The sequence below is a fragment of the Vigna unguiculata genome, chromosome 8 (genome assembly GCF_004118075.2).
Source record: "Vigna unguiculata cultivar IT97K-499-35 chromosome 8, ASM411807v1, whole genome shotgun sequence".
In the NCBI taxonomy this organism is placed as follows: Eukaryota; Viridiplantae; Streptophyta; class Magnoliopsida; order Fabales; family Fabaceae; genus Vigna; species Vigna unguiculata.
The window spans coordinates 22,920,776-22,992,864 of record NC_040286.1 but is presented as its reverse complement, the minus strand read 5'-3'; the positions used below and the strand labels follow the sequence as shown (position 1 = coordinate 22,992,864).

The 72,089-nt window shown below is 35.1% G+C and overlaps 3 protein-coding genes across 3 annotated transcripts; all 3 read right to left on the bottom strand.

Moving 5' to 3' along the window:
• Window positions 1-6,951: 6,951 nt before the first annotated feature.
• LOC114195004 lies at window positions 6,952-7,628 on the bottom strand. Its single transcript, XM_028085403.1, has 2 exons — window positions 7,299-7,628; window positions 6,952-7,116 (listed from the first exon to the last, which is right to left on the bottom strand). The coding sequence occupies exons 1-2, from the start codon at window positions 7,626-7,628 to the stop codon at window positions 6,952-6,954; spliced, it is 495 nt and encodes a 164-aa protein (XP_027941204.1).
• A 14,514-nt stretch (window positions 7,629-22,142) lies between these two features.
• On the bottom strand, window positions 22,143-23,378 carry LOC114195003. Its single transcript, XM_028085402.1, has 3 exons — window positions 23,265-23,378; window positions 22,719-23,072; window positions 22,143-22,598 (listed from the first exon to the last, which is right to left on the bottom strand). Exons 1-3 carry the CDS (start codon window positions 23,376-23,378, stop codon window positions 22,143-22,145), a joined length of 924 nt encoding a protein of 307 aa, XP_027941203.1.
• A 19,510-nt stretch (window positions 23,379-42,888) lies between these two features.
• Window positions 42,889-45,871, bottom strand: LOC114195002 (probable LL-diaminopimelate aminotransferase, chloroplastic). The gene is made up of 9 exons (XM_028085401.1): window positions 45,753-45,871; window positions 45,613-45,641; window positions 45,369-45,436; window positions 44,968-45,084; window positions 44,262-44,324; window positions 44,060-44,164; window positions 43,888-43,938; window positions 43,478-43,798; window positions 42,889-43,392 (listed from the first exon to the last, which is right to left on the bottom strand). Exons 1-9 carry the CDS (start codon window positions 45,824-45,826, stop codon window positions 42,889-42,891), a joined length of 1,332 nt encoding a protein of 443 aa, XP_027941202.1. The 5' UTR covers window positions 45,827-45,871.
• Between the last annotated feature and the right edge of the window lie 26,218 nt (window positions 45,872-72,089).

Below are 72,089 nucleotides of genomic sequence, written 5' to 3'. Positions count from 1 at the left end.
TCCGCTTAATCTCCATTTTTGAGATCTCGGCTTGCCCGTTAGTTTAGGGGTGATATGGTGTAGAAATCTTATGCACAACCCCGTAGTTCCGAAGCAAAGCAACCATGGACCTATTGCAGAAATCGGTGCCTTGGTCACTAACGATAGCTCTAGGAATTCCAAACCTGCAAAATATGTGAGACCTGACAAAGTCTATAACAACTCGAGCATCGTTAGTCTTGGTGGCTTTAGCTTCCACCCACTTTGAGACATAATCAACAACAAGTAAGATGTAAGTGAAGCCAAAAGAGACCGGGAAAGGGCCCATGAAATCTATACCCTAGACATCGAAGACCTCACAGAACAACATGGGTTGTTGAGGCATCTGTTGTCTCCAAGAAATGGCTCCTCATGCTCTCTGGCATTGTTCCCATGTGATACAAATCCTCCACACATCCTTAAAGATGGTGGGCCAGTAAAATCCATAATCCAACACCTTACAAGTTGTCTTCTATGTGCTAAGATGACCACTAGGTGTAGATGAATGACAAAATTGAAGGACCAAGTCAATATCATGGTCTGGAATGCATCTCCTAGTAACCTGATCATATCTTCCACAAATAGGGGTCATCTCAAATATAATACCTAGCATCGCTCTTGAGTTTATCACATTGAGCTCTGGATGCTAAGTGACGAAAATTAGAAGCAGCAAGATAATTCACAATGTTAGCAAACCATGGGAAGGAAAAAGAAGCAGAGAGTGTCAACAAACTTTCATCGGGAAAGTCATCCCAGATAGGTGAAACATCATCAACAAACCTCTCTATCCTGCTTAGATGGTCTACAACCAAGTTTTGTGTTTCGCTCTTATCATGGATCTCCAAATCAAATTCTTGGAGCTAGAGCAGCCATCTAATCAGCCGTATTCTGCCTTCTTCAATAGGCACTTTAGAGCTGCATGGTCAGTAAACACAACAACAGGAGAACCAAACAAATAAGATCTAAATTTTTCAAGTGCAAAAACAATTGCAAGAAGCTCCTTTTCTGTTGTGGTGTAGTTTGCTTGGGCAACATCCAATGTCCTGGAGGCGTAGTAGATTACCCTCGACTACTTATCAATCCTTTGAGCTAGAACTGCCCCCAATGCATAATGGATGCATCACACATTAGCTCGAATGGGGCCGTCCAATTAGGCACCTGAATGATAGGAGTAGTGGTCAAGACCTTCTTGAGGCAATCAAAAGCCACTTTGCATTTGTCACTAAAGATGAACTCAACATCCTTTTGCAACAACTTGGATAGTGGAAAGGCTTTCTTGTTAAAATACTGAATAAAGTGCATGTAAAACCTTGTATGGCCAAGAAAAGAACGAACCTCTCGCAAAGAAGAGGGGTAAGGCAACTATGAAATAATTGAAATCTTGGCAGGGTCAACTTCAATGCCCTTACTCAAAATGATGTGCCCTAAAACTATGCCTTATTCTACCATGAAATGGCATTTCTCAAAATTGAGAACAAGGTTAGATTGGATGCACATATTTAAAACTTTGTCCAGACTGTCTAAACATGCATCAAAGGAGGATCCATACATAGTAAAATCGTCCATAAACACCTATATGCAGTTTTAATGAAAATCACTGAAAATGCTAAGCATGGACCGCTGGAATGTGCTAGGGGCATTGCATAGGCCAAAAGGCATTCCCCTATAGGCAAAAGTGCCAAAGGGGCAAGTCAATGTGGTTTTCTCTTGGTCCTCAGGTGCAATGGATTTGAAAGTAACCAAAAAAACCATCAAGAAAGTAGTAGTGAGATTTACCTGCCAAGAGCTCAAGCATTTGATCAATAAAAGGCAGGGACAAGTGGTCTTTCCTGGTTTCTTGATTTAGCCTTATGTAGTCGATGCAAACTCTCCAACTATTTTGCACCCTTGTTGGAATCAGCTCATCTTTTTCATTCTTGATTATAGTGAGGCCCTTCTTTTTGGGAACCACATGGATGGGACTCACCCACTGACTGTCTGAAATGGGATAGATGATCCCGACTTGTAGAAGCTTTGTCACCTCCTTCTTCACAACCTCTAGAATGACAAGGTTCAATCACCTCTATGGTTGTTTAACTGGTTTTGCTCCATCCTCCAATAAAATCTTGTGCATAACAATCAGATGCATATGTACTTCCTGCAACATGGTTAGTGCAATCTGATTGTATAACATGAAAGTCAATAGGTATAACACCCGAGAGTCAAACTCAGCAGATTCAACATTATCCACATAATATTCAGAATCAGAATCAAGAATATTAATGCATGCAAACTCAAATAACTCAGACACAAATGAATATTTTAGAAATGTGTCGCAACCTAAATCGTGACGGGACGACAAACTAAAAATAAATTGTTTTGAAAATAAAAATTTTGAAGTCGCCACCATAGTTTATTATGAAAAACTATGGAAAACCATAAAAATAAAATAAAGTCTGCGAAAACGAAATTTAGGGTCCGGGAGTCGGTTACGCGTGTGGAAGGTATTAGCACCCTACGGCACCCGCCCAAAGGCGGTACCTTTAATTAAATTTGCAAAAGAGATGTGTTTATTTCAAAATATTTATCTTTCCCAAAAGTAAGAAAATAAATTGAACAAATATATTTTCAAGTGAAAAGGACTCAATAAGGATTAACCTTGGTCCTACGTATTCTTATTAAAATGAGAATCAGGGCTACGTATTTCTTTATAAAATTGTTTGATTAAATGATTTAATTTTTTAAAGTTGTCGTTTGACATATTTGAAAAGGAGTGTCGTGCGACACGAGCGACCGATTAGACACCAAACAAATTTTTTATAACTTATTTATTGAAAAAAGAGTATAGTGTGACGTGAGTAGTCAATTAGACATTAAAAATAATTTCTAATAATTTTGCATTTTAAAAGAAAGTGTTGTGCGACGTGAGCGGCCGATTAGACACCAAATACATTTTTTATAACTTATTTATTGATAAAAGAGTGTCGTGTGACACGAGCGGTCAATTAGACACTAAAAGATAAAAATAAAGAAAACAACTTTAAATTTTATTTATCCTTATTTGTATGATTTTAATAAAATTACTTTAATTCTTATTTCAATTTTAAAATACATTTATTATTTTTGAAAACGATATGATTGAAATGTGAGATTTAATTAAAAAAACATAAATGAGAAAAAACATAAAAGATACACGGAAATGTGGTGCATAAAGAGAAACACAGGGTGCATAAAGTAAACGCGGGGTGCATTAAAGTAAACGCAGGGTGCATAAAGTAAAACGTGGGGTGCATTAAATTAAACGCATCTTAGCCTAAGAAGAAAATAAAGGAGTAGGGTGTGTTCTTAGTGAAAATGCAGGTACATAAAGTAAAATAAAACTTAATGTAAGGGATGTAGAATTATTACATTGGGGAGTGCATGAAGTAAATAAATAAACAGAATCCAAATTAAAAGCAAGGGGTGCACAAATGAATTGTGGTGGTGCATGAAGAAAAAATTAAATCTACTAACCCTAATTAAAATAGGGGTGGTGCCCGAATGAATTGTGGTGGTGCATGAAGAAAAAAAATTAAATCTACTAACCCTAATTAAAACAGGGGTGGTGCGCGAATGAATTGTGGTAGTGCATGAAGAAAAAAATTAAATTTGTTAACCATAATTAAAAGCACGGGTGGTGCACGAATGAATTGTGGTTGTGCATGAAGAAAAACATTAAATCTGCCCTAGAAACGCACAACACAAGTTAAACATGAGACCTAAACCTTACTTCATCTTCTTCTTTCCCGCAAAACACCATAGCCACCCCAACTTGAGACCTTGACCGTTCGGCAGCGAGGCGGCCAACAACGGCGTCGGCCGCCATCGCACCACCACCAACAGCGACAGCAGCCACCGTTCATCTCCAAAATCCAAGATTGTTTCAACTGTGACTCACCTCTCCTTTGCCGTGACCACCCTACCAACAACGGTGAGACCACTGCGAACTACCTTTAATGAAGGATTCCAACACCAACCATGGCTGCCCCACGGTTTCCACAATAACAATGTTCACTGCCGAGCCTTTATTTGTTTGAAGTAAATCAAACCCTTTCTATTTCCCTTCTATTTCAGATTATTTAAACTCAATTCTCTTTTATTTTCAATTTTCCAGTTTTAATTCACTGATTAAAAATTTTAGGCAGCATCAGATGAAGGGATTCACAATTCAAACCATTATCGCATAACAATAAATAGAATCAGCAGAGCATCGTATCAAAAATTGAAGATTGAAGATTACGTACCTTATTTAATGTCTCAATTTTGTTTTTCTATCACTATTATCCTATGTTCTTGATTCTAAATGTTGTTGTTTATATTCTTTGTTGCACTGTTGTTTCTATCACTACTCCATTCTTTTCCTCTTCCCTATTATTTGTTCCGTGAACGAGAGTAGAAGAAGTTTGTAGCTTTTGTTTCGTGAAATGAAAGTATCCCCTGAATGAAAAAATGCCTCTGGAAAAAAAATGAGAACAAGAAAAAATGCCTCGTGAAATGTTGTTGTTTATATTTTTTTTAACAATTTATTTCTATCCTTTTTTATTTAACACTTATTTTTGAATATATATATATATATATATATATATATATTTATATATATATATATATGTTATTTTATTTTATATTTTATATTTTTTTATTTTTAAAACAATTTTGTTCGCTCGGACGAAATTGGGTGTTGGCAGCTGCCCCTCCTTTCTTAGATCTTACTAGATGATACGAAAAATTAGTCATTTTCATACCATCAAAGTAAAATATAAGAAAAGACAGAAACACTAATTTCATCTAGGCTCTAAAAAGAAACCACATCAATGCAAACATTAAGAAAATCAATGACCATTCCATCGAAGAGGGTCTTGATATGAAAGATCGATGACCATTGCTTTTGTAGAGGTCCTCGATATGAAAACATATGAAAATCAATGACCATTCCATCGAAGAGGGTCTGGATATGAAAGATCGATGACCATTACTTTTGCAGAGGGCCTTGATATGAAAGATCGATGACCATTGCTTTTGCAAAGGGCCTCGATATGAAACAATGACCATTGCTTTTGCAGAGGGCCTCGATATGAAAGCATATGAAAATCAATGACCATTCCATCGAAGAGGGTCTTGATATGAAAGATCGATGACCATTGCTTTGTAGAGGGCCTCGATATGAAAGATCGATGACCATTGATTTTTCAGATGGCCTCGATATGAAAGCACGTGAAAATCAATGACCATTCTATCGAAGATGGTCTTGACATAAAAAAAGGAATTTGAAAGTATGATATCCTAGTTTAAACAATATGAATGCATGTTATGCATGTAATAGCCTTGCAATTTTTGACATATTGATGATCCTTATTCAGGGGTATTTTTGGAAACAAATTATTATTTTTTTGCCTCAAAAAGGGTATAATGGAAATTTTTTTTTAAATCATATTTTTGGATGAGAAAAAGATGGTCACATATCATTTTAAAACTTGACTGCCCCATTCTCTTCAGAGAGCTAACTTAGTGACAAAAACAAATGACATCAGACACATCACTATTTATTTTTATTTGCGTGTATAACTCTCTTTTTCTTCTCTCTCTTTTTTTTTTACTTTTTCTCTTTTCTTTTTACTCAGAACAACCTTTTTAGTCAAACAGAGCTATCAAAAATGTGCCCCAACATACTATTTATGTTCTCTTTTCTTTGGCAATCCTTTATCTTAGGGAAATCTTCATGAATTGGAGGATTCAAACAACATGAGTGTAAAATGCTTCAAAACAGGAAGTATTTGATCCGCTCAATGCCACAAAACATAGACAAACTATATCTCCTCACTCTGATTAATTCTCTTCACTTTCTTTCGCCTCTTCTAGCAATGCATTGTATTTGCAACTGCATAGTCAAACAATTTCGACTTGTGATTTTCTTTGTTTATTTTGATCACTTCCATGCCACCCTTCAAGAACCACTTTGGGCTATACTGAATGACTTGTACTTTGTGATTCAAACCCATGGTATTTTATTTCAAAAAAGCTCAGTGTGATGCTAAAAGAAACTTACAAAAGAATTTAAAACAAAATTACAAAGAAATAGCAATCCAGACTTGACTACAATAAAGCATAATACAATGAACCATAAGAGCTATGTCAATATTTCCCAATCATTATCAGATCATTACGCATAGAACTTCTTTACTGCATCTAAGTTGACAGGTAGAGGTAACTCTTCCCCATCCATTTTTGTGAGAACTAGCACACCACCTGAAAATGCCTTCTTCACTACGTGTGGGCCTTCATAATTTGGAGTCCATTTCCCTCTATGGTCTTTTTGTATAGGAAAAATCTTTTTCAAGACTAGACCACTTTCATGAAACTCTCTTGGACGAACCTTTTTATCAAATGCCCTTTTCATCCCTCTCTGATACAATTGTCCATGACAAGTTATTGTTAACCATTTTTTCTTCAATTAAGTTAAGTTGGTAAAATCTAGCTTGTACCCATTCTGCTTCTTCTAACTGAGTTTCCATTAGCACCCTCAGAGATGGGATTTCTACTTCAAAAGGAAGGACCGCTTCCATCCCATATACCAAAGAGAAAGGCGTTGCACTAGTTGAGGTCCGTACCGATGTACGATATCCGTGTAAGGCAAGGGAAAGCATTTCATGCCAATCTTTATATGTAATCACCATTTTCTGCAAAATCTTCTTTATATTCTTATTAGCAGCTTCAACGACCCCATTCATTGTCGAGCGATAAGGAGACAAATTGTGATGTTGAATTTTGAATTCTTCACATAGCTCTTTCATCATTTGATTATTCATATTAGTTGCATTATCAGTGATAATTTCATTAGGCCGCCCATATCGACATATCAACTCCTCTTTTATAAACTTTACTACGACTTTTTTGGTCACATTTGCGTAAGAAGCTGATTCACCCATTTGGTGAAATAGTCAATTGCAACCAGAATGAACGATGTCCATTTGACGCCTTCGGTTCTATGGCTCCAATAACATCTATTCCCCACATCGCAAATGGCCATGGTACAGATAGAACATTTAAGGTTGTAGGAGCTATATTAATGTTATCTGCATAGGTCTGACATTTTTCACATTTTTTCATATGCATGTAACAGTTATTCTCCATAGTTAAAAAAAATAACTAGCTCTCAAAATCTTTTTAGCCATAGAGTGCCCATTCATGTGTGTACCAAAAGCTCCTTCATGAATTTATTTCAATATCAACCTTGCTTCTCTTGTATCGACACATCTGAGGAGTACCATGTCATGATTTCTTTTATACAAGACATCCACATTTATAATAAAACTTGAAGTTAACCTTCTCAGGGTTCTTTTATCATTCTCAGAAGCTGTTTCAAGATATTCTCGGGTCTTAAGATAACGCTTTATATCAAAATACCAAGGCTTACCATCTAATTCTTCTTCTACTAAATAGCAATACGTTGGTTGTTCATAACTCCTCATTTTGATCATCAACATTTCCTCATCTTGACTAATTTCAAACATTGACGACAATGTGGCCAAAGCATGAGCTAATTGGTTATCCTCTTGTGGAATGTGATGGAACTTAATGGAATCAAAATGCTTCATCAATCCTTTAATGTATGTTTGATAAGGGATTAACTTTTGATCTCTAGTCTCTCATTCCCCTTTTAACTAATGAACCACCAATTTCAAATCACCATACACCTCCAACACCTTCACCTTCGACTCGATAGCTGCCAAAATACCCATGGTGGTTTCTTCTATGCTGTAAACTAATTTTCTTTGTATTTTAGATTCAATCGAAATTGAAATTCATTCTTTGAAACCGCAACATTGTTGGTACAACTAAAGCACAACCTTACTGTCATCAAAATGTAAGGATTCTCTGGCGAGATGAGTACTACCCCTATTCCATGTCCAAGCGCATTAGATGCTCCATCAAATAGTAATATCTAAGCCTTTTCATGATGGCCACCCTTCTTTTCACCAAATAGGGCAAGAATGTCCTCATCTGGGAATTCAGGTTGCATAGATTGATAATCTTCAATGGGCTGTTGAGCAAGATATTCTGCTAAAGCACTTCCCTTAACGACTTTTTGAGTCACGTAGACTATATCATATTCTGATAGCAATATTTGCCACCGAGACAATCTACCAGTGAGAGCAGGCTTTTAGAAAATATACTTAATTGGGTCCATCTTGGATATCAACCAAGTAGTGTGACTCAACATATACTGACGTAAACGATGTGCTGCCCATGTTAATGCACAACAACTTCGTTCCAATATAGAATATATTTGTTCACAACCTGTAAATCTTTTACTCAAATAATAAATGACATGCTCTTTCTTGCCTGTCTTATCATGCTGCCTTAAAACACAACCCATTGATTCATCCAACACAGTTAAAAATAAAATGAGAGGCCTCCCCGATACTGGCGGACGCAGTATGAGAGGATCCTGTAAATACTGTTTGATTCTATCGAAGGTTGCTTGGCAATCCTCATTTCATTCCACAACTTGATTTTTACGCAACAATCTAAATATTGGCTCACAGGTGGAAGTTAATTATGAGATGAATATAGCAATGTAGTTCAGTCTGCCTAAAAACCTTCGCACCTCTTTTTCAGTATTACGAGATGACATTTCCATTATTGCTCGCACCTTATCTGGGTCAACCTCAATACCTTTTTCACTGACAATAAAACCCAACAACTTTCCTGACTTTACACCAAAGGTACATTTAGCCGGATTCAATCTGAGTTTAAACTTTCTTAACCTTTCAAACAATTTTCTTAAATTAATGATGTGATCATTTTCCGATTCAGATTTAGCAATCATATCATCCACATAAACCTCGATTTCTTTATGCATCATATCATGAAAAAGAGTCACCATCGCTCTTTGATAAGTTGCCCAAACATTTTTCAGTCCAAATGGCATTACTTTGTAACAAAATGTTCCCTAAAGCATAATAAATGTGGTTTTCTCCATATCTTCCGGCGCCATCTTAATCTGATTATATCCGGAGAAGTCATCCATGAAAGAGAACAATGAAAATCTTGTAGTGTCATCTACCAAGATGTCAATATGTGGTAGTGGGAAATTATACTTAGGGCTAGCTCGATTCAAATCCCTATAATCAACACACATTTGAACTTTACCATCCTTTTTCGGTACAGGAACAATGTTAGCCAGCCATTGAGGATATTTTGCTACCGCCAAAAACCCTGCATCGAATTGCTTCTTCACTTCTTTTTTAATCTTTAGTGACATTTCAGGTTTCATTCGTCTTAACTTTTGTTTAACCGAGGGACATTCTTCTTTAAATGGCAGTTTATGTTGCACTATATCAGTATCCAACCCAGGCATATCCTGGTATGACCAAGCAAACACATCTTTGAACTCTTTCAACAAATCACATAAATTTCCTCATACCTCCTTACTCATGCTGTTACCAATTTTAACCTCTTTTCTCTCATCTTCATCCCCAAGATTAAGTATTTCAATGATTTCTTGATAGGGTTTTATTTCTCTGTCTTCTTGTTTCACTAACCTTAACAACTCGGAAGAAGGTTCCCAATCATCTTCATGATCATCATCCATATTATTGATAAGGTGCTCAAAATTAGGAATACTAACATCATTATTTTCAAAACATTCATTGTCATATTTGTATTATTTGGATTTATAAAAGAAAATAAATAGACAAACAAAGTATGTAGTGAAAGCAAACATAATTGAACATCACATTGAATTGAAAACGAAAGATAAAACCAGTCCATAAAGACATCCTAGAATGTTTTGGAGAAAAACAAAAAAGAACAACTAGACAAAAATAAAAACAAGCATTACATTTGATTGAACTTAAACACCACGGGTAAATTCACGATTTTCCAATTATCGATCTGCATGTCGGGAGGACAGGGCTGTACCAAACTAGAACTTCCTTCCCCAAATTCATCTTCAACGGTTGCCACTTGAGTAGCATTGATCCATCCAGCACTACGAAAGCTCTTCTTTAAGTCACAAATGGAGTTCTTTCCTACCCACGGCTCCCGACGCTGCAAACGAGCTAAGCTTCGTTCTTTCTTTTCCTCCATTAGTCTTCTTTTGTCCTCCTTAGTAGGCTTGTACCCCAGGCCATATCTATTCTTGTTCTCAACAATTTTCAGTGAAAATATTGGTCCCTGTCCGACTTTGCCTATACCTTTCCATATTCATAACCTTCTCTCAACATACCCTTGCCATCATCAGAGAGGCACATGACAAATATGGCTTTATTTGAAATGGTTCAACATATGTATTCCCCACAATTTCCAGAGCTTGAAAAGTTGTCTCAAGAGCTTCCTCTGTTGTTTCAATATATCGAGTTGATGAAGGACCACTCACCAGAAAATCTTCCTCTCTTGAAACTGTTACCATCTTATCCCCCATTACATATTTCAACTTTTGATGCAAAGTGGAAGGCACCACCCCTTCAGAATGAATCCAAGGTCTACCAAGTAAACAACTGTATACTGGTTAGATGTCCATTACTGGAAAAGTTATTTGAAATACACACGAACAACTTGAACTGGCAACTCTACTTCTCCTATCACTTCTATTTTGCTACCATCAAAAGCTCTCACAATCATAGTATTTGGCTTCATAGGGAATTTGTCACATGATAACTTCTCCAACGTCACCTTAAGCAACACACGAGCTATAACATGATCGAGACATTTAACAGATACATGAAGAGCCTTATTGTGTCCCCTTCCTTCAACGGGTATCTCATCATCCGAAAAAGTAAGGAAATTATTAATGGTAATATTATTAACAATCCCTTCGAATTTATCCAACGAAATATTTTGCTCAACTTGAGCCCTACTCAGTATTTTCATTAGCAACTTTTGGTGAGCTGTCGAATGCATGAGCAATTCCAGAAGTGAAATACGAGCTGGCATACGATTCAACTGCTCCACCACCTTGTATTCGCATTGTTGTATGAATTTCAAGAATTCACAGGCCTCTTCATCTGATATTTCTTTTTGTTTATCCTTTCCGTAGTCTTCCTGAACTTGTATCATCTTTTCTCCTAATATCTCTTTTGCTTTTTCAATTCCATCATTTACTTTACTTCTTTGGCATCCTTCCTTCCTTAGATCTGGTGGTGTAAAGAAACGACCATTCCTTGTTATCCCACCAAGACCTGATATATTTTCAACAATTGGACCTTCTTGCATAGAAATGTTTTCAACTTGTTGTCCCTCACCTAATTCATGTACTCCATATTTTCATGGAACCGCTTTGCCACTTTCATAAGGAAAAGAGGAGGGTGTTTTTATCACCATGGGTTGCCTTCCTTGTTCCATGAGAGAAGGTGCAGGTCTAGTGAAATGAATCACTAAAGGTTTTGGCGTGGTTAAATTAACCTGTTCATCAGTTTGTGCCAATACCTCCTCATCCTTCTTTCCATGAAAAACTTGTAGGAAATGCTTATCAACTAGATTTTACAACTCTAGCTTGAACTCCACACAATCATTGATAGAATGTTCGGCACCCGGATGGAATGCACATGCATTACTCCGATCATATTCATCTTTTACTACCCCTTGTCCAATAGTGCTTCAAGGATGAATTTAATAGAGCTCCAAATTTCACTCACTTTTCTTACCAACCTCTGCTCCCTTACCTCAATAGCATTAGTTGAAGTCTTCTCATGCCCCGACAAAGGGTTATTTTCAATACTAGGTTTATCTTCTTTGAATGTCAACCACCCTGAATCCATTAAATATTGTACCTTATATTTGAGAGGAAAACAACTTTCTATCGAATGCCCCTTTGCCCCTCCATGGTAGTCACATGTAGCATTTGGATCATAACTCTTGGAAAAGGAGGTTTTTGTGGCTTCATTGGGCAAATTGAAACAAAAGATTTACGAAGAAGCATCTGTAACAACTCTATGTATGTCATAGGAATGGGAGTAAAATGAATAAACTTCCTCTCCCTCCTTGTATTGGTACTTTGACCAGGGTTCTCACTATCACTAGCAGCCGCTTTCTGAGGTTGCAACTGATTGTTTGAAACAGGCTGTATTTGGTAATTAACAGGTGTACGGTTATCCCATGCGGATGCGGCATGAACTTCAACTTTTTTTTTCTTACTTTGATTGAAACCTGGTTTTTTGGTATTTGCAGCCGCGGGTGGGCCATATGCAATTTTACCATTTTTTATCCCAATCTCAATCCTTTCACCAGTGATGATGATGTTCGCAAAATTAGAAGATATATTCCAATTCCCAATCATATGCTCATAAAATGGAGGTTGTAGTGTATTCACAAACATTGTAACCATCTCCTTATCATATAGTGGTGGCTCAACCTGGGCAACTATCTCTCTCTAACGCTGGGCATACTCTTTGAAAGTTTCATTTTTCTTCCTTGTCATATTTTGCAATTGTATTCTGTTTGGTGTTGTATCCATATTAAATTTATATTGCTTTATGAAAGCATCAGCTAGATCCACCCAAGAATGAATATGAGTCAGCTCAAGATGCATATGTAACGTCCTAGCCGAAAATTACTATTTAAAAATAAATAAGAAATATGATTTATAAAACATCACATTTATTCTCGCAATTTCCAAAAAACGCGGGAAAATTAAAAGTTCAACATCGCTTCCGTAGTAATTAAAATCGTACTATTCAGTTATAACAAAACCAAACCATAAAAAAATACAGAAGAAAATCATAATAAAACTGAGTAAATAATCCCATCGTGATCCCCACTCCGTCTCTATGTATCCGCCTGCTCCCATGTAACAAGTTACATGATCATCGCCACACATACACAGATGGGGTGAGCTCATTTAAATAAAACCAAAAACATAAACTATTAAATACAACATCGCATCCTTAAAACCCCGAGTTAGTATTCTTCTCCCTTGTTCCTTACTTCTCCACTTCCAATACTTTCATTAGACGTCTATCATTTCTATACCCTTTAGGTGAGAACGATGATCGATCTTTGCTGCACGAGTGTCTACTCGCCCCTCCGACTACAGGCCACCACTTGATAGTCCACACGTTGGAATAACTTTGCCACAGCATCTCACCGTGACACCAAGTGGAGCTCCCCGAAACAAACATAAAGTTTGTAGCTGTTCCATACTACCAAAACTCTATCAGAATCACTTTGAAGAGGGCAATCACCCGAACCTCGCCGTACGAGCCACAACTCGCACACTCCACTGGACTTCCTAAACCACCAGGCTACAACCTTGAGTGGTCACGTGTTACCCCAATACAAGATTACACTCGTAACTGGGCCCCCAGCCAAAGCCTCGCATCATGAACATCACCTAAAGCTGTGTAGAAACCTTTCCTCGCGCACCATCACTGAACCAAAACTGCTTGGCGCGCATCTCATGTCGCTAGGCACACACTAGGTTCAGACCGCCTGGCGGGCATCACATGCCGCCAGACGTCACGCTCCCCAGAATCATCACTGCACTGTCACCGCCTAGCGTGGGACACGTACCGCCAGGTGCCACGTGCCTGCAGAATCATCACTGCACCGTCATCGCCTGGCGGGGGACACGTACCGCCAGGCGCCACGCGCCTGCAGAATCATCTCTGCACCGTCACCGCCTGGCAGACTCTGTCCTGCCACCAGGCGCCACTCGTCGCCACCGCCTGGCGCACCTGCCCCGCGCCGCCAGGCGCCACCGTGCCATCAGAGTCTCTACTGTTCCATTCCGCCTGGCGAGACCCTCCCTACCGCCAGGCACCACGCGTCAACAGTGGCCACTACCACTGATTTGTGTTCCATCCGCCTGGCGGCTCGCTCGCGCCGCCAGGCACCATGCTTGTAGCGCACTACTACTGGTGTCTCGGCACTTAAACAGATCCCCAAGGGATCCCAATCACACAACACACCAAACTATAGAATAATTAGGACACACACCAATCATAGTTCTATCACTAGCCACTCATACACACCTTTTTAATCACATATATTATAGTCACCAAGATTGCACACACTTCTCCAAATTAACATAAACAATGTAGCCTATTAACTACCCCATCCACTAAACATAATCTTCATATATCCTTACATGTTCATAAACTGAATTGCACCTCACACATTGCACTTGGCATTCTTCTCATTTATTAGCATATCGTTTCATATAAATCTATCTCACTCTCTCTGCCATATTAACATACATTCTGAATTTAACTTACCACATGCACCCAATTATGCTTCATTAGAAGTTACTTGAACTCATCAAAGGCTTATTCATGTATTTTACAAACTCCAAAATCAGCAATATTAAATAATGTATATCTCTAGCTCCATTCCCTCAATTATCACACTTCTACAAGATTTGATACCTCATTCTTGGCCACCAAATTGTTCAAATAAATATCAAATTCCATTTCTTTATTATTATCCCACAGAATACAAATCAACATATGTAATGCATATTATCTCATCTTCTCATTCCCGTATAACCTCCCATACCCAAACAACCTAAGGTTCATGTAATATTCGAAACTACACAGTTATAATATCCAATTCACCATGCAATTATTCACACACCGTAGAATTTCCATTCCAACATCATTACGCCACGAAACCATCATAAATCAGTGTAAAACTGGCAATCCAGCGCACACCGCCTGGCGGGTCTCCTTCGGTCGCCATGCGGTTCATAAAAAGAACCCAGAAACTGACGCAAACGCATGTGCCGCTTGGCGGCAGTCCTTGCGCCGCCAGGCGGTTTCTGGAAAAATCCAGAAAATGCAAACAGAACAAGGACTCACAGATTTTTCATGTCAAACATGACTCAGAACACATCATCATACTATATATAGATAAAACACGCAACAATCATAATTTAAAACAACGAAGGAACTCCCATAACCTGGATTTCCTTCGCCTAGCCGTGACTCTTGCAAGCTCTCCCTTGACACCAATGCCCTCCTTTGCCTTTCCCTCAACTCAGTCCCCCAAAACCTTACTCAAAACTCACCAAAACTCTCAAATTCGTGCTCTCTTTCTGATATGATTTCAGCCTTGCCAAAACTTTTCCTAATACCCTAATTTTGCCTTTTAAATGGTGATTTAAAGTTAGGTCAATAATGAGAAACGAAAATGCAACTTAATTGGTGATTAAGTGCCATTCATTGTCCCATTATGGCTATTTTTCAGCCACCCTTGGCTGCCATGTCTATTAGGGTCTTCCTTTAACCCTTCAAATTCTAAGCCAAAGCTAAAAAAAATAGCCAAAATGAAGTTTAATTTGAGTTTCCCCAAGGTTCGAACCCACCACCTTGCTAATGCCAAATCAATGCTAAACCACTAAGCCAATTCTTGTTTCTTATTAAATAATAAAATTCAAGTATTATATTATGTTGCATCACGACTAACACATATATTTAAAATAATAATAAATAAATACACATTATTGGCATACCTAGGACTCAAACCCAAGTCCTCTCACACAATCAAGTACTCTCAACCACTTGAGCTAATACTTTTCCACATCATTAAGGTTTACAATTAAAGCCATAAAGGCTTCTCTTACCAACATTTATTAAATAATTATTTATTTAATTATTTAAATTTTGTGGGTCTTACAACATATACCAATTCAACGCTGCCCTAGCTAGGCTATCTTGGAAAAAGTGGATAAAAAATTTCTCATCATGAGTATGGCCAGCCATCTTTGGACAGTACATTGTTATAGGGCTCTTTAGGCACGTAGTCCCCTTATATTTCTCAAACTTAGGCACTTTGAACTTAAAGTGTATCACCACTTCAGGGACCAAAGATAAGCCTACAACATCACCGAATCCATAACTTTTATTCCATTCAATAGCCCGTAGTCTCTCTTCCAATATCTCCAACTTTCCCTTGTTATTCTTAGTCAATGAAATCACCTGAGCTAGTGTCTTTTCTTACAAACCCACACCTACAGTCGAAACATGTGGTGGAATCGATACATTAGGATCTGTATAGATTATGATTCCAACTACACTTTCTCTTGGGCGTACTTGGTTCCTAAAATCAACCATCCCAGTTGACACTTGGAACTGCTCATTAGGTAATGAAACATGTATGCTTGTATTACCACCAGAAAACAGATTATTAACTTGCTCTACATACTCTGCCATTGGAGGTGTGTAACCTAGGGGTAAGCCATAAGGTGGAAAATCCTGAGATGATGTCCCTTGACTCACTTGATGATGTGGCAGGTAAATCGGAAGTCCACTTAATACATGAGGATGAAAGCCTAGAGGGTAGGAAGTACCACCGTCAACTGCAGAACTTTCTCCTGAACTCTTCATAGCCCTTAATGCCTCCAAGATCTGACCCATTTGATCCTTCATTTGGCTAATTTCACCCTTCACTTGGCTAATTTCTTCCTTCACTTCCTCATGCGCATTTTCCCAATCCTCCATTGTTTTTGAATTTGCCCGAGTTCTATAAGGGTGTCTTGGAAATTTTGCCATATTCACTTATTGTCACTCTTCTGTTTAATTCAAATGAAATAAGAAGTGCGAAAAAGGAAAAGAAAAGACAAATGCAAACATTCTAGCTAGAAACTATAAAGTTGTGTGAATAACATTGCAAGTAATAATGGAAATTAACACGGAATGAAGTAGTCAATTCATCAGAAAATCCACAATGTTCAGAAGTTCATAACAACAAGAAAAAGAAAGAAAGCATAAACATCAACTTCGAGCTCTAGCCACTATATTTTTCATTTCCCCTACTAGCTTCCTGCAATAACCGAGTAAATCTTCAATTGCTTTTGGTGGATTGAATATAGGCATTGCAATCTCAGTATTAGTTAACACCTTGGGTACATCTTCAATTGCTCCGTTAGCTATAGCTGCTAACTTTGAAGAATATCCTCTCCAATACTCTGCATCTCCCTTTAACTTAGCACATTCAATTATCAATCTCTGATTTTCCTCCTCCAACTCTACCCGATACCAACTCTCTTCAACCATTTTTGCTTCATAAGCCGATATTGTATCCTTCATTTGTCTCTCAAACTCTATGTTCCTATACTGTATATCATTTTCTAACTTCGCTCTATACCAACGTTATTCTTCTAACTTTGCCTCATAAGTTGCTATCATTTTTTTTTGTTTGTTGCTCCATCTCCTTAATCCTAACATGTGCATTACGCAACTTGTTTAATGCCTCCCTTTTGTCTCTTGCCAATTCTTCACATAATGTAATTTTCTCACGTTCAGATAATGCCACTACTTTCTTCTCTTTGCCTCTCAAAAGCTAGATCTTTGTTAGTTGCCTCGAGATCCTGTTGTACTCTGAAGTGATGGTTTCTTTCCTCTCTCTGCTTATTTATTAATACATCACAAGTTTTGATCCTGGCTTCATTGTCATGTTTGAGATCTATATATGTTCATGATGAGCTTTCTGAAGATTATTAACAAAATTAACATTTTTATGCTTCATCTTTTCTATTTCTTCCTTAAGTGTTTTTACTTCCTCACTCTCCACATCTTGTTGTTCTGGCTTGAAGGTAACTGGTTTGAATGGTAGCTTCACCACTTTAACCCTATCGATTACCCATTGTTGATAAGACGTTTTCTCATTTACTACCCATGGCCTAAAGTCTTTTTCTGCACGCATCACACTGGCCCAAGCACTTCCAATCCAACGGAGTAAATCATTATATGTCCCTTCTTCACAGCAATTCCACACTACAACTAAAGCTTCTGGATTTGGTGCACCTTGTATAGGATACCCAAATTGTCTTTGTGCTAAAATTGGATTATAATTAACACAATATTTGGTTCCTATAAGAGGTACATTTGGGTACTCCCAACAGTGTATGATATGTGATCTCTTCTGCCAGGACACCTCTCGTTTGATCATTCCATTATGTAATTTAGCAAAAAAGCATGCCCATTCTTGTGCTCCTTTAGCAGTTGGCTTGTAATTTGGACTGACATGAGAAGTAAACCATTTATATAATACTAAAAAGCAACATAACAACTTCTTCTTAGATTCATAACACATATTCAAATTTCCATAAACATTTGCTAAAATTGTTGTGATTGGATTTTCCGCGGTGATTTTATATGCTACGAAAACATTAATCGCTAAGAGATCAACAAAGTTATCGATGCTTGGAAAATTTTTAACGCCATAAAGAATGAGCGCTAGTATATCCATGAAGGTTTCCCCATGTCTTTATCAGCCAATTGGCGTAGATGCTCTTCTAAAAATCCTTGAGGAATGCCTTTGACGGCTCCCTTTGTAATCATTTTGCCTTCTAACTCTACAGGGTGTATTATCAAGATTCCTGCTAGTGTCGAAAAAGATGTATTTTGCGTTGTATGCTTGTAAGGAATCTTGCCTTCTAATGGTAGATCTAGTATATCCCCAAATTCCTCTACTGTCGGCACTAATTGAAAATCTTTGAAGGTGAAGCACCGGAGCGGCGTATCATAGTATTGGACCAAAGCAGTAATAGTTAGAACCTGAGTATCAATCTCTAGAACATTCAGTAAATTCCTATACTTCCTTCGAAAACTGTTCCTCTGGATAGTCTTCATCTTCCTCACCAACTCTCGAAGATAAGTCAAGTTGCCTTCCTTTGCTCTAATTGACTGCTTCTTTTTTAGTCACTCTGAACCAGAATACTCTCCAACTCCAGATTCCCTATTAATTTCCATACTTCTCTAAGGAAATGACACAACTTTATAATTTTCTACCTATAATGAATACAATGAAAATGTACAAGAAAAAGAAAAATTACAGACTACATGATGCTATGAATAATTTAAATAAAAATAAAAAACAAAATAGGAATTATAGGAATACACATATCCCTTTGCGCCTTATAAGGTTAAAGAACATCATATGATTAAGGTATGTATATGTGCTCACTAGGATAGTTTCTTATTTCCTAAGGATAAAAGGTCACTAGAGGTATGGCCCATTTCACGACATTTCTCACAACAGTTGGTAAATAACACGATATAAGAGTATCAAATGAAGCAAACAGACTCTAGTTGGGGTTCTCACAATACCACTTGGGAAGTACATCCACTATGGCACTACTACAGAATCCCGTTCTAATTCTAAGCTACTCAGACCTGGGTATAAGGTCGCACTCATGTCATGTACAAAATATAAGGTGAGTGTGTGAAGGGAGAAAAATGCAAACCTAAACCCCGCATGCAAAACAAAAAGATCCATACAAAAAACATGTGTTCTACCCTAAGGTTCAATATCCACAAATATGTCATACACCAACAGGAATATATAATATACATAAATCGAGAAGGGAAAAACAAAACATCTAAATTAAACACATCGCTTTCGCATATTCGATTAAATAGGCTTGACTCTTTGGTATCCCTAGTGAAATCGCCATGTGTCCCAACCTAAATCGCGACGGGACGACGAACTAAAAATAAATTGTTTTGAAAATAGAAATTTTGAAGTCGCCACCATAGTTTATTCTGGAAAGCTATGGAAAACCATAAAAATAAAATAAAGTTTGCGAAAACCAAATTTAGGGTCTGGGAGTCGGTTACGCGTAGGGAAGGTATTACCACCCTACGGTGTCTGCCCAAAGGCGGTACCTTTAATTAAATTTGCAAAAGAGATGTGTTTATTTCAAAATATTTATCTTTCCCAAAAGTAAGAAAATAAATTGAACAAATATATTTTTGAGTGAAAAGGACCCGACCAAGATTAACCTTAGTCCTACGTATTCTCATTAAAATGAGAAATCAGGGCTATGTAGTTCTTTATAAAATTGTTTGATTAAATGATTTAATTTTTTAATGTTGTCCTTTGACATATTTGAAAAGGAGTGTCGTGCAACGCGAGCGACCGATTAGACACCAAACACATTTTTTATAACTTATTTATTGAAAAAAGAGTGTCGTGTGACGCGAGCGGTCAATTAGACACCAAAAACAATTTCTAATAATTTTTGCATTTTAAAGGAAAGTGTCGTGCGATGCGTGCGGCCAATTAGACACCAAATACATTTTTATAACCTATTTATTGATAAAAGAGTGTCGTGTGACGTGAGCGGTCAATTAGACACTAAAAGATAAAATAAAGAAAATAACTTTAAATTTTATTTATCCTTATTTGTATCATTTTAATAAAATTACTTTAATTCTTATTTGAATTTTAAAATACATTTATTATTTTTGAAAATGATATGATTGAAATGTGAGATTTAATTAAGAAAAAAGATAAATGAGAAAAAACAAAAAAGATACACGAAAACATGGTGCATAAAGAGAAACGTAGGGTGCATAAAGTAAACGCGGGGTGCATAAAAGTAAATGCGGGGTGCATTAAAGTAAACACATCTTAGCCTAAGAAGAAAATAAAGGAGTGGGGTGTGTGCTTAGTGAAAATGCAGGTACATAAAGTAAAATAAAACTTAATCTAAAGGATGTGGGGTTATTACATTAGGGAGGGCATGAAGTAAATAAATAAACAGAATCCAAATTAAAAGCAAGGGGTGCAAGAATGAATTGTGGTGGTGCGTGAAGAAAAAATTAAATCTATTAACCCTAATTAAAACAAGGGTGGTGCACGAATGAATTATGGTGGTGCGTGAAGAAAAAAAATTAAATCTACTAACCCTAATTAAAACAGGGGTGGTGCTCGAATAAATTGTGGTAGTGCGTGAAGAAAAAAAATTAAATATGCTAACCATAATTAAAAGCTAGGGTGGTGCGCGAATGCATTGTGGTGGTGCGTGAAGAAAAAAATTAAATCTGATAACCATAATTAAAACAAGGGTGGTGCGCGAATGAATTGTGGTGGTGCGTGAAGAAAAAAATTAAATTTGCCCTAAAAATGCACAGCACAAGTTAAACATAAGACCTAACCCTTACTTCATCTTCTTCCTTTCCACAAAACACCATTAATGCCCCAACATGAGACCTTGACCGCCAGCAGCGACGCGGCCAACAACGGTATCGGCCACCATCGTGCCACCACCAACAGCGATGGCAGCCATCTCCAAAATCCAAGATTGTTTCAACTATGACTCACCTCACCTTTGTCGTGACCACCCTAGCAACAACGGTGAGACCATTGCGAACTACCTTTAATAAAGGATTCCAACACCAACCATGGCTGCCCCACGGTTTCCAGAATAACAATGTTCACTGCCGAGCCTTTATTTGTTTGAAGTAATCAAACCCTTTCTATTTCCCTTCTATTTCAGATTATTTAAACTCAATTCTCTTTTATTTTCAATTTTCCAGTTTTAATTCACTGATTAAAAATTTTAGGCAGCATCAGATGAAGGGATTCACAATTCATACCATTACCGCATAACAATAAATAGAATGAGTAGAGCATCGTATAAAAAATTGAAGACTGAAGATTGCGTACCTTATTTAATGTCTTAGCTTTGTTTTTCTATCACTGTTATCCTTTGTTCTTGATTCTGAATGTTGTTCTTTATATTCTTTGTTGCACTTTTGTTTCTATCACTGCTCCATTCTTTTCCTCTTTCTTGTTGTTTGTAGCGTGAACGAGAGTAGAAAAAGTTTATAGCTTCTGTTTTGTGAAATGAAAAGTATCCCCTAAATGAAAAAAAAAATGCCTCTGGAAAAAAAATGAGAACAAGACAAAACCGTGTATATGAATGTTGGTTTCAGTTTTTTTTTCACGATCTGTCCACTTTGTGCCAATGAAGTCATGAATAGCAGTTGAAGTAGAAGTTGAGATAGAAAAAGAAATCGTTCCCTCTAATCCTGCAAACAACTTTTATTTTCAATTTTAATTTTTAATTTGTGAATTTATTAATTAATTAAAAACGAAATTTTTTTTTATTATATAAAAAACAAAAATTATTTTACTCAACGCTTAAAAAACATAAATTAAAAAACTTTTATTATTATATTTTTTTTAACAATTTATTTTAATCCTTTTTTATTTAACACTTATTTTTGAATATATATATATATATATATATATATATATATATAATTTTATTTTATATTATATTATATTATATTATATTATATTATTATTTTATTTATTTCATTTCATTTCATTTTATTTTATTATTTTTATTTTTATTTTTTATTTTTTTTAAAATAATGTTATTCGCTTAGACGAAATTGGGTGCTGACACAATGAAAAGGTTGGAAATCATAAATATGTTCATCAATAACATGATCAATGATATCAACGTGAAAGACAGAGTGATCCTCAGAAGGATGTTTCATGGAATCCATAATATTAAAATGCACCACAATGTCATCAAACTCCATTGATAAAATGTCAGCATGCACATCAATCTTGGTTCGAGTTATCTTTAGAAATGGTCTCCGTAAAATTAGTGGGGCAGAACCACGGGAAAATCTCTCTTCCATATCAAGAATGTTAAAATCAACAGGAAAAATCAGTTCACCAACCCGAACCAAGACATCCTCAATGAAACCGGCAAGGTGGGCAACACTTTTATTTGCCAATTGAATGACTACACCCATCGGTTGCAATGGTCCATGAGACAGAGAATGGAAAATAGACAAAGGCATGACATTAATCGAAGCACCCTAATCAAGCATAGCATTCTCAAACTTATTATTACCAATAATGCAGGGAACACAAAATGTACCTAGGTCTTTACACTTCTCAGGGATTTGAGGAACATATTTACCTATTAGTGTAGATACGTTTCTCCCCATGATGATCCTCTCATTGCCCTTCAGCCTCCTCTTGTGCGTACACAACTCCTTCAAGAACTTTGTATATCTGGGATTCTGTTTAATGGCATCCAACAGAGGTATGTTCACCTCCATCTTCCTGAATGTTTTTAAGATCTCCCTGTCAACCTCTTTCATCTTTTTGCTTGGAATGGCTCTTGAAGGGAAAGGAAGAGGGATGGAAGGTGCAGCAGTATAGATGGAAGGCGTAGGAGTCACACTAGATGTGGAAGGACTGGCTGCATGAGCATCACGCTTTCTCTGAAGTGTGGCAGGGTCGTCTTCCTTTTCAGGTGTGAGCTGAGTAGTGGAAACTTCAATCCTCTTCCCAAATCTCAATGTGATGGCACTCACATTTCACGGATTCTCCACCGTCTGTGATGATAACTTGTCAAAATTTTGAGCCTATGCTTGATTAAGTTGCGTAGCCATCTGCCCCATTTGATTTGTCAAAGTCTGGATTGAGGATCTAATCTCTTGCTGGAATTGCATATTCTGAAGTGTCATCATTCTGACCAACTTCTCCAATGAAGTAGAAGAAGGTGCAGGTGCAACAGGAGCTAGTGTGGGTACAGGTGGAACATGAGCAACTTGTGTAGGCGCAACTCTTTGTTGAGGAAGTGGCTGCATGTTTTGAAACTATTGGTTTTGCTGTTGTTGGTTGCCTTGGTTTCCCATCTCAGATTAGGGTGATTCCTCCATCTTGGATTGTATCTATTTGTTGACAAATCATGGTTTTATTGCTAGTGTTGGGGCCTATTGTTGTTGAAAATATTAGATGTATAGGCTTGAGGAATATCCACGGGTGTAGTAGAAGTAGCCTGTTGTTGCAATGCTAGGCAAGAGTTTGTGAAATGATCAACGGATGTACAAAGGCCACAAACTCTTGCAACTGGAGTTCTCTGATTGGAAGCATGTTGGTTGACCATTGTGGTAAGAGCATCAATCTTGGTCTCCAACTTCTTGGTGTATTCAGCTGCCCCTACATCATGAATTCCTCTAACAACTATGGCATCACTCTTTGTACCAAATTGCTGAGAATTGGAAGCCATGTTCTCGATTAGTTGCCTAGCTGCAGTTGGGTTCATGTTACCAAGAGCGCCACCACTTGCGACATCAATCATGTTTCTATCCATATGGTGCAAGCCTTCATAAAAATATTATAGAAGGGGATGTTTAGAGATTTGATGGTAGGGGCAACTTGAACAAAGATTCTTGAACCTCTCCCAGTATTCGTAGAGGCTCTCCCTAGACTGTTGCTTGATGCCAGAAATTTCCTTCCTTATGGCTGTTATCCTGGAAGCATGGAAGAATTTGGCCAGGAACAATCTCTTCAAGTCATCCCAACTCGTGATGGATCTGGGTGCAAGGTAGTACAGTCAGTCTTTTGCATTGCCCTCCAAGGAATGAGGAAAACCTTTCAAGTAGACATGGTCTTCTTGGACATCTACAGGCTTCGTGGTGGAACACACAACATGGAACTGTTTCAAGTGTTTGTACGGGTCCTCACCTACAAGGCCATGAAACTTTGGCAACAAGTGTATTAATCCAGTTTTTAAAACATAAGGAATTTCCTCCTCAGGATATTGAATGCATAAACTGCCATAAGTGAACTCTGGTGCAATAAGCTCACTCGTTGTCCTCTCGTGAGGTAGAGATTGAGCCATGTTATCAGTATGAAAATCAAAACGATCAGAATGCATAGTATGCTCAGAATGCAAAGAATGCACAGAATGATGAGTGTCATGAGAATGAGGAGAATCAGAAGAATCAGGAAAGGACACAAAATAGTCAGCATGCAAAGAAAGATTCCTAAGATGTCTAAGTCCTCTGTGGAAGGTCCTATCAATCTCAGGGTCAATGGGTTGTAAGTCACTTGGATTTCCCCTAGTCATGCACCAAAATACATTAATTCTAGTGGTATCGACATAACATAGGGTAAAACTAAAAGTATACTCAAACGAACTCCAAATGACTTGAAAATTGGTAGGATTGTCCCTTGAGTGACCAAACAGTACCACAAAAAAAATCAGCTCAAAAATCAAAGTGTAAGTATTTTTAAAAATTTTCAAAAGTGGAGAAAATGAAGAAAAATCACAAAAAACATTGATGAAACATAGAAATCGGCATTTTCTGGAGAATCTGAGTTTGATAACCACCCTAAATGCATATAAAATAATTCTGATTCTGATAACCATAGCAAAAGTTATGGTCCTCTAAAGTTTGATTGAAAATCAGTCCAAAATTTTTTTGAATCTCACAAATCACACCATACTAGCTGCTCCAATCATTTTTCCCATCAAGTTCAAGGTCTTAGAAGTGGGGAGAAAAAAATTCAAATCAAAACAAGCAACGTAGCTACTATAACAAAATTTCACAAGTTAAATGTCAGAATTCGATACTATTCATGCACTATTCACTACTTTAGATGACACTATTCATGCGCCGCTATACTATAACACGCACACACTCACGGAAGCACCACTAGAATGGAAACAGGCACTGAACAAAACTATAACATCACAATTAACATTCACACATGACTTATCAAAACATCAAACACACTTAATCCCACAATTTACGAAACCACACACACACACACAAAACACAACTAAACTCAACACTTGAAATACTATGAACGAAAACATTTGCCCCCGGCAATGGCACCAAATTTGATCAAGGTCATACCCGATCAAATAAAACAGACTAAATGCAGTATGTGAAACTTGAACCAAGTCGTCTCCCAACGACCAATATTTTCATCCAAAGCTCAATTTCCAAATTCAAACACAACACCAAAAGGGGGGTTGACAGATTCCAGAAATTCAACACAACAATAAAATGTAATTGCAATTTTAATTAAACAGCCACGAAAACAGCAGTGATTTCTTGCTTGGAATGAAATTCCACCCATCATAGATTACAAACTGAATTGGTTTCGTTTTTCCTTATGAACTCACTGTTAAACAACTAAGCGGAGGTTAAGCACGAATTCAACATGCAATCAAGCAATACAAGCGTTCATGAATTTGTCATAGTTCATTAAGCATGAAAATCAACTAAAACGAATTTCCCACTCTGAAAATTAAGCAAAACCGAATTGGGTTCTTCAATTAAAACGCAAACGCAGATCCACAACAAAAAAATAACAAAACCCACCAAACAAAACATTAATCTCAAGGTTTCATTTCATTCTTTGCAAGGAATCAATGCATACGAAAGTTAGTTGGCCATAGAATTCGAATCCACAACAAAATACGAACTGAAATGCATAGTTAAGAGGAGAAAATAAGACATAAAACGTAAATTTAAAGAGATAATGTGTAGAAAACTTTACTAATTGCTCCAATTTGTGGAAGAATCAACAAAAAGCATGAACCCTAACAATGGGTGCTCTCCAAAACGTAAAAACGAACTGGGGGAAGAAGAAGAAGTGGGTGCCATGCTAGAAATCCTTAAGAAAACGTGGTCACATCAAATCTGCTACTCAGAATTACAAAAATGTCATTCTGCCACTCATAATTACAAAAATTCCACTATGGGCTGAATATGCTGGCCCAATGACGTGGACAGACTGACTGACATGGCGCAGATGTGGCAATGATGTGGAAATCACATGGCAACTCTCTCTTGACCTTAAGATAAATGTCCAAGCTCCAAAATTTCTTCACCCAAATACTTAAAAATAATTAAAAACGAAAATTAGACCAAATTATGTGAAATTAACCCAATTTCGGAACAATGGCCCAATAAAGCCCAACAGAAAAAAATGCACTAAGAACAACAATTAAGCACTGAACAACTATCAAATGGGTACACAAAGGCTAGTGGAATGAAGGAAAATAATGACTCATCAATGAGCTTTAAACCATAAACCATAGGAGTGGGTTAAGGCTTAAAATCATTCATCTTTTCTGATGTACTATATCCCGAATATATTATTTTTGAGAGAGTAGTCCTCTATAAGGTGTATGTAAAACCTCAAAGCCTAAGAAATAATTAAGAGAACCCATATGCTTAAAACTAAATTTATCATGCAAAACAAAAGTTAAAGATGTAATTTTAGCTTTAGAAATTCCAATAAAATGAAAATAGTGTACGTGGAAATAATTTTGACAAACAAAGAATTATCACTTTTTATAGGACAAAAACCAAGATGAGTAAGAGTAGTTTTGGTGCAAGGTGGCTCTCGAAGAGGGAGGGGATTGAATAGAGCCTATAGATAAAATCAAACATTTTTTTTTTTCGAACAGATAATTAAAGGAAGAGAGTAAGGAAGAGATAACACAAAATTTATACTGGTTCACCCCATTAGTAAGGCTATGTTCAGTCTCTTAAGAAATCTGCTTAAGACATTCCACTAATCAATACTCTTGACTAGCACAAATACATCGAGTATCAACTTCTCCAAGTGTTACCTTCTCAACCTCTCCATAGAGTTAAGAACTCTCAATTGAAATGACAAGAAAATCTTTCAAAGTAAGAGAGTACAATCAAAATGCACATAGTATAACTTCACTTTGTGAATAATATTCGAATGCTTTTGCTTTCTATTCTCTTTACTAAACAAAAATGACTCTCGTAGGTTCAACACTTGTTTCTATTGTTCTTCATTCATTCTTTTTCTTATTTAGCTTCTCATCCTTTGTATAGTTATTGAATTGATAGTCGTTGAGGATTTGACACCTAAAACTTTTATTTAGGATTAACATTATCCCTTTCTTTCCTTAACATTCCTACCACACACCACAACCTAGTCCTACTTTCAACCCATTACCATTCACATACTTATTTACCACAATATATTGCCCCTTTCAATGTTACCAATTAAATTCCAAAAACCTCTCACTCACCAAGGTTCCTCCCTCATTTTTCTCTACCTGAAATCGCAAAACAACGCCTATACCTTGCCATCGCCTGGCAGCAAGCCTAGGGTCACCAGGCGGTACACCAGAACCAGCCTAAACCAAGGCTTCTCCACACATGCGAGTATGACAGGCCATAACTAGTATCCATCCCTAACGCTAAACACACCAAAATGCGACAATTCATAATATAACAGACTAACTTCCTGTTCTTAATTCAATTCATAAGATTTTCTTGATCTTTTCCTCTTTCGAATCAATCCAATTTTCATTTCATTCCACCCTTGCCCATATGATCATGATTTATCATGCACGTGTGTTTCTAAAAACACTACCACAACCCAATTTTAAATTAGTTTCAAATCAGCAAAGCACCCAATGGCGAATACACACATCGAATTCCAGAAATCAATTGGCATTTCGCATAACCACCATCAAAACAATAAAAAAGAACATGAACCACGTTGCGCCGCCTGGCAGATACTCATCGCCGCCAGGCGGTTCATGCCAAAAACAAGAACAACATTAACCTCTGAAGTGTCGCCTGGCGGCAGGGGTTGAGCTGCCAAGTGGTTTCTGGGAAAAACCCAGAAACCCTCAAAATAGTGCAGAAACAGCGTGGGTAAATCATACATTGTCTCATGGCATTGCACAGTTATTCAAACACAAAATAAAAGCGTAAAAGACAGCTCCCCTTACCTAGTAATCCTCGCTCCTAATGGTCTTTTAGCTCTTTTCCTTAGGATACTCCAACAGCCTCCCTTTGGCACTCCAAAATTTAGTTCTCACAAGGCTGCCCTTATTACAGCTGGGGTTTTTCTACCCCTTCATCTTCATACCAAAAGAAAATTATATATATGTATATATATATATGTATATATATGTATATATATATATACATATATATTTGAATGTGAGACGTGATAATGAAATCCTAAAATTATAGGAATTATCATACAATTCCTAACATACAATTGGCATACATAAGACTTGAACCCAAGTCTTCTCACACAATCAAAGTACTCTCAACCATTTGAGCTAGTACTTTTCCACATCATAGCACTCCGCATTAAATGCCTTAAAGGCTTCTATTACCCGCATTTATTAAATAATTATTTAATTAACTATTTAATTTTATCGGGTCTTACACACCCAATCGTTGTGCATCCATATTAGGAGTCGTGGAATCAGGTTCAATGATATCTGAATCAGAAGCAACCATTAGTTGTGCTCTAGTATGATGAGTATTGGAATCAGGTACATGAACAACAATTAAAGGAACAAGAGCAAAAGAAGAATTAGGAATAGAGAAGTATTGTTAGACCACAATTAAAAAGGATAGGATTGCAATTTATATGGAAAAAGGTTTTCATGAAATTGAACATGTATAGAAGTATGCAATTTTCCATAAGGAGATTAACATTTGTAATCTTTTTGTTGAGTTGCATAGCTTGAGCACAAACACTGGTGAGTTCTAAAATCCAATTTATGTTTATTATATAGGGTTTAAGTAGAGGATAACAAGCACACCCAAATATGCGAATAAAATCATATTATGGTAATTTATGAAATAGTTTCTCATGCAAATTGACATTATGTAAACAGGCGTAGGTAAAATAATTATAAGATTGGTGGTAGTGAGAAAAGCATCACCCCAAAAAAGAGAGGGAAAAAACATTAACAAGTAAAGATAAGCCAATTTTAGTAACATGTCTACGTTTCCATTTAGAACTACACTTTTTTTTAGTATGGGGACATGTAACATGATGTTGAGTACCATGTTCAGCGAGATATTTAGTAAATTTTAAAAATTATTTAGCATTTATTTAGCATTATTACAATGTAAAGTCTCAATTTTAGTATTGACCTTTAGTTCAATAGCATATTTAAAATGGGAGAAAGAATTAAAGTCTTCAAATTTAGCATTTAACATATAAATCACATACATAGAAAAAAACATCAAGAAACACTGTAATATCTAGCACTCGTAGAAGTAACAACAATGGATGGACCCCAAATATCAATGTAAACAAGGTAATTGATGTCTTTAACCATACAACATGATGTAGAAAAAAAGGCTTAAATAGTAGTTTGGTCCTAGTTTTCGTTCGGTTTTTTTAACGTGGTCCTACTCTTGGTTTTTTTTTTCAATTTGGTCCTAATATTAGTAAATTTTTTCAATTTTGTCCTTTTCGCTAACACCGTTAAAATAGTTAACGGATGTGAATAGTAATCGCCACGTGTCATTTTGTTGTTTTTTTTTTGTTTTTTTTTTAACTTTTTTTAAATTTTTTTAAATTTTTTTATTTAAAAAAATGTACAGGTGTCAAGCTAATATCATGTCACGTGTCAGAATCAGATTTTTATATTCAATTTGGTCATAGTATTCGTTATTTGTTTTCAATTTGGTCCTAATTTTTTTTTAATTTAGTATTTTTGTTTCTCTCCAAAGACAAAATATAATTTGTATATAAATGTTATATGGATATTCTTATTAAAATACATATTTTTATTAAATATTTTTAATTTAAAATTAGAGTTAGTTTAAAATTAAATATTTTTAACCTCTTAAAATTTTAAATTAATGGTGTTATTGCTTTTTTTCGTTTTAATTTTAAACTAACTCTAATTCTAAATTAAAAATATTTAACAAAAATATTCATTTTAATATATACATATTAAATTTTGTCTCAATTTGGGGATGAACAAAATTGTTAAATTTAAAAAAAAAAATTAGGACCAAATTGAAAACAATTAACGAATATTGGGACCAAATTGAATATAAAAAACTGACTCTTACACGTGGCATGATATTAGCTTGACACGTGAATTTTTTTTAAATAAAAAAATAAATTTAAAAAAAATTAAAAAAATTAAAAAATCTGAAAAATGACACGTGGCATGATATGAGTTTGACACGTGTACATGTTTTTTAAAATAAAACAAAATTTAAAAAAATTAAAAAAAATCAAAAAAACCACAAAATGGCACGTGGCGGTTACTGTTCACATCCATTAACTATTTTAACAGTGTTAGCGAAAAGGACCAAATTGAAAAAAATTTACCAATATTAGGACCAAATTGAAAAAAAAAAATCAAGAGTAGGACCACATTGAAAAAACCGAACGAAAACTAGGACCAAACTACTATTTAAGCCTAAAAAAAATTGAGTATAAAAAGTATTACAAGTAATATAACTATTCTTTGATGTTAGTTTCAAATTTTTATAAGATGGATGGCCCGGTCTGAAATGCCAAATATGAATGTAGGGAGAGTAAAATTCCTTTGAGTATATAAAACTAAGGTAAAAGAAAATATTTGCACAAAAGAAAAAATATATATAAACTATTTCTAAATTATGCTTAAAGAACAATGTCCTTGGTGCTTTGAGTTTTTATAGTACAAAAATCAGGATAAAATTCAAAGACCACACCATTATCCCTAATAATGTGAGATACATTAAGTGAAGTTTTAGATATAAAAGAAAAATGCAAAAAATCGTTTAGAATGACAAGTTTAGAAAACCTAGAACAAAATAAATTTGTAGTACCAATATGATGAATTTTTAAGCTTGTACCATTGCCAATGTGCACTTTGTCAAAACTAGTTTAGGGACTCATGATTGACACATTAGAATGGTCATATGTGATGTGACGAGAGACATCAAGTGTTGCATGTGGCATCAATTGCCTGTGGCGGAGGCTAAGTGGGTCAGATCACAATCGAATCGTGCAGCTTGGGTTGTTACACTCTTAAGTAAAAAGAGTTACGCCCTGGCTAATGGCTATAACTTTTAGCCTAGTGGTAAGCGCTCGATCCTAACAATTGGTATCAAAGCCAAGGTTACTAGTTTGATTCCTAGTGGGCAATTGTTAAGAGGGAGATTGTTGCGAGTTGCACAATTGTCTCGTGGTGGAGGCCAGGTGGGCCAAGTCACAATCAAAGTGGGATTCCTAGTAGGACAATTACTAAGGGAGAGCTTGTTGCATGTGGCATCAATTATCCCGTGGCGGAGGCCAAGTGGACCGGGTCACAATCGAATCATGGCACTTGGGCTGTAATACACACAGACGAACACGAGAAATTATTGAAGTAGCGAATCCATTAAGTTCTTTCGGTAATCCGTCAAGAATAGTACCTATATGATCTTCTGAACAAGTGTGAACACTAATCGCAACCACAAAACCAATAATCTTTTTAATCTCAAGTAGATAATTTGTAATCCCATTTTCTTTCTTTATCAAACGTAATTGGATCTTTAATTTCTTGATCACAACATGAGTATGAGAATATAGGGAACGTCCAAACGTTTCCAAACTAAGATGGCGTCTCCAAGCCAACCACCATCGTCAAGATCATAGAAGACATTGAGACCAAAAGCCATGAAAGCAACAATCGATCTTGTTCAACATCATAATCAAGGTTGATAAAATGGTTGACGCATCATCTAAAGTAGAAAATTGTTATGGAACACAAGACTTGTAAGAAATTGCTCCAATTTAAAACCCTTATGGTGTGTTTGGATGAGAAAATTTAAGAGAGTAATTCATTTATTTGAAGAATTTGAAATCCTTTCAAGTAAAATGACATGTTTGGATGAGAAAATTAAAAAGAAATTGAATTAAGGAATTTTAAGAAGGTATTTCAAATAACTAAAATAGTAGAATTGGAAATTCACACAAAAAAGAAGGAAATTGAAAATCCCCAAGTTTTGAAATTGCTCATTGGTTAGAATAAAAACGTTTACAGGTCCTAAAGGTTAAGTCAGGTCTAACAGAAGGTCGAACCAAGTTGGCCTGAACGTTGACCGAGACGGCCCAAAGGTTGAGCCAGATCGGCCTAGGTTGGGTCGGGCTGAACAGAAGGTCGAGCATGGCCAACCCGAACTGAAGGTCAAGTTGGGTCGATCTGAATCGATAATTGAGTCGAACCGGACTAACCGAAGTTGAAGGTTGAACCGGGCTAGCTTGAGCCAAAGGTCGAGCCGGGTTGGCATAAGACGAAGGTCGAGCCAAGGTGGGTCGAGTCAAAGGTTGAGTTAGGCCAGCTCAAGTTAGGCCAAAGGTTGAGTTGGTTTAAAGATCAAGTCAAGCTGGCCCAAGACATGCCGAAAGTCGAATCGGGTTTAAGGTTGACTGAACCAAAAGTCAAGACGAGTTGTACCGAATTGAAGGTTGAGCTAAGTTAGGTTAGACTCAAAGGTAGAGTTGAGTTCGCCGTAAAATATAAATTAAATTATTTTATCCAAACAAGAAAATTGAAATTTAAAATATTTCAATTATTTCATCCAAACTAATGATTTAAGAAATGAAAAGAATTCAATTGCACGTAATCCAATTACTAAGTATTTCAATTTTTTGAAATTGTTAAATTCCATATTCCAAACACAAGATTAATGCTACTAAGAACTTGTTGCTTCTTGTTGGAAGTCCCACATCGACTAGAGATAAGGCTAATTCATAATATATAAGTGAGGTGAAAACCTCAGCTTACAAGCCGGTTTTGTGGGGTTGAGTTAGGCTTAAAGCCCACTTCTAACATGGTATTAGAGCCAAGTTAGAGCCTATCCTAGCGAACTTTCTTGGACATTCTCTTCTACCCGATATCGGGTCGCTAACGGACTACCCACTAATTTCTTGTCCACGCATGAGATGAATATACCTCGGCGTGAGGGGGTGTGTTGGAAGTCCCACGTCGACTAGAGATAAGGCTAATTCATAATATATAAGTGAGGTGCAAATCTCACTTTACAAGCTGGTCTTGTAGGGTTGAGTTAGGCTTAAAGCCCACTTCTAACACTTCTAAACCAAAAAAATTTCATTCTCCAACTTGATTGCAACACGCGTGAAAGGTCTGAAGAGAAGAAAAAGATTGTTTAGCAAAATACATGATGATTTTTCATGCTTTTGATACCACAAAACGCAAAGCACCAAACATGAAAGAAAGGCACTAAACAAAGAAAAGAGAAAAAAAAAGAAGTATTATTATAAAAAGGTAAATGTACATACATCATAAGAAAAAAGTTAAAAGCTCTATCAAAGCAAATGAAATCTAATGGACAAAAGTCACTATTACACACTTTTAGACAAGACAATTATAGATTATTATTCCTTTACAACTTTATTTTTCTCCTTTTCAAAAACTTTATATAAAAAATATGACGGATAAACTTTTTATTAAATTATAATAATCCCAATAAATTACTTTTATTAATATAAATTTTTATTTTAAATATAAATATCAGTAATTAAGGAATTTTAAAACACAAAAAGAAAAAGTCTTAAATGATTTTTATGTTCTTACAAGACCAAGTTGTACTCTATCAAGTCCTCAAAAGTCTTCTAGTACCCGATCTTCAGGAAATTGCCCTTTGCCTCTAACAAATCTCGTCCAAAATGCGGGGGGAAGGTACTTGCAAAAGACACTCCAATGCTTAAGTTAGCACTAGTGATGTCCACGAATTTTAGAGAACAATCAATGCCTAAAGAATGCATTAAAGTAATGTGGAATTTATACTGTTTCCCCTGTGGGTTCCACTAGGATGGGCTTTTTTGGCTCAAAATACCATTTTAGTCACTTGTAAGTCCATTCAAAGTAAGCAAATTTATCCAAAATCCTTTGTTGGTTTACAATTCTCGGTTGTCGGTTTCTTGGCAAAGGTGTGAGTTCGACAATCAAAATGTGTGGGGCAAACAACTTACGACTGGATACATCGGAACCTGGTAAGCGGTCATATGGAGGGCTATGGCCGAGTGCAAATAGTACATGACCATGGTGAGATAAGGTCGGGTACAAATAGCACATGGCCTTGGTGAGATATGGTCGGGTATGGATAGTACATGGACTTGGTGAGATATAGCTGGGTACGGATAGTACATGGCCTTAGTGAGATAGGGTTGGGTACGGATAGTACATGGCCTTGGTGAGATATGGTCGGGTATGGATAGTAAATGGCTTTGTTGAGATATGGCCGGGTACGGATAGTACATGGCCTTGGTGAGGTACAACCACATACGATAAGACCCTTAATCTTGAGGAGCAAAGCAACGTGAAGACTTGAGCTGGAACCCGACCTTGGAATATGTCGTACTCGATAAGCGGCCATATAAATGTTGTTGTAAATAAAATTTTTATGCCTTTGTCCATGTACATTGTGAGTATAATAGCCCCAAGTCTTTAAGGAGCAGAGTGATGTGAAAACTTTAGTAGCCTGAACTCGAGTAGTGGCACTTAGATCAATGGCTGGGAACTTGAAATGATGTAAAGTACTCGACCAACGACACTTAGGTTAGTTGTTGAGAACTTGAAATGATGTAAAGTACGCGACCAACGACGCTTAATTAGTGGTTGGGAACTTGAAATGATGCAAAGTACTCGACCAACACCAGGCCGAGGCATTAAGGCTGAGATGTCGAGGCTGAGAAGTTAAGGCCAAGATGTTAAGGTCGAAATGTTGAGGTTGAGATGTTTTGGTCAAGAAGTTGAGGCCAAGATGTTGAGGTCGAGAAGCTGAGGCTGAGATGTTGAGGCCGAGATGTTGAGACCAAGATGTTGAGGCCAAGTTATCGAGGCTAACAAGGTGAGGCTAAGATACCAATGCTGACAAGCTAAGGCCAAGAAGTTGAGGCTGAGATGTTGAGGCTGACAAGCTGAGGTTGAGATGTTAAGGCCGAGATGTTTTGCTCAAAAAGCTTAGGCCGAGAAGTTGAGGTCGACATGTTGAGGCCAAGATGTTGAGGCAAAGAAGTTGAGGCTGAGTAGTCGAGGTTGACAAGTTGAGGCTAAAATGTTAACGCTGACAAGTTCAGGCTAAGATGTTGAGGCCAAGAAGCTAAGGTCGAGATGTCGACTAAGATAATTGATTGTCACTAAGAATAATCGATTATTCTAGTGAGTTTTGCTAATAAATAAAATTCTCTTGGTGCTCTACTGCTTGAGTTTTTTCTTTCAACTCTTGACATACTAATTTAACTAATTTAAATAATCTACACATATTACAAGACCTAAACCCTTAAGTCTTCAATGTATCTCTTGAATCCAAGCATTCTTTTAAGTCTTCAACATTTTTCCATGCATCATCATTAACTCTTCCATACTTCTTCTTCATAAGTCATCATCATCATCATCATCAAAACTTCTTATTAAAGGAAGATGTCCATCTTCTTTTTGTCAACAATCTCCTCTTTTTTTATGATGATAAAAAATTGTTGAACACTTGTGATATGTCTTATTCTTAATAAACAACTTAAGAGAAAAGAATAATTAATCCAAAAGAGAGATAAATTACTTTTCTCCCCCTTTTTAAAACACAAAGTATTACAAGACATCAATCAACATATATCTTCCCCTAAAAACAAGTTATTACAAGATATCAACACAAATATATCTCCCCTTTTTTTATCATAATAAAAAATGAATTCTTTAGACAACTCCCCCTAAATCAGATAACTTAACAAAATTAAACTCTCTTTTAAAAAAAATTAAGAGATAAACTCCCCCTACATGTAATATCCCCCCATTTTGATAAAAACAACCCTTTCAAGAAAAAAATACTCCCCCTAAATATAAGACTCCCTCTAAAACTAAGAGAGACTTTAAAGTTTAGAGAAAATAAGAGTTTATTTAAATAAGAGAAGATTAAAAATAATGATCTTTAATTTTTCTAAATTTCATTTATGAATTCCAATAGTCCAAAACTCATTCAAATGGTCAAAAATTTGAGTTTTCGTATTTAACTTCAAATGATAATCTATTATGACTAATGGTAATCGACTATTCTTTTATACCTAAGAACAGAAATTTCCAAATTTGCTGATAATAAATTAACACCTGAGATAATCCATTATCTCAGCAGAGTTTTTCAAAAAACACTAAAATGAATGATTTTTACTACTTTAAACAAATCTAATATTCTCAAACCCCTTTAAGATCATAGAACTTACTAGGATACCAAAAGTTTGGAGAATATATTAGCTCTTGAACATCCAAAAAGACTTTCTTGATTTTGAAATAACCTGCGAGACAGAAAACAATAACATTGTGGTCCAAAAAACTTATTTTGGGTCCTATAAGGTTAAAAACAGGATACTTTAAAATAGGAACCCAAGCATATCTTCCATTAGGGACAGCAAAATGTTTGATTCTACATTTATTTGAATTGTACCCCTTTTGCATACAATAAAAGTATGTTACACAATTTAAATTCCCAGAATAAGACTTTCCTTTTTCTATCCATATCCAGGAGTTCTTTTATTTTTATTCTTGAGAGCTGGCTTATTTCTATTTGAACCCTTTTTTTTTCTTAAAAGTAGGTCTTTCAAAATATTTATTCTTTGTTGTACCTTTAAATTGTTTTTCAAGAATATTTATATCAAACATGTAACTCTTGCAAGATGCACACTCAACATTTTCAGTCTCTTCATTTTCTAAAATTGAAATTTTATTTTTCAAAATTTCTTCTTCTTCTAAAGATTTTTCAAACTTTATAAATCCTTAAAACCAGATTTTAATTTTTTATGAGCAACATCTAATTTATTGGATTTATGAAGTAGTTGTTGAAATGCATCATACAAAAAATCATAATCATTGTCATTACTACAAGAGTTTACCTCACTATCAGAAGAGTCATGGTCAACAATCAAACACATATTTGTTTCCTTATTAGATTCACTAGAGTTGGATGACCTTGAAGAAAAGGATGAGCTTGAAGAAGAACTTGAATTGTTAACCTCCCATTTCTTTTTCTTGAAAAACTTTTTGCCCTTATTCTCTTTACCCTTTATCGCATTTGGGTAGTCCACTTTTACGTGACCTGTTTCACCACATCCATAACAATTATAATTTGAAACAAAGTTTTGACTTTCATTTTTATACCTTTTGTGATGTCCTCTATTTTTGCTCTTCATAAAACTTGTGAACTTCTTTATCATGAGACTCATATTTTCATCGTCAAAATCACCATCTTCTTTGGGGCTTTTGCTTTTCACGACTTCAGACGTAAAGGCAATATTTTTCTTTCTTCCCTGGTCTTCTTCTTCGTTTAATCTGCCCAGTTCAAGCTCGTGCTCCCTTAACTTTTCGAACAGAGTCGCCATGGACATTGTTACAAGATTTTGTGACTCTGTGATGGTCATCACCTTTTATATTCAATTCATCAGTGTCGAAAGTTTTACCTAACGCATAGAGATGATTGATAATATGAGTTAAAAAATTTTGCACATCATATATCGTTTATCCTTGTAGAATTTGAAACATCTGGTACTCCTTGATGAGAGATTTTTTCCTTGCTCATTTAACATCATATGTTCCTTCATGTGTTACTATTAAAATCTCCCACATTTATTAGGCACTTGTACAAACTAAAATTCTATAAAACTCATCAAGAGTTAGTCCAGATGATATTATATTTTTAGCCCTAACATCATATTGAGCCCTTTTATTTTCTTTTGCAGTCCATTGCGAAAAGGGCTTAGGTTCCTGCAAATTATTAATAGTAATAGTAGGAACAAAAGGACCATTTAAAATAGCATCCCAAATACCTCTATCAATAGACTCCAAAAAGATTTGCATCCTAACTTTCTAGAAAGGATAATTTTCACTAATAAAAAGTAGAGGTTTGTCAATAGACGCACCCTTTACAAAAGTTTGGTTTTGTCTAACCATTTTCAAAATTTTTTGAATTACTATCAAATCAAGCTTTGTCCAACCATTTTCAAAATTTTTTTAATTACTATCAAAACTCCTTATTGAAGGATGATGTTTATCTTCTTCTTTTTGTCAACATTTTCAACAAAACCCATTTCTCCACTTTTTCATGCTTTTCTTTTTATCTTTATGTGATGTTTGGTTTGGCTTCTCATGGGTTTGATTGTTTTCTAATTTTGGCTTAATCTTAATGTGTCATTATGTTTTAATCAATTTATTTCCTCACTTTCACTTAGCTACAACTACATCAACACACCTTAGAATATCCAAAGAACATTTACACAATTAAAAAGCCACTTTTAACATTTTTTTTATCACATTCTCGATAAGCCTAATCATAACAAAACATAAAAACAATCTTTTAAACACAAAAACCAATTAAGAAGCCAAGATTAAAGGTTAAATGAGGGCATAAATTTGCATTCATGAAGTTATCATTTTTTCTTTCGATCAGATTGTTACTCCTCACTTGATTATAGAACTCTTGATGCTCTTCTAACTGCACGAATTTAGTGGCTCTTTGTCTCAACTCGTCTGGATTCGTCGTTGCCTTATTATATAAACTATTCAAAAAGGGACTAGGCTACAAGCCAATCACCATTTGGTGCATGGCAACATCCGGACTCAAACGTCATATTTTTATCGCCATCTTGCCCAAATGTTCCATGAAAGACCTAAGAGACTTAGTCTTCTCCTGTCGAATGTTGACAAGTTTTATGGATGTTAGATGATAAGATTGACTTATAGCAAATTGTGCACCAAACTTTGGCACCAAGGTATCAAAGTAATCAATAAACTAAGGTGACAACCATGTAAAACAACTAAGAGTTACTCCCTTTAAGAATGTTAGGGAAGACTTAACATAATATTGCATCTTCAAAGGTGTACAAACTAATTTGAGTTTTGTATATGTCCAAATATTCGTTCAAATTAGATGTGCCATCATGTCAATCCAATGTCGGGGTCTTCCACCTGGTGGGATATTGTGTCTCCATAATCCCTTCCATGAAAAGGTGACGTCTTTGACAAAGCTCCATATTTGAAGTTGAATGTTGCTTATCAAGAGTATGCATACAAATGACTTTCGAGGTCTTTATTTGAGGTTCTCCATATTTTGATCTAGTGTTCGAGGTCTTTACTGTATCACCTCCTTCTAACCTTCTCTTTAAATGGGAATTTTTGGCTCGTACTGCATCCATCTCTTCAGTGTTCTTTCTTTTTATTGTTCAAATGAAGACAATCCTTTTCCTTTCGTTAAAACCAACAGTTGGACGTCTTGTTAGAACCTCCAAGACGAGGTGCTTTTGTCATGATGATCAATTGTTTATCTTATTTAGAAGGTCGTTGGTCGTTATTCTACCAATTTACTATATAGATGCTTGTATTTAGATTGACTTTGATAAAGAGGTCGTGTATATGGATGGTTTACTAAGGTTGAGTGGATAGATGTTTAAACTAATAATACCTAAAAGTCAATTTGCATGTTTAAACTTGTTTGTTTAATTTCAACTCTTATCACTATAGAATCAAAGTTACACTTAACTAAGATTAATTGTTTATAATGTAAATATCTGGAATACAAAGTTGATTTAGGCCATAAAAGAGAAAATAAACTTATGAGATATACAATTTATATATTACGCCAAAATAATTTTGATATCAGTTTGTTATCTTAAGTATATTAAATATTTTCTGTGGATAATAATTTTTTTATAACAAATTGTGTAAGGCCCACTTACTTTACTACTTTTATTTTAAAGGATTGCCTCAAATAAGTTGGGCCTAGGGTTCACCCATAAGGAACCAAAGCCCTTAAACCAGCTGAAACATTTTCATTCTTCTCACTTTCAGAAAAATAGCCTCATTTCTCTTAGAACAGTAACGTTCCTCTGCTAGGGTTTGGGGTTCATCCAAGTTCAACTGAGTTCAACCCATTTCTTTCACTCACGTAAGTTACTTCCGATGCATACTCTTCTCTTTTAGTTTAATCTTTGTGCTTCCCGTTAGGGTTCCTCGTAATAATCTCGTGCTTCCTCTGTATTGAGATTTTTAGCTCTTAAATATGCTCTTGGAGTTGTCTTGCTCATTCGCTTAAGGGTCGGGGTCGTTTTGACTAGCTCTGTCCAGGTAAGGGAAGCTAGGGTTTATGTTTTTAAAGTTATTTTGCCGATTTTTAGTCTGTTGTATGGTTGTGATGCTTGAATGAGGTTGTTGGTTGAATAAAAATGTATGGTGTGCAAGTATGTTTGATTGATGTGGTGCTACTCTGTTTCTACACTGCACACTTTTCGTAAAATGTAGATTTCTACTACGTTAACCGTTGGATCGAGCTGAAATTCTAACAGCTGATCCTTACCACATAATTCTTAACTTTGACCGGTAGGATCTTTAATCGGAGCTTTGTAGTGAGAGCAGTTTTTATCGCAAGGTCATTGAATTTGTGTTGTTGACAACACTGCACACTGTTCGTAAAATGAAAGTTACTACTTCGTTAACCGTTGGATCAAGCTGATATTTTAACAGTTGATCCTTAACACATAGCTTTTGACTTTGACCGTTATGATCTTGAATCAGAGCTCTGTAGGGAGAGCAGTTTTTATCGCAAGATCATTGTAGTTTGGTTGTTTATCTGATCTTGAATGGTTATTACTGGCTTGAATCTAATTGTTATATTAAAAGCATGTGATAAATGATTATGCATGAGTGATGTGATTCATGGATTGTGGATGATGGGGTTGGTATGAACTTGGCATGTGATTTAAATGAGATGGTTGGTATCAAGGAGACATGATATTTATATGAAATACAAATATATATTCATTGTTTGGGAAGGATGAATTGGTATGGATTCGGTATTTGGTTATGAATGAGAATGGGTTGTAAAGGTTGGCATGAGATATTGTGTATGGTAAACATTACTTGATTGATTGAACATGATTGGTCTGTGGTCAATGCATAATTTCTTGAAATCTCTAGGTGGGATTTCAGGGTCGTGCTTTAGTGGTCGGGACGTAATTCCATGGCCCCTGTTAGTGGGTGTCCATGGTGCTACCCCATCTATATAAGTTGGTAAGGATTCAAGGTAAGGATTGCATCTTGACACTCTAAGTAGTCAGTTAGTCTCACTTAAAGCGGACTGACTCCTGTGGTGAGAGTAGCAGGAGGCCTGAAATTTATTAAGGGTTAACCTTGTGTGTGAGGGAATTGATTCATTGTAACACTTGTAACACATAACTCGGGGGTGAGCAACTCGGGGGTGAGCAGAGGTATCCACCACAAGTGCGAGCATCCGCTGAATCTGACCAGATTATATGTATCCGGATGAGTCGAGTTGAGTCTTAGTATATTGATTGGGAGCTCATAACATGCTTGGAAGATGTATGTATATTGGACTGTGAAAGTATATCTGATTGCATGATAAAATCTTTTTGGCTCTAGCTTACCCTTTTGCTTGTTTGATTGTCTTGTATGTTGTTCTTCTACCGTTGCGATGATCATCAATTTATCGATGAGAGCAGATGCGAGAGGTACTCGAGGTCAAGAGAGGGATGATTTCGCTGCACAGTCTACCTGTGCTGGACTTCATGTCTCTTTGGGCTTTTCTTTAGGACGAAGGCCCGTGTATTGTATTGCTCCTAAGGCTTTATTTCGAATACTGGCTATCTCTTACTCCTTTTGGGTTGTAGGCATTGTAGTGAGCTTTAGTATTTCCTTTTAAGTACCTTGGATAACTGTAAAGAGTGACTTTATACTCCGCAACTTGACTCTTTATATTATCCGGTGTAAGATTTCATTTAATTATGTTATTATTTAAATGAGATATTATTGCACGTGGTAGTAATAAATTACTATTTGACCAAAAAAAAGTTATTGAGTACGGAAGTGTATTGATCTCATTTACCTTGTGTTTTGGGTTAGAAAATGAAAACTCATTTACCTTGTGTTTTGGTGTTTTGGATTAGACAATGAATTTGATTGAATGAGAAAAAAATGTGAAAAAAAGAAAAGAATGAAGTTAATTGGATTAAAAAGTTGATATAATAAATTTTAAAAATTTATAAAATGGTATGTTTATAAAATGATTAAAGTTTCTTTGTTATTGTGAATCAATTTTAATTAAATATTAAATTATAATTGCAGTGTTGTTATTATCAATACCATACCATTGTTATTATTTTATTGTTATTTAACAATTGTACTAATATTATTATTTTTTTAATTTTATTTATTTATATTATTTTAATTATTATGATTATAATTATCTTTATTATTTTTATAATTTCTTTTAATATTTATCAATAATTTATGATTTTATTATTCTTTATTTTGTATTTATTATTATTATTATTATTATTTTGAATTTTTTTAATATTTATTATTATTATATTTTAATATTTGTATTATTTCCATTACATTATTTTATTATATCAAACACCAGAATGAACAACTTTTCCATTCTCCCCAAACATTATTTTTCATACACAATATACAAAGACGGTATAAGCCAGCGAGAATGGTCAACACTATATATATTATTATTATTATTATTATTATTATTATTATTATTATTATTATTTTAATAGGAGTTTTGTCAATCTCCTTGAAGCTTCCAATATACATTCTCTGTGACCAAAGGCACTGACTCTGACATAGCCCTCGCCGCCGGGCCCAAACCCTATGCCAGGGACAGTGACAATGGCTGCTCTCTCAAGAATTTTGTTGAACACTTGCCACGAACTCAACCCTGGGAAATGCACCCACACATAAGGCCCATTTTTTCCACCATACACCTTTTTACCCATTGACTCAAACGTCTCAACAAGTATCTTCGCATTTTCCATGTAGTACCCCATCGTTCTTTTCAATGCCTCAAATCCCTCTTCAGAAAGACATGCAAGTCCCCCAGCTTGAACAATGTTCGATGCACCATTGAAGCAAGTGCAAACAATGCGATCGTAATCCCTTATCATAGGATAACCATTTGCATACACCAACTCTTCTGGCACCACTGTCCACCCTAGCCTCACACCAGTGAACCCAGCAAACTTGGAAAATGACGAAATTTCAATTGCCACCTGCACCCAAAAAGTTTCGAGTATTAAAAATGTTAACTTTGGACCAACCCACTCATGATTGACCTATTACTATGAAGCTTATCACCTCTTTGGCTCCGGGAATTTCGAAAATTGATCTGGGGCTTTCATCTGAAATGTAGGCAGCATAAGCAGAGTCGTAGATTATGATAGACCCATTTGTTTTTGCAAACTCCACAAGTTGCTCAAGTTGCTGCCGAGAAGCAGCACTACCAGTTGGATTATTTGGAGAACAAAAAAATATCAGGTCAGTTCTGGGAGTTTTCGATAGGTTTGGGAAGAAATTGTTCTCAGGTTCACACTTCATGTACACAATCCTTTTGTACTTTCCGCTCCCTGCATTCAACCTTCCAGCCCTACCAACAATCACGCTCGAATCTGCGTATCCCTGTCATCATTCATCGCTTCATTCACTTTTTATTTCAAAAAAGTTCTTATTTTTTGATCGAAGTTCAACATGGGTGGAAAAGTAATTACCGGAAAAGTTGGATCCTGCAGAGCTATTGACAAACTAGCGTCCAGAAGCATCTACATGCAATTACATCAGAAACAGTAATTATTATATTTTAATGGGTCAAATGTGAACAAGAAATTTTTTTTCTTTGTTATAAGCCAGACCCTCATCTATCTATAAAACTAGGTCCCTTACCTGAACGCGAGAAATATCACACTGTGCTCCATCAGACACAAAAATCTCGTTTTCTTTCACTGGCATACCTTGGTAAAGTGTTTCTGCTATTGCCCTTCTTAGCTCCTGAAAAGTCCATGAAAGTTTTGTGAACATGAATCCCAACAGCAGAAGGATAAGCAGGACTAATTAATCAAACCAGAAATGGGCAATGAAACTTTACCCTGTTGCCTTGCTCAGGTCCATAACCCTTATAGCCTTGTGCTGTGGATAGAGCCAATGCTTGCTGCAAAACAATATAGTATACACTTTGTTCTCTGATTATCTTATTTCTCTTTGATTCATTGGATAACAACTTTACCCACTTTAACATTTTTTTGTCCTAAATCTCTCAAACTGTTCATTGCAGTGTAGTTAATCTACCCTGTTAAAGAAAATTTTAGGTGGCAAGTTCCCTTTTTCTAACCAACCTTTGCTTATGTAACAGATGAACTAAGTGATATGGATACGAAGGGAAAGCTTCCCCTGATATGATATGAGGCAACTTTATTAAGTTTTATATTGTGTGTTGTCATGAGTCGGATGGTAATGTTAATGCAGAATCATGCTAAATTCCAGATATATGCAAGTTGATACTCTTTATCTAATAATTTGTGTGGAAAGTGTAGAAAAAGGAAGGCATGATAAATCTATTCTCACGATGGAATTGTTGAAAAGTAGAAGCATGCCTCTTACGGTCTATAAATCATTTTCTACAGAGAAGTCCAAAACTTTATAGAAGGTTACTGATACATGTAATTCTGAAAAGCAAACCATTATTAAAAGATCATGTCAATCCCTTTCCAAGTTCCTTTTATTAAGTGAAAACTATATATATGGATGAAAAGACTAAATATATTGACCCCTTTAGTCTATAATCTAACTATTACCTCAGCCATTGCTGAAGTTATGATGTCTGGTATTGGCTGTGTGGTATCTCCAATTCCAAGTTTTATCAATCTTGCATGTGGATTCCTTTGAGCATATTCAGACTCTCTTATGGATATCTGGTTAAGAATAATATAAAGTTAGGTAATAACACAACTAAGCTACACCATAATTGAAAATAGAACTCAAAAATTGCCACGAAGCTATTGTTAGAACAAACTCAGCCTTTTCATAAAGTTGTTGTGTAAGCCTTTAGATGAAAAGAAATTTATATATGCAGAACTAAACTAATTCTTGTCCAAACTTGTCTAATATCTTAAAGTAGTAACAAATCACACTTTTATATGAAGCATGAATATGTCAAACACTTGTTAAGGGGCAGGAGAATGCAAAACTCACTGACCTCAGGAAACAAATAGCCATTCTGCAGGCTCTCCAAGTTGACACTCCGAGGAATTTTTGTGAGATACTCTGTCAGTATAGAATGTCAGTTTTAACAAAACAACATCAGCAAAAATGTCCAAAATCCAAATGGACTTGCTACATAGTTTTTCAGAGACATGACAGCACTTTAATAGTCATAAAGGACAACATTGAAGGAACTCCAAAAATTTGCTGCATGTGTAAAGTAATTTCTCTGAACTCACCAATTCTCTGCCCTCTGTCAGACTTGGAACTACAAATTACAAAGTATATAAGATGAATAAGTAGCCGCATAGTTTGATTAAGCAGTGAAAATATTAGTATAAAGATGTTTATTCTAATGTTGTTATTATAACAGAGTCACCTGCTATGATTTGTGCTTGGTTGAACCCAAATTGAACGGGACATGCACACAATACTTGACAGCTGATAAGACATTTTTTTGTTTTCTGATTTAGACTCTGCAATTCTGACTATGAAAATACTTTGTGAATTGAAGAATAATTGATAAGGCATTGAGAGACACTGGCCTTTTATACTTGTAGGGGTTGGAACAATAAGAAACTATTGGTGTTTTAGGTTGCTTTTGGAGAAAAAAAAAATATTTTGACACCTCTGTTTATTAAAAATATCTACTTTATATTTTGTTAATATAGTATTATTTTATAATAAAATAACAATTTATATAGTTATAAGTTAAATGTAATCATGAGGAAGAGATAACCATGAACCATGATCCTTAAATAATTGACATTTGAAATAAGATGGTCTGTTCAAATTAAAAATAAGTAAAAATTGACATTTTAAATAATCAGTAAAAGTTTGGTTCATAACAAATGAATAAAAAATAATTATTTTAGAAAAAATAAAAATTATAATACAATATCAGTTTGATTTTATTTTTAAATTATATCCTTTTCTTTTCAATTCTAAATTTAAATTTGTTATTATTGAACAATATTACTGAAGTAAATATTATGGAAAATTCTTTTTTATTTTTATTTTGATTGTTAATACGTTATTAAATATGTCTTTTTTTTGGTATTATTATTAGGCTATGATCCATATCATAATTTTTAGTTTTATTTTATATACTATTTAATTATTATTATTTATTATTTTATTCATATTATTTAATCATCATGAAATCTTAAATAAGTGTTTCTAACATGTTTTTTTTGTATGTGTCTGATTAGAAATAAGAAAATGTAATTACTTTTTTTGCAACAATAAAACGGTAGTATTGTTACATGATTATAGATATAAATGTGCAAATTATATAAAAACTAGGAAAGATGAAAATTAAATTAAAAAAATGGTATATTTACATTTAGCTCCAAATATAGGTTGCGGTCACTATTGAGACATGAGAAGTATGAGAATTGGTATTTGTGTAAGGTCGCTGTTCCATGACTAGATGTAGTGCGCATGGAGAAACTGAAAAGTGACAAATATCAAATTGGGTAAGCAAAGTAGTCACAAGCATAGGATGGTGGTAGTGTTGTAGTGTACCTCACTTTTATTTATTCAATTTGTATCAAAGTGAGGAATAGTATACCCTCAACTAAGATCTACTAACCTTGCTTATAGAAGTTTTTCGAATTTAACATAGGTCATAATCATGTTTTTCTTTTCTGGTGTTTATTTTTTATTATTTATTGTACTTTTACAATATATAATTTTGAATATTAAAAATATATTTTAGAATATTAAATTAGTATAATCTAAGTTTTGAATGTTCTAAAGGGATGAATGAGGAGATTTGAATGAAAAGTTTGATTAGTGTAGAGAAAGATTTTGACCGCAGTTATTTTGATCATTCGATTTTGGTTTAATACATGAGGCATATCCTACCGAAATAAATAAAGGTGTTGTTTATGCCTCGGTTATGAATTGAGACATATTGAAGTTTTACTGCCTCGGTTCCACAAGCAACCAAGGCCTAATAGTCATTAAAAAAAAATTAATCGAAAATGGACTTTCTGCCTCGGATCTAGTTCATAGCTGAGGCATATTCAAGCTTTACTACCTCGGGTCTACGGGCAACCGAGGCCTAATAGTCATTACAAAATAAAATAAAAAGTTAAATTAGGATTGGACTTTCAACCTCATGTTTGGCTCCAACTGAGGAAGAAATAAGAGATGCACTACCTTAGTTGTGGCATAAAGGTGTCAACCTTTTGCCTCGATTTTGGTTACAACCAAGACATAGAGGTGTCATTTTTTTTAATGCATAATCTATTTCAAGGATATTTATAATGTGACATTCTATTTAAATAGAATAAATCTACTAAATAAAACATCACATGAAAATGATATAAAATAGAGCATAAGACAAAGAGTATAAGGGATTCACTGTTACAATCATCCACAAATATAACAGGAAAGAAAGCCAAAGGCACCACATAATGCCATAAACAAAATTATCCAAAATAGATGAAATTAGAAATTTGCCCACAGAACAAAGAATTAAAAACATCAATTGTTCTTCAAAAGGGACTCAATAATGAGCCAACACCAACTCGTGACCAAGTAATTTGCAGCATTCCCATCATCCTGATGACCACCAGGGATTTTCACATTTGCTCACACCAAATAATTGGTGATCATTGCAAATAGGAAGGCCACACAAGAAAACAGACACAAGTAAAATGGTAAGGTAAAGTAAAAATAAATTTCGCACATGTTATAGCGAATAGATAATTAAAACAGATCATAAACAGGCAAAACAGAAGGCACTCAATCATGTGATAGCAAACAACATGACTCTGTGACTTAATTATCCGGATACATATAATAAGATCGGATTCACTAGATGCCTACACTTGTGGTGGCCTCTACTTTTGCAGAGCCATTGCCAATGAGTTTCACCCTACCACGCACAAGGTTAGTCCATGATCATCTATGGCCATTATTCTGCCAAAGACTAGGACCTCTTGCTACTCTCACCACTTGAATCAATCCGCTCTATGTGAGACTAATTGATTCTTTAGAGTTTTAGGATGCAACCTTACTTGAATCCTTATCTAATTATATACACTACAACACCATCATGAATCTTACCAAGAGTCTCATGGAATTACGTCGAACTCATACCATATCCACGTTTCTCAAACCAACATCACATGTTATCTCAAAACATCATAATCCCATGTCAATACGTAACCAAGTAGCCAATTCATGATTTATCTCATACCAAACACACCAATTTTAGTTCATAAAATCCCATAATACATGCATATTCACATACTTCATGCTTTAAAAAGGGTAAATCAATCAATCATGGAAGCATACAAGCATTCAAACAACTTTGCTATAAATCTCGCTCAAGGTAAGGAGCTCTTGCTTAGGCGATAGGAGGCCCTCACTTAAGCTAAAAGCTCTCGCCTGTCTGAGATCGCAAACAGAGAGTAGTGGAACGTCCACGAGCTCTCCAGCTCGCTTAGGCGAAATCATTCTCGCTCAAGTGGACGACCTTCGCTCTGGTGACAACTCGTGACAGAGAGCAAGGACGAGCTTCTACTGTTCTCGCTTAGGTGAGAGCTCCTCACTTAGGCGAGAGCATCTCATTTGGGCGAAAAACCACTCGCTTGGACGAGCCTAGCAGATCCCACTTGCTCTCACGTATGCAAGCCAAAAATCAAGTAGATACACAAGCCACAAGTATTTTCACACCATCACCAACATTATTCATGCATATATAACTTGAAATAGGCCCAAAACAAGCAAAATAACTTAAAACATGCAAGACATTAGCTTCCCTTACTTGGAAAAAGAAAACTGCAATGGAAAAAAGCCCTAACAGAAGCTCACCATAGCACAACGACAACTTAAAAGCTGAAAACATAACACAAGGTCGAGGAGGATGTTCTAGAGAGAACTCAAGACAAAAACTAAAGCACCTGAACTAGAAAAGGAGACACACATAGGTTTAAGCTCAACTTACATGGAGAAAAATTAGCTCAGCTAGCTCGAAGGGGGAAAAAGCTTATGCCCTAGTAGAGCTCTTTGTTTCAGCATTGTAAGGGAGGAAGGGAACAATTTCGGAGAAGAGAGACAAAATGAGTGTTAGTGGCTGGAGATGGGTTATAGAGATCCCTAATGGGTTGGCCTTGGGCCCTCTAAAAAGGCCAGGCCCAAACCTTTTTAGAGCATAAAAATGAGCTTACATATAACATCTTGGCGGGATATTATTAATTTTTAATAAAATAAAATAATAATGAAATATAATACCACATTTATTATAATCTCTTTCCCAAAATGCAGGAAAATTCAAAACTTTTATTAACATGCCATGATTCCAAATACATAAGTTTCAAACAACTATTACAAAGTTCATGGTCTAGTTAAAATAACTGTTTACAAAAACATTAAAAACAATCCATAAAAGCTTCCCAAGCTAGCCCCTCTTCAGCTCTATGTGTGACCAACTTCACCTGTAATATTGTATGCTCCCGTGTAACGAATTACACTATCATCGCCAACCACAAGCAGATAGGATGAGCAAACACCATAAATATATACATAACCAACATAAACATCTATCCTCTGAATCCAGAAAACATGGCCATCACCATGTTCATCCACGTTATACATCCTCACATGATGACCTTAAGATATCTTTTGTTAGCACAAGCCACAACTTGTGATTCCACCTTACTAGCCACAACCTGGGATTTGCCTAATCAAGTGGAGCCCATCCATACGAGCCACAACTCGCATACTTACATTGGTTTTCCAATATCATCAAGCCACAACCCGGAGTCGCCATGTGTTTACCCTTTATTCCAAGCCACAACTAAAGAAATGCCTCAACGAGCTTCATACTCATGGTATCATTTCAAGCAATGTAGACTACAGACAACTCCAAAGTGAACAACCCTATCCACTACACTATTGCCTGGCGCTGCCCAAGCATTGCCAAGCGAAATTCAGTTGTAGACCGCTTGGCGGTAGCCGCCCACCGCTCGATGTCAGTTGCTCTATAGGTCTTTAGATTTCCAAGTATCGACTGGTAGGACCATCCTCACTACAGGTGCCACATGTCCTAGTGGCCATTGTCCACACAGTATCTCTTGGCAGTGACTGCCAAGCGCTACACCGGTACAACGAGTTTATTGGTTTAGGCATAATAGAGAAGATTTTAATCTTACTCAAGGAATCCAAAAACACACGACATAATTACCAAGTTGCATACATCCCCTTCAATGGGTCTTGAAACCCATACTTCTTATGCCTTGTTAACATACCTACTCCCATATATATTTACTCTCTTAAATATGCCAACCCTTAGAATTAAGGTATAACAAATCATACTATTCTCACATATATGACAATTACTATACCAAAACATCACTGTAATTTTCAACTAATCCAATGCCACGTATCAACCATACTTTTGCATCACCACAAGTTCATGCATCTATAAATCGGACCTCATTAACTGCCATTCAAACTTTAGGAAAAAGGAGAATCAAATTTATGATTAGTACTTAGACCCGTTACTACAACGAATTATGACTCATGCCACCCCATACTAATATTAGCCATCCTGCACTAATTTTTCTTACTTATTTTCACCTTCCTCTTTTAATTACTCCACTTTCTCAATCACTTTTATGATCTAAGGTATACAAGTTACCAACGGTTCCATTTTCGCCTATTTTTCCCATATCTAATTTCACTTGGACCCTCAAAGGAACCCCTCAACTCGAACCTCACAGAGTCAACCTCCAATACTGTTGTCATTGGTTTTCACCTAGCGGCAAGCTATGTGCCACTAGGCGGTGCATCACTTTCTAGAAAAATCTAGATTGGTAATACACCTACGTGAACCCTAATTTCCCCAAAATCCATTCCACTCAACCAATTTCCCTTACCACCATTATTTAACATGTTCGATTCCACATATAATTGATTGACATTCAATGGCACACAAAAATCACAACCAATTTCAATCCAAATCATGGTACCCAAAATTCCCCAAATCATTACAAACCCTCATATTCATGAAATCTCCAATTTGTCTAGTCGTAGTAATTATAGGTTTACCCCACACAATTTGTCTATCAACTTATAGTATTCCATGTTACAAAGACTCCCACGAGTCCCTAAAATCCCCAAAAAAAACCCACAAACATAAAAAACAAAGCACACATGCGTGTGTCGCCTAATGACAATTCATCACCGCTAGGCGGTTCAAAGTAGAAACCCAGAAACTGGGTTTATTCAACATGAATCGCTTGGCAAACCTTCAAATCCACTAGGCGATTTCTGGAAAAATTCCAGAAATGCGACAAAACCCATATTTTTCATAATAGAAAAACCCAATGCATCTATTATAACAAGAAATCACGTCAAATAAAATTAAAGATACAATACAACTCCCCCAACTTATCCCTTGCTTTCTTGATGACGCCTAGAGTTCTTCCTAGCCCACTTTTTCCTTAGCCCTTGTCTCCTGTCCAAATTTGCTCCCAACTCTCAATGCTCTCTCTATTTGGTGTCCAGAACTCACTCTTCACACTACTCAAGTCAGACCCTCTGTTAGTTCTCTAAAATTTCTCCTCTCCAACCATTTTTAACCCTTAATTAATTTAATTAATTAAAAAAAACGAAAATGTTTATGAGGGGACGTTAACGACCATCAAATGCCATTAACAAGTGGTTTCAGAAAACCTCTCTTAAAAATGAAAAATAGTTGTTCATTTGAAAATAATCAACAATGTGATTTTCAAGTGACCTATGAGTATTATCCATAGCAACCATGTGATTCATACGATTATCAACAACAAATTGTCACACCTACTTCTGCACCTGATATAAGTAGGTTAATTATATGTGAACTAAATGATCTATATCTTAGATAATCCTTTTTGGAATATGAGCAACAACCATATTCTGAGTATCCACTCCAGCCATCATATGTTCCATTTGGTTCGCAATAGCAACAACATGCGTCACCCAAACAAGTTGCAACAACTAATGGACCATCCTATAGGGAAGTTGTGTTATTAATAGATGGACTCAAAGCGAAATTAGACACCATAGATGAAAGGTTGCGAGCTGATCAAAGATGCAAAGTTATTAAGCATGAATGGTATGTAAATGATAAAGTATTATACGACATGATGGAGGATGCAAGTAACAACAACTTTGTAGAATTACTTGGTACTGTTAATACCACCCTCCAATGTCATCCGAGATTTGCTGAAACCTAAGAATTTAGAGCACTTCGTCATGAAATAGAAGATATGCTTCTAAAGTTTGCCATTAGAGTTGAAGAAATGTCGGAAGATTTAAGTCAGCTAGTGAACGACAAAGCTATGGAGGCCACCTTAGAAAAACTTATGAAGACGATAGATGAGCAAAGGGATTAAATGATAATGTTAAGGGACATGAATCGAAGGATGGAACAATTGAGCACTGATATGAATGAGTACACAATTGAAATGTTAGATCAACCAAAACCAGAATCACATCACATTGATATATCTATTGATAGATATAGTGATGCTTATAGTAATATGTCTATTGATGGACATTTTAATTTTACTAAAGATGTTACTGATGAAGAAATTGAAGATTCTCACGCTAACATATCTATTGATGGATATGATGATGATGATGATGCTCAATGCAAACATAAATGATCTTTTTCAGGAGCAAAGTTGTGAGAATAATAAAATGGAGGAACGAAGTGAAGTTGAAGAACCAACAATATTTGAAGATGCAGCTGAAGCTTCTACTATTGCAACTAGCTTGGTTAATAAGAAAGCAGCATAATCAACTACTTCAGTTGCAAATTTTTTCTCACAAGATGAGATTATGAGGATTATTGATGATCCTGTTAAGCACCCTAATGCACCTGATGATGCTAAAATTGACATAAATTCACACGCTCCACACATTAAGTTTGTTGATGTGAATGAAGAAAATAGATTTTCAGTGGTGATTTTTGTTGACTTGGCTACAGAGAAAGAAGAAAGGTTGCTACAACAAGAAAAGATGTTAGATTCAAATTATTTTGAAAACATTGTTTATAAAAAAGTTAAATTGCGTGCATATTTATTTTCTGTCTTTAATTTTAAAAATATTAAAAAAAATTCAAAAACACGTGTTTTTATTTTCTTTAATAAAATTGTACAAGGTGACTTGTGACTTGTACTTGAAAAAGTCAAAGAAAATAAATTTTGACATATGGCTAGATTGATCCAGAAGTCACAAAATGTTTTGTCTCCTTTCCCAAAATAAGTCCATCAATGACATTTTTTTGAAATAAGTGTGGGGGAGACAACTCATAGGTAGGAATTTTTTATCTCCTCCCCAAAATAAGTCCATCAAGGACAAGATTTTGAAATAATTATGGGGGAGACAACTCATAGGTAGGATTTTTATTTTATTTTGTTTTTTTGTTTTTTTTCTTTCTATTTTTGTTTTTTCAAATTTGTGTTTTTATTAAAAAAATTGTGATTTCTTTTTGAGAAAATTGTGAAAGTATTAACTTTTTACTAAGTGAAACTTTTAAACAATATATCTCATAAGAAATCCACCAAAAATATTTTCTTGCTTTCAATAAAACATATTAACATTGGATTTTGGGATTTGATTCAGAAACTAGATGATCATAATTCTGGAAAAATAAAAGTTGTGTTGATATGAGTGGATTATTTCTAGGATTTACTAATGGAGTTTATATGAGAATTTAATGATTAAATCTTTTGTGAAAGAGTTTTGACCTTGTGAGTCTTGAGCCTTAATGTAAATGATAGACTGCCTTGTGCCATTCCTATTTTTCTTGAGTGACTTGCTCATGTTTTGTTTATACTCAAATATTTAGCTTGATTCTTTTATTTTGCAACTTAGGTGAATATACATGATTTGATATGTTTGAGGCATTTCTTGTTTTTAGCTACTTGACCAAATAAGTCCACCTTGATATTAATCCATTGGTTGCCCCTTTGAGCTTTAAATATCTTTTTCTTGTTTTAAGCCCATTGTAAATCCTTAAAAAGAAAAAGACCATGTTTTTCCTTACCTTAGAAAGAAAGAAAGGAACTAGTGGATTATGTTAGGATTGGTTGAGGAATAAAGTGTGGGTGAGTACCTTACCCACAAAATAATGAAAATGCATAAAGGAAGAAAAAAAGTGATGAAAGAGTTTGAAAAAAAAATGTATAAAAATAATTGCTTCCTAAAAAAGAACAATAAAAGAAAAAAAAATTGGAATTATGCTCTATTATTCTTTCTATATTTATTTCAAAATTCCTAAAATTTTCCTTCCTTTGCCTTGGTCTTGTTATAACCTGTTAAAAGTCCTTATGATCTTTGAATGCATATTTTCTGAAAGTTTATGAATATTAGAATTTTGTTGTCTATGAGTGTTTACTTGCATGAGTATTTTGAGTGAAAATACAAGACAAAACACTTGAGCAAACTTTGGAGAGAAAATATACATTTTAACTCAAGTGACCTCTTTCATATTTGATTTTCTTGTAAATTCAAAAGATTAACTCATGTGTAAAAATTAGAATCTTTCGATTTGTATATACATGATAACTTGATTTCTAGAAGATTGATTTGTTCTAGTGATGTTCATTCCTTTGATCCAATGAAGATTTAGAATAAAATACCTTATAACAAAGTTTTGAAATTGCTCAATTTTGCCCAGGAGTGCAAAAGGATAAGTGTGGGGGTGTGATGGGTTCATATTTATGCCATCATTTAATGTTTAATTCTGGATTTTTACTTGAATTTTTTTCTTAAAAGATTTATATAATTGAGATTTCTTATAATTGGGTTTATTGAGCATGAGATACAAAAAGAGGTTAAAAATAACTTTTTAGTTGCATAAATGTTCTTTGGATATTTTGAGGTGTGATAGTACAGCTACAACTAAGTTGAACTCATGGAGGTGTGGAAATAAATTGCTTAAAGATTCATGACACCTTAAAGCTAAATCCAAGAATAGGAAATTATCAAAATCACAAAAATTTAAGCCAAGCATAGCATAAAGATAGCAAGAAAAACTTGAAAAAGTGAAGAAGTTTGGCTATGCCAAGAAGAGGGAACGAGCAACAAAATTGGACCTTGCGGTTTTTTCTATCTTTTTCTAGAAAAAGGGCTTTGATAATTCATAAATATTTATGATAAAAGCTAATTTGGGAAAATATATATTTAGATATATTATTTGATATTTTTAAATAATTATCTTATTTAATTATATCATGAAATATCAAAAGATAATAACTACCAAATCTTTTTAAATATGAAAAGATCTTCTTAAATCTTTTTAGATCCATAACAATTAAATATATCTTGAAGATATTGGATTTGTTAGAAGATAAATTGTGGAGATTGCAACGGGCTGATTTGGAAAATTAATACAAATATTAGTTGGTGATAATTTATCATATATCTTTAACTAATTTATTTATTTAATTATATTAGATATTGATATTATCAACCAAATATATTTGTCAAATAGTCTATCTCTCCAAATATTTGAGAGATTTTAGCAACAGAAAAGCCCAGTCCAAGTTCTATATATAGAGACCAAGGGGAAACAAAAAAGACAAGCTCGAGACTTTGGAGTTTAGGAACCCTTATGGGGCCTAATTTCGTTTCCTTTCTCCCTCCCTCTCTCACTCTCTATTCTTCTTCTATATTTCTTTTATTTTGATTTTATGGAGTTCTAAGCTTCTTAGGTTGATTTCATTGTAATTTCATTGTGGATTCTGAGGATAGAATGAAATAAATTCTTTGTTCTTTTTATTATTGTTATGGTTTTAATTCATCTATGTATTTTATCTTTGAATCACGTGAAAAGTAATGGTTTTTATATCATAGCTAATTAGTGAGATGTTTTAATCTATATGCATATCAATCATATGAGTTCAAGGGTTTTTAATTTTAATTGAGAATGTACTTTGATTAAAGCAGTTGAATCAATCTATTTTCTTTATTATTATTATTATTTTTATCTTACTTTATCTTTTTCCATTTTTATTTCTTTCTTTCAAATACTATTTTATTTGACTAACTATTTTGTATAGATTTTATAAGAACTAACTTGTTAGAAACCAATTCCATGTTCATTGGGAGACGACTTTGGGTTATTTTACCCTTTCTATTTTGTTGGTTACTTTCTAAACAATACTAAAGTTGTTATACATAAGTAATATTAATTTGATCGCGTCAACAACAACATTATTACATTCCCATTCATGTCCAAAAAGAAATTGGCAAAAAGGAACCTATTTAGCATCAATCAAGGTTCAAACACCCAACCACACAATTACCAAACCAATGCACAACCAATCAACCAATTCATGTTTCATGATAATTACCACCCATCTAGGATTATATTATCACGCACCATGGTCAAGCATATTAATAAAATAATAAAACAATTCAATTAACACACTAATGGCTTACACATAGGGATGAAAAAAATACCCGCGCCCGTGGATACCCGCGGATAAAATCCGCGACGGATAGTTACTACCTGTGGGTATTTATTATCCGTGGGTAGCGGGTAGTAGGTATTTTAATACCCGCTTATAAACGGGTTGGGTACGGGTATCATACTATCCGTACTCGTGGGTACCCGTTACCCCTCAAAAAATTAAAATTAAAATTTAATTTATATTTTATTAAGTTAAATTTAATTAAAATTAAAATGCATGAGTGAGTTAGGGGTCTATGAACCCATATACATCACTCAACCCCATATTGTTACTAACACCAAACATATACCTAGACAAAAACATTTATTTAATATAAGTAACTAGATAAATCAATTAAACATAAAGAATGGTTTAAATGCTTACATAATTCATAACTGAATAACGGTAATATTCAATTCTTCAGTCCCCAACTCAAGCTCTAAGACATCTTGCTTATGCAAGTATAATGGAAAGTCAATTTCTCTCCCAAATGCATTAGAATCCCATGGAACCACCATCTACTTATCAAGAATGATGCCAGCAAGCTGGTGTAATGCACTAAGAGGATCGTCCAAAGCTATTGGAATCTTCATAGGTTCAGGATTTCCATTTCATGCGACTATTATTACATGAAAAAATAATTTGATTGTGAACATAAATAACATGTAAACTTAAAAATTGAGTACTGTAAGATGGGTTTGGGAGTCCGTACTTGGGGGTCAGAAATAGAACCAACCAAATCTCTAAGCTAGGTGGAGAAAGACTGAAATGCATGTGCCACAGTATACACCTCATATGTTGGCACGAGAACTAAAGCATATGGCATATGAAGAACAATGACTGCCTCAAATATTGTTCCACTAGCCACTAGTGTCCTCCCTATACCATGCAGAACGTATATGTCATATGGATGAGCGTTGTTTGCGTCATCCCTAGTACTGTTGAAGCCTAACAACTCCCATTTATGCTTCCATCTATCAAAGCCAATGTTAATGTTATTTTATTAAAGAATAATTATGGACTTTCATAACTTAGCGCAAAATTATTCTTTATTTTTTTGGAGAGGCATAAAAGGTTTTGGTTAGGGAGTTACTTGCGGACGAATGCCATAACCATCAAATTGTTGCTGGAATTGATGCACAACCCTTTAAGTCATTGTATCAATGGCTTCATCTTTGAGATCCGCTCTGACCTTCAAAGTGATTGCTTCTGTTAGTTATTTCCTTAGTCGTTGCATCAACTTTTCTTCATACTCAACATTGTGTGTCTATGAAGTGTGACTAGAGGAGCCGCCAAAATATTAGCAAATGCCAACTCCTAATAACAACATGCACACGTCTAGGGTGCTCAGGCTATCCAATTTCAGTAGCGAGAATGTCATGATGACCTTCTAGAGTGAAAGTACCTTGGGAGCTTTACTAAATAAAGAAGTCCTACAATATAAGAAAAGAAAATTAAAATATAATATTTATAAAATCATATTGTTTAAAGAGAAGTTAAATCTTACAATTTTTTTAGAGATTTCTCGTGCGGTCTCAGAAGTGTAGGAGCTCAATGATCGTAAACGAGATAACTTCCATTTTTCATGATAGAATGGTGGTTAAGAAGGGCTTTTGTCCTCTTTTGATGTAACATAAAATTCATTTTATGAATTAGTTCAACCTATATACAATTTCAACAAATTGAATTCAAGTAAACTAACCTTCCATTCCAAGACGTTCGAGACTCAACAAACTGACGTCAAATGTCTTCATTGCTTTATATATCTCACATGGATTTTCATTCATTTTAGCTCTAAAGATATACCTAGACGTCAATTTTGTCTTAAAACTCTGAAAATTCTTAGCGACTGATGACTAACATTTATGTTTAAGTGTCGCTGCATTTGGAATATCAAATGTCATTTGCAGTAAAGAAAATGCACATCAATAAGTGATTTACCAATATAATAAAACTAAAAATTCAATAAATTAATTAATTTACCAATAAATCATGCTATATCATATTGTGATCAACTTCAGACACATGATCAAAAGTAGGAGTAAGGATGAATATTCTATCACGTGTCAGTACTCCTAAATAGCTTCTGAAGATGTGACTAGTGTTGACATCAACAACGATAGATGTCTTCTAACCATTAGCTCATCTCATAAAGAGTTGCATCAATCTAGTGGCTCCTCTTGTGGGTCTCCTTGTAGGTCCTTCATCCCTTAATGAACTCTGATTGTCAACCATATATCTGTTGTTAAGAGAAAAAAACACAAAAGATTAATAACAAACATTTACAATAACATTGTTTAACAAAACATATAAATTTATACAAAAATTTGACATTCATACATAAAGTTATGGATTGGTCATATGTATATTTCCTCATTGATCTTCCTGAATTGCATGTATGTCGTCCAATAGTGGGGCCTCATCAAAATTTATCGTTGTTTTAAATGGATGAGTGTTAGCAATATGAAGGTTACTCAAATTCTCTTCATTAACATCAATTTGTTTATTGCCATGAAAAGCGACAAACCAATATTCAGACACAAGATCTTTTACATGAAAAACTTGAGATGGTTCATGTGCCTTGATAAAAGGCTCGTCTCGATAACCTACATTTCAAAAGTCAACTAAAGTCATACCTAATTCATCAATTTTGACACTACTCTTATTATCAATCCACTTACATTTAAACAGTGGAATAATAAACATAGTATCGTCAACCTCCCATATTTCTTCTATTATAGCATAGTACGTCATTGACCCAAATACAGGATTTGGATATTCGAATGTGGAAAATTGTAATGCCTCAACTTCAAGACCCACTCCATTATTTTGTATTGTGCTTTTATCATCCAAAGACATCGTATAGAATGTGCAATTATTAATTTCATAATGTGTACAAGTTACGACATCAAACTTCAATCCATTTGCTAGCCACATTAAAGTCTCGAAAGATTATGAATGTTTGAAAACCTTATATTTAAACCATGACATGAACGTCCTGTTATGCTTCATCAACTTCCATTTCTCTAATTATCACGAATTGTGTGTCTTTATAATGACTTTCTGTGCAGACAAGTAAGGAATCACCTCATCAGTGTTGTTCAATACGTATAGATGTGCTTATAATAGTTCTACGCGATCTTTGGTTACCACATTCACACCTCGAATGCTCTTACTTGTAGAAAACCTTTTGAACCATGATTTGCGAGGAAGTTCTATCAGATTTACTTTTATCATGTAATTTAACCAAACTCGATACTTTCTCTAGCAATATACCTTTCAATCATTGATGCTTCTGGACAATATTAATTTTTCACGTAACCTTTCAAAATCTTCATTAACTCCTATCAAATTTGCTTTTATCATGTAATATGAACCAAACTTGATTTCTCTTACCAAATGAACAAGTAAATGTACCATAACGTAAACAATAATAGAGGGAAAAACATATCCGCTGACACAAGATGAATGCAATCTCACTTTGAAGGTCATATAACTTTACAAGATCAATGACTTTACTACAAATTGAAGAGAAAAATGAACACAAACGAGTTATAGTTTGTCGAACATTTTTGGGTAAATTTCCATGAATTGCCATCGCTAAGAATTATTGCATTAAGACGTGACAAACGTGAGACTTCAGGCCAACAAGATTGAAGTCCTGCATTGATAATAAACTCTTAACATTTGAAGAGTATCATTGTGGTACCTAGACACTCTTTAGACAAAGGCAAAAGCTTATATTTTCTTGTCTAGACATAGTATAACATGAGGGAGTACGCTTACCAACCTCCCTTGGTGTCAAATCTTCTCGGATATTGATTAAGCAAATCCAATTGAGCATTTACTTCATCTTTTGTTTTTCTCTCAATGTTAAGTAGTGTACCAATCAAGCTATCACACACATTCTTCTCTACAAGCAATACATTTATTCAATGTCTAACCTTTAACTTTGACCAATATGGAAGGTTAAAGAATATTGATTTTTGGTACCAAGGGTTCGTTGCAAATGATTTCTTGGAGGTTTTCCCAAGTACATGATGTATTTTATTACCTTTTCATGAATTTGAAAGTCATTCAATGGAATTGGTGCATCGTCATTATGTTAATGTTTGTTAAATAGTTTTTTTAACCTTAGATAAGGATGATTGAATTGAAAAAAATCTCTGATGGTGCATATATATTGTCTTCCTTCCGTATTTCAATTGATGAGCTGAAGTGTTTTCTTCACATATATGACATGCTTTGTGACCCTTGACATTGTACCTCACAAATTACCGTAAGTTGGAAAGTCATTAATGATGCAAAATAACATTGCACACATAATGAAAGTCTTAGAAGCAAAAACATCAAATATTTCAACCCCATCAACACACAACATCTTCAAGTCTTCAACTAGTGAACTGAGATAAATATATATATCATTTTGGGCTATCATGGACCAGATATGATCATAGTCAACATCATGTACTTTTTCTTCATGCAAAGTCCAAGAGACAAGTTATAAATGAATAAAATAAAAGGCCAACAACTATAATTGGTACTTAAATTACCAAATAGATTTATTCCATCGGTAGCTAAACAAAACGAATATTTGTACAATTTTCACTGTACTGGGGAATCCATGATCAATATTTTTTTCATTTCATTGAATCAATTGGAAGACAAATCAATTTATCACATCTTCTCTCATCAACATGTCATGTAAGGTTTTTAGCGTCTTTTGGATTCACAAACAAACGCTTAAGTCTAGGCACCATTGGAAGGTACCAAACTACTTTCAAAGTGAGCCCATCCTTTTCTATAAGACCTTTATCTTCATTGTTGATTTTCTCCTTGTTCTCTGATAACACACATTTCAGACACTTTTTCAATCCTTCAAATTATTTCCTATATAATATGCAATAATTAGGACATGCATGTATCCTTATATACTCCATACCCATCTGGCAAAGAATTTTCTTGGCATCATAGTTGTGAGTGGGTAGTGTATTTTCATCTGGAAGCATTTCATTCAACAACACCAGCAATTCTATGAAACTCTTATCGCTTCACTCATTGGTCGTCTTCAAATTCATGAGTCTTAACATTACTGACAACCTTGTGAACTTAGTTGAATCGACGTACAACAAAGTCTCTGCATCGGTAGAGATTGTCTCATACACATGTGCTTGGGAAAATGCGTTAGCGCCAACGTCACAAATCATGACCTCTAATTTGTCTTCTTCAAGTCAATCTTCAATGGTGGAATCAACAACATTTTTAGTTCAGGAGATAGTTGGAAAGTGTTAATTTGTCTTGTCATGCCCATGTTGTATAACTTCGAAGGAAACCATCACATATAAGGTGTTCCCTAATTACGGTTGAATTCAACTTTCTCGCGTTCAAACATTTGACACAAGGACATCTAAGTTTCACTTCATCATCACTTCTTTCCTCATTACGTTGCACAAATTGTATAAATTCTTCTACTCATTTCTCATAGTCAACACTGATGTATGGTGAATTAATCCAATCTTCATCCATACATATATAGACTGAAATAGTGTGAACAACTTCAGTAATCCTTAATAGAATGATCATCTCCCTTTTATATTCAAGGTATGACCCTATCCCATTCAAAAAGATTCATTTTTTTAGTTTATTGGTATGTATAAATTTTAAAACACATATCTAAAATATCACAAAATTTTGCCAACATTTCCCATTGATCTTCAAGTTACACGAAATGAAAGTGATTACCAACCACAATCAAATATGCACCCAAAGATCAATACAAAATGCAATTGATAAAAATCATGAATTTTAAGATATGTATATTAAAAAATATATATACACTAATAAACTATTAAAAAGTTATTAATCTTCTCAAACTGTCCAACCGAACAATTCAAGATTGAATACATTTAAATTATTAGTACTGTCTCCTTTTAAAATATATTTTATAAAATTCATATTCTTTCAAAATACAAAACTTAGAGACAATAAATAATTTTTGTATTCAATCTCAAACGAGAAACTAAGGCTAACTCCATGGAACAACAATCTCAAATCAAACAAAATAAATCAACTTATTTAAGTATATAGTTAAATAAACATACAATAACATACATTTATTAAGCATATAATTAAATCAATTTATCTAACATACAAAAAATAAAAAATGTACTAAAATATTATAGGGTCAGAGTAAAATTAAGAACCTCGGAGTTTGAAATGTGAAGATCAATGAGAAAGATGCAATAGTACCCATGTCTTTGGAAGGTCCCACGACAATGCACCAGTACTTGAAAACAGAGGTATTAAAAAGGAAACCATCTAAACAAACATGATAAAATTTAAAAGTAAACTTTGATGAAATTCATGCCTACTCAATCTTATGATCCAAACTAAGTTATAAAATTTGGAAAAGCAAGTCAAGTTCATAATTTTGCATAGTTCAAGAATGAAAATATCTATAAAAATTTACAAATTCAATTTCTATCAAAATATAATCTCCATTGGTCAAATTTTTACAAACTAAAGCAAAACATATTCCAGCCAATTACATACATAGGAGAATAAAAGACGCCAAAACTTAAGAATGCCAACAACTCATAAATAATCATAATCTCAAATTTAAAGTGAAAAATTCAAGAATAGGTACAACAATAGATTGCAACAAAAAATGGACAAAAAACACTCAAAAGAATGGATTCAAATAGCAAAACAAAAATGCAAAAATACCATAACGAGTAGATGAACATGGTGGCACATCTGTTGTTCTCGTCGTTGAAGGCATAATAGGTCATTGTCAGCAGCACAACGTTAGCAAGAGGCAGAAGAGTTAGACAAGGCGACAAATCTCGTGGTGGGTTGCGGGACATAAATGGAGAAAAAGATAAGAAGTTCTTCATTCGCACACTAGAGGAGACGAAGACTGTTTCTGGTTTTAGGGATTTCTAACCAAATTTTCTACCGTTGTTCAATTAAAAATCGAGGTATAACACCCCCTTCTACATTAGTTAGACAAGAACTGAGGCATAATACCACCTTCTGCATTGATTCCCAACACTCGAGGCCATGGAGAGTAGATAAAAAGTAAAAAAAATTCATTTTTCTGATTAGACCAATTTATCTATTTTGGGTTCAAAAAAAACTGAGGCATAACTAACTATTCTGCCTTGGGTCATTCACAACTGAGGCAAAAATGTTTTCATTTAAATTTAGAAATTCGTAGTAGGGGGAAAGGTGAAAATTTTGAGAAGCATTAGGCCTTGGGTGTTTAGGAATCGAGGCAGAAGAGTGGTTTCTACCTCAGGTGTGATTGTAACCGAGGCATAAAACATTGCGTAAATTTCAAAATTGCCACCACGTGTTATTGGCCTCGTTTCCGTTGTGACTGAGGCATAAAGCCTAAGTTAGAAAGCCCAAAATGCACTATTGTTTGTAAGAGTTTGTGAATATTGTGATGGGTGTGATAGATTAAAAAAATGTTTCAATTGATAAAAATATATGTTTACTAATTTACTCCTATGATGAAATGTGATATAGATTATAATGTAAGTAGTAGAAATTATATTAAAATGAAATTAAATTTGTTATTTATAAAAATATAAATTGAAAAAATAAAATAAATTATGAATAGAAGGGATTTGTAAGAGTAATTATTATGTTGACGATAGAAGATAAACCATAGGCAAGTAAGGGTGACCATGGATTTGATTTTTAAAGATCCAATCCAGATCCATTTTAGATCTACATAATTAAATAAGATTTTGGATCTAAATAAATTTTGTATGGAATTGATTTGAACTTTTTTAAAATCCATATCCAAATTGGACCAAATTCAAATTCTAGAATGTATTTTTTATATAAGAAATTTAAATTGAATTTTCTAAAATTTGTATCGTCGAGGTTAACACGGTCAAATTTGGAAGAATTTTGGTCAAGGACGACTCAGCCGAATTTCGCTTGAGCTGACTTGGCTGACTTGTAGCTGGGATCGTTTTTGCCAAATTTTGGTCACAACCGACTTGACCAAATTCGGTCGATATTCAACCGGGACTGATGTAGTTGAATTTCGACTAGGGTCGACTCAACTGAATTCTAGTCAAAGCCTACTCAGCTGAATTTCAGCCAAGGCCGACCCATCTCGAACTTCTGCCTAAACCAGTCCTTCTCGACCTTCAATATGGGCTAGTCCATCCTGACCTTCAACCTAACCCAAATGACAATTTAGATTAAAAATTTGGATTTAATATTTTGGATTATCCATATTTGAAAATATGGATTCAAAGAATGGTATCCAATCCAGAAAATATATAAAATATAGATCAGATTAAAATCCAAATACAATAAAATAGATTTTAAATGGATTGGATTTTTAATAAAATGGATCTTAAATGGATTCGATTGGAGCAAAAATGGATTGAATCAAGAAAATTGGATTTTTTGCCTACCCCTACAAGCAAGCAGCCCCTCCCTTGAAGAACCAGAATCACAAACCTTTTATTTTCCCAACAAAAACACACCAACATGAACGTCCCTAACCAAACATCCATCTTCCTTGCAAGCACAAAAATTATAAAATAAAGTAGGGTTAGTTTAATCTTTGTCAATTAGATGAACAATCCACCATCTCATATTTTGGCATGTTGCACAAATCAATCCTCCCTCTTTCACACAAATCCACGCCTTCAAATTTGCACAAAACCATTGAAACAAACGTGAGAACAAATGAAAAATCCATCTCTCACTTCTAGGGTCGGGCCTTAGTTGGTTCGCAAGGGGCCCCCCTCCCAAAAGAAGTTTTTCATATATTATTTATTAAAATTTATAATATATTTAAGATTTTTTAAGAAAATTGATTTAATTATAAATAAAATTAATTCTTTATTGAATTTGAAAAAGGTAATATTATTTATTAGGGTTAAATATGTTTTTGCTCCATTAACTTTTAGTGAAAATTAGAATTAGTCCCTCTTTGAAACTTTTGCCTAATTTAGTCTTGTAACTTTAGAACTGTGTGAAACTTTCAAATGTGTTTCATGATAGTTTTGTAGCTAAAGTTGAAGCCAAAATGTGTCAAACAGTGTAAACAACTCAAATGCTATCATGAAATGTGTTTGAAACATTAAATAAACTTAACAAAATGTGGTTAAAAGGACTAAATCCACACAATTCTAAAGTTAGGGGACTAATGTAACATCTTGGTTGAATATTACTAATTTTTAAATATAAAATAAAAGAAATAATAAAGTCACATTTATTTAAATTTTTGTCCTAAAACGCGGGAAATTACAATCCTTCTTAGTTGTCATTCATAATAAATATAATTTAAACTTCAAGTGGTTACATTTCCAAAGTTGGGAAATCAAAATCTGAGTTACAAAGTAATCAAAGTAAATAATAAAATCAAATCCCCAAGCATCCTCGCTCTAGCTCTATGCCTCACCAACACCACCAGTAACATCATCTGCTCTCGTGTAACGTGTTACATGATCATTACCAAACACAAGCAGATAGGGTGAGCTAATAGTATCAAATCATATATACAATCCAAATATATATGCATACACTCATAAAAAGGAACTTTATCCTTTGAATTCCATACCACAAAGCCACCACCATGTGATGAAGGATTATCTTGTTTCTTTTTAAGATTATTGAATATGGTGTGAGTTGATTAAGAAAACCAAGGAAATCCCCACTGGACATTAAGATAGCAAACTATCTAGATGTGAAGGTTCCTTTCCAAGGTTCTAGAGAGGAGGAGAATGGATTGATGGGGAGTAAGAAATCAAAAGGAAAAACATATAATAGAAACAATATAAACCAAGAAGAGTAAAGAAACATAAAATGAAAAGCAAGGGAAATGGGAGGAATGGAGGATTCACGCCACTACAAGGCTAGGCTAGAAGAAGCCATGGCAACCTTGAAGATGAGTGGTGTATGCCGCCACTTGCCAAGGCAAGATAAGGCTTGAAAGAACTCCACTCCCTAAGGAGGAATGCTCTCACAAAAGGTTGAAACACAAAGTGTATAATTTCTCCAAAATGTTCAACCCTTTTACATGTCTAGGAGCACCCCTTATATAAAAGAGTTTAGGGGCCTCTAAGCAAATAAAAGATACCTAAGGATGTCTCTACAAAAACCTAACCCTAGCTTCTAGAAACTAGGTCAAATAAGGTTACAAAAATGAGAGACAAAAGAGCTAACTATGGTGTGTGCAAGGCTAATTTCGTTCTAGGACAAAAGGAGACCAAGAATATGTCTCATATGTCTCTAGAAAGTGGCCATAGTGTGCTAAAAACAAAGGAGACCAAAGGTACATAGGTACACTTGCTTTATGCCTTTTTCTTTATGCTTTATGCCTTTGCTTTACTCTCTCCTCCACATCATTTATGCTCCCCAATCACCATGTGCCACCTAGCATTGCTTTCTTACTCCTAATTAACCTACAAAGCAAATAAACATAGATTAGCATGTTGGCTTAAGTCAAGTCAACTATAGTCAATAAGTCAAACCTAGTCAAAGGTCAACAAGTCAACTAAAGTTGATTCAACTAAGTCAACTTAGGGAATCAAAAATAACAAGCATAAATGAAAGGGATGAAGGATTAGTGAACTTCCTTTCTAAACATGCTTAGTCTTCTTAAGCATGAGCCTCCATCCTTGATTGAGGTCAATCCTTCATCATCCTCCCCTTCTTGGAGAGAATTTGACCACAAATTCTTTAAGCCTTTGTGGATGGAACTTGACTTGATTTGGGGGAGGATTTGCGCCTCCCTTTTATGAGCTTTTGTTCCATCCTTTCTAAGGGTATTACCCCTAGCTTTGGTTAGGCCATCTTTATTTTCTAGACTACTCTTCCTCTCTTGCTTATGCTTTGGGCCTTCCTTTTTGGCTTGGGAAGAGAAGGAAGAGTGATGCACATCTTGCTTTGGAAGAATTTTTTTGTAGGCAAGTAACACCTTGGTTAAAGCTTGCCCCTTTTCTTTTTCTTCTTTATCTTTTCTTATTTTATTTCTATCCTTATTAACTTCTTGAGGTGTTAGAGGTTGTAAAGTTGTCTTTTTCCCATTTTTGAAGAAAATGTATTGGTTGGTATAGCCATCATGTAAAGTTTGTTTATCAAATTGCCATGGCCTACCTAGTAAGATATGTGTGACTTCCATGGGAACAACATCACATAACACCTCATCTTTATAGCTTCCTATAGAGAAGTTAATTAGGACTTGTTTATTGACATCTATTTCTCCCTCTTTACTTATCCAAGAAAGCTTATAGGGCTTAGCATGAGGAATGGTCTCTAAGCTAAGCTTTTCCACCAACCTTGTGCTAGCTACATTGGTACTACTTCCTCCATCAATAATTAGAGAGCAAACCCATTTGTTAATTTTGCATCTAGATTGAAAAATGTTTTCTCTTTGAGTTGGCTCAAGCTCACTTTGATCTTGACCTATCATGCGCCTTAATAACATAGGGTCTTTCTCAAAAATTTTAGTTTTACTAGAGGAAGAAGATTCTTTTGAAAGAGAATGGGGAGATGAGTGTTCACTTTCAACATTATTCCTCTTCTTTAAGATCATGGTCCTTTTGGTTGGGCAATTTAAAGCAATGTGATTATAACCCAAACATTTAAAACATTTAATGGAACTTGATCTTTGAGAAGTGGAATGGTGAATGTGATCACTTGGTGACTTACTTTTACTTGGTGGTTCTTGATGAGAGTTAGAAGGGAACTTATCATGTTTCTTTTTATCCTTTCCCTTCCATGAGTGACTAAAGCAGTGGTTGGGTGAGTAACTCTTCCTTGCCCTTCTTTTTCTTTTCAATTGAATTTCAATCCCAAGGGCAAGTGTGAAAACATTTTCAAGAGTGGAGTACTCATACAACTCTACTTGGTCTTGTATGTCTCTCCTAAGACCACTCACAAATCTTTTTATTTTCTCTTTGTTAGTCTCTTTTATTTCAACCCTACGCATTTGAGACTCTAATTCTTTAAAGTACTCACTCACACTCATAGAACCTTGGTGAAGCCTTTGGAGCTTCAAAAGAAGTTCCTTCCTATAGGAGGGAGGAACAAATCTAGCGCGCATAAGAGTTTTAATGTCCATCCAAGAAGCCGCGGGTGGCCCTTGGTCATAATTCTTACAAACTTTATGCCACCAAGTATTGGCATACTCCAAAAATCCTAAAACTACTAGATCAACTTGTGTTTGATCCTTTACATGATTTTCATTGAAAATTTGATCAACTTTAGCTTCCCAATCAAGGAAGACTTTGGGATCACTTCCTCCATAGAACTTAGGAATCTTTGGAGTTTGCTTCTCTTGTGATGGGTTGCGCCTAGAATGCCCTCTTTTCCTAGCCTCTCTTTCTTGCTCTTTAGCTTCAAGCCTTTGAATGTGCTCTTGGATTCTTAGGTCACTTTGCTCTTTGTCTTTTCTTAATTGTTCAAAGGCCTCTTTCCTAGACAACTCCAAATCCCGAAGCAATCTCATCAATGTATTGTTTTTGTTTGGTGTAGGTGCATTTGATGAACTTGCCATGATTCCTACAACAAAAACACTCAAATCCGAGACAAAATAAATGGATTAGAGGTTAGACAACATGAAAACCGAGACCAAATCCAACCCAAATTGTAACCCAAGTGTTTAGATCACTCTCCCAAAGTAACAAGGCAAGGCTAGCACTCAAAATCCACCAAAGGAGTGAAGCAAACACTTTTAAAAACTTGTTCAAAGTCTTTCAAATGCAAGACAAGTGATTCGGCCACAACATCCCAAGAGTTTCAAGAAAAGAAAACTACTAAGACACAACAAAGAACACCTAGTGACAAGCAAGAAAAGCACAAAAACAAGAAAGTTTAACTTCTAAGGAAATTTTGTTTTAAAGACAAAACTTGAATAAGACTAAAGCAATGAAAAACACTTTTAAAGACTCTATGGAAAGCATTTGAACAAGCCAAGATTATACCTCAAATTATGCATACACCAAGAAAGATCATAACCAAGTTAAAACATGGAACTAATTTGCCAATATCACCCAAAATCCAAGTATAAAATTTGGTAGCATAACACCTAGTAAAAATGACCAAATGGATTCACCAAGCATTGTAAAAGCTCTCGGCCAAACTGTTTTTGTTCTTGAAAACACTTTTTCTTTTCAAAACTAGGTACTTAAAATGATGAGAAGGATGTTTTAGGGTGTCTTGAACACTTAGTTCCTTAAAATTAGGTCAAAATCAATTTCAAGGAGCATACAACAACACAAGGCATAGATCTCAAGCAATAGTTCAAAAACTTAGAAACAAAAACAAGAAAACTCAAAGAAGCATATGACAAGAGACTCAAGCAAAAGTTAGACACATTTAAAGACTCAACATGACATACACAAAGACACAAACATGTAGCTATCATGCATTTAAACTCATGGATTTGAGGCTCAAAGACTAAGCATCCAAAGACATGTTATCCAACCACATTTAGGAGCTTAAAGAGGTGCAAAACCGAAGCCAAAATTGCCACAACATAACCTGAAAACGTTGTTTTTCGTATTCTCGGCAGCTCTGACCTTTGCTCACTCATTTGATCATAACTCACTCCACAGAACTCCAAATGCGTTGGTTCTTTTTTTGCTGGAAACTAGACACAAAGAGCTTTCTTTTGACACCATGAACGTAACTTTTGGACAACTGAGATGGTGCAGTTTATTGTTTTAAAATCGTCACGTTTTCTGCCAGCACTGTTTTTGTGTGTAATGGAAGTGGATTTGAACCATACCAAGATAGCTACAACAAGACAAGGTTAGCACATGAAAAGCACCATATTCAAGATAACCTAGGCTCTAGATACCAAATGATGAAGGATTATCTTGTTTCTTTTTAAGATTATTGAATATGGTGTGAGTTGATTAAGAAAACCAAGGAAATCCCCACTGGACATTAAGATAGCAAACTATCTAGATGTGAAGGTTCCTTTCCAAGGTTCTAGAGAGGAGGAGAATGGATTGATGGGGAGTAAGAAATCAAAAGGAAAAACATATAATAGAAACAATATAAACCAAGAAGAGTAAAGAAACATAAAATGAAAAGCAAGGGAAATGGGAGGAATGGAGGATTCACGCCACTACAAGGCTAGGCTAGAAGAAGCCATGGCAACCTTGAAGATGAGTGGTGTATGCCGCCACTTGCCAAGGCAAGATAAGGCTTGAAAGAACTCCACTCCCTAAGGAGGAATGCTCTCACAAAAGGTTGAAACACAAAGTGTATAATTTCTCCAAAATGTTCAACCCTTTTACATGTCTAGGAGCACCCCTTATATAAAAGAGTTTAGGGGCCTCTAAGCAAATAAAAGATACCTAAGGATGTCTCTACAAAAACCTAACCCTAGCTTCTAGAAACTAGGTCAAATAAGGTTACAAAAATGAGAGACAAAAGAGCTAACTATGGTGTGTGCAAGGCTAATTTCGTTCTAGGACAAAAGGAGACCAAGAATATGTCTCATATGTCTCTAGAAAGTGGCCATAGTGTGCTAAAAACAAAGGAGACCAAAGGTACATAGGTACACTTGCTTTATGCCTTTTTCTTTATGCTTTATGCCTTTGCTTTACTCTCTCCTCCACATCATTTATGCTCCCCAATCACCATGTGCCACCTAGCATTGCTTTCTTACTCCTAATTAACCTACAAAGCAAATAAACATAGATTAGCATGTTGGCTTAAGTCAAGTCAACTATAGTCAACAAGTCAAACCTAGTCAAAGGTCAACAAGTCAACTAAAGTTGATTCAACTAAGTCAACTTAGGGAATCAAAAATAACAAGCATAAATGAAAGGGATGAAGGATTAGTGAACTTCCTTTCTAAACATGCTTAGTCTTCTTAAGCATATGCCTCCATCCTTGATTGAGGTCAATCCTTCATCACCATGTTATCCATGTCTACGTCTTTAGATGATAACCTCAACATACACTTTGCTACTTCCACCTACAAGCCATAACTTGTAGAACACGTGTGGGAAACCTACCATAGAATCCGTAATGCCAGGTAGAGTTCCCAATACGAACCATAATTCATATTCGTCCCAAGACTACCAAAATCGCCGGCTAACGCCAAAGAGGGCAATCTTCCTAGACGCATCTGTACGAGCCACAACTGGCACACTCACATCGGCAACACTTGCAAATCCGAGCCACAACTCAAGGAATGCTCGTGTCCATCCGCCATCCCGAGCCATAACTCAAGGGATGTCATTTCGAGTCACAACTCA

Bases quoted from the DNA above. Each gene is read 5' to 3' on its own strand.
- LOC114195003 (XM_028085402.1), bottom strand. From the start codon at position 23,378: ATGCAGCCACTTCCTCAACAAAGAGTTGCGCCTACACAAGTTGCTCAT. The intron at 23,073-23,264 runs GTCAGAATGATG...AGATTTGGGAAG, and splicing joins CTACTTCATTGGAGAAGTTG to AGGATTGAAGTTTCCACTAC. The intron at 22,599-22,718 runs GTATCTACACTA...ATGCTTGATTAG, and splicing joins GGATCATCATGGGGAGAAAC to GGTGCTTCGATTAATGTCAT.
- LOC114195002 (XM_028085401.1), bottom strand. From the start codon at position 45,826: ATGTCTTATCAGCTGTCAAGTATTGTGTGCATGTCCCGTTCAATTTGG. The intron at 45,642-45,752 runs GTGACTCTGTTA...TGTAATTTGTAG, and splicing joins CCAAGCACAAATCATAGCAG to TTCCAAGTCTGACAGAGGGC. The intron at 45,437-45,612 runs GTGAGTTCAGAG...CTATACTGACAG, and splicing joins TGACAGAGGGCAGAGAATTG to AGTATCTCACAAAAATTCCT.
- LOC114195004 (XM_028085403.1), bottom strand. From the start codon at position 7,628: ATGAAGCATTTTGATTCCATTAAGTTCCATCACATTCCACAAGAGGAT. The intron at 7,117-7,298 runs GTACTCCTCAGA...GAAAAATGTCAG, and splicing joins ATAAAAGAAATCATGACATG to ACCTATGCAGATAACATTAA.